Here is a 72,089-nt window from a genome sequence, read left to right as displayed (position 1 = left end):
TTTCAGAAAGTTAGAAGTGTGTTACGTTCAACCACGTGATTCATAGGATTCTTGCAGGATTTTCACTGGATTGTGATTCTATGGAGTTTTTCCTATAGATGTTGTTTGATTCATACGAATGCAATCCTTAGGAATCATTCCTATGGAAATTTCCCTTTTCTCTTTCAAAGGAAATCTTGCATAAATTCCATGCTCTTGGAAAAAATCCTTTTTTTGAAAAGGAGGCATCGCCCCAGCCTCTGCATCGAGTGATGCATGCAGCCCTTTATTAAAAACCGGAATAATCCAAAGCAAGTACAGAGTCTAACGGTAATCCGTGAGCAGAAATTACAAGGCGATCAATTCCAAAATGAAAAGATATAAATAGGTGAAGTTGGCTAACTCCCTATTCTATCAGCATGTCGCCATCCATATCGGCTGAAGATAGCCTCAGCTACCATCTCCCATCGGGCATACCCAGTAACCAAAGGCTCCTTGGTTTCCACAGGAGTGAGTAAGGACCACATGCGGATCAAGGCGGTAGTCCTGAAGATGACCTGCAAAAAATTAATACAATGTTGTCTGTTAAAAACTAGGTCATTTCTACAGTTCCATATAGCCCACAAAAGTGCGGATATTCCAACTCGAATTAGTTTGGCTAAACGAACATTAACCCCGTCCAGCCACGTCCCAAATAACATGTTAATGCTAGTAGGCGGGGTAATGTTAAAGGCAATATGGATTGAGCGCCATAAGAGTTTAGCCATAGGGCAGTCTAGAAAGAGGTGCTTAATTGTTTCAGACGACTGACAGAAGCTACACCTTCGATTTCCCTTCCACTTTCGCTTGTCTAAGTTATCCTTAGTTAAAACAACACCTTTGTGAAAAAACCACAAATAGATTTTTAACTTAAGTGGCACTTTAACGTTCCAAATATGTGAAGATTTTGGAATAGGTGTATTGTCAATAATATGGTCATACATTGATTTCACTGAGAATGTACCATTGGAGGTCAGTCTCCAAGTAATACGATCAGGAACATCAGTAAGACTAACATCCATTAGCCTTCTGACTAGATGTAGCCATCTACCCCATCTATTGCCAACTAAGGATCTTCGAAACTGGATGTTAAGAGGAGTCTCACGTAACACTACCACAACAGACGTATGTCTGCGCTGGGCAATATTATAGAGCTGCGGGTATTGTATAGCTAGTGGCACGTCCCCTAGCCAACTATCCTCCCAGAATCTAGTAGATTCACCATTACCTATGATGAATTTAGTCCTGTTAAAAAAAGTCGTTTTAGTCCTCATTAGACCTTTCCAAAAAGGTGAATCTCCCGGTCTCAAAGTGACCTGAGCTAAGGTTTTTTGCTGTAGGTACTTGTTCTTCAGAATTTGTACCCACATACCTTCTGATTCCACAGAGAGCCTGAAAAGCCACTTGCTGAGCAGGCACCTGTTCTTAACCTCTAAATTTTCAATCCCCAACCCTCCCTGATCCTTTGGCCTACAAATAATATCCCATCTAGCCAGCCTATACTTGGTCTTGATCTCATCGTTGTGCCAGAAAAATCGTGATCGGTAAAAATCCAACCTTTTTCGCACCCCTACCGGTACTTCAAAAAAGGAGAGGAGGAACATTGGCATGCTTGTCAACACCGAGTTAACTAAAACCAATCGTCCTCCATAGGATAGTAGCTTGCCTTTCCAGCAGCTCAATTTTTTCTCAAACCGATCCTCTATGCACTTCCAGTCCTTAATAGTCAATTTTCGGTGGTGAATAGGGATCCCTAGGTACGTAAACGGCAACGTACCACCTTCACAACCAAAGAGTTGATTATATGTGAGTTGTTCTGCTTTGGCGTCCCCAAAACAGAAGAGCTCACTTTTGTGAAAGTTAATCTTCAGCCCAGATAGTTGTTCGAATAAGCATAAAATTAGTTTCATATTTCTGGCTTTTTTGAGATCGTGTTCCATGAAAAGGATTGTGTCATCCGCATATTGTAGGATGGAGACCCCCCCATCTACTAGGTGTGGCACTAATCCCCATACTAACCCTTTGTTAGTAGCCCTCCTGATCATTAGCGCTAACATATCTGCTACGATGTTGAACAAAATAGTTGACATAGGATCTCCTTGCCTAAGTCCCTTGAGTGTCTGAAAGAAATGACCTACATCATCATTAACTTTAATACCGACACTACCCTTTTGTATAAAACAATCGATATGTTTTCGCCAAATCTCGCCAAACCCCTTCATACGAAGAGTTTGTTGCAAGAAATACCATTTGACCTTATCATAAGCCTTTTCAAAGTCTACCTTAAAAAGTACTCCGTTAAGCTTCTTGGAGTGCAATTCTTGCAGGGTTTCATGCAGCACGACCACTCCTTCAAGAATATTCCGATCAGGCATAAAGGCTGTCTGCGAAGATTGCACCACAGAATGTGCCATCTTGGTTAGCCTGTCCGTTCCCACCTTTGTGAAAATTTTGAAGCTAACATTGAGCAGACATATGGGGCGAAATTGTTCAATACGCGAAGCACCCTCTTTCTTTGGTAACAATGTAATCGTACCAAAATTAAGATGAAAGAGTTGTAAGTGCCTGGAAAACAGATCGTGAAACATAGACATGAGATCATCCTTAATGATATGCCAACATTTCTTATAGAACTCAGCTGGGAACCCATCTGGCCCCGGTGCTTTACCATTCTTCATACCCTGAATCGCTTGTAACACCTCTTTCTCTAGGAATGGTGCGGAAAGACACTCGTTCTCGGACTGTCCGGCCTGAGGAATATCCGCGATCTGATGCTCGTCCATAGACACAAAACTATGAGCCGGAGCACCAAACAACCGTTTATAATAATTTGTGATGTACAATTTTAGATTCTCATGACCTACTATTGTACCCTCATCTTGTTCTAGTTGTATTATCCTCTTTTTCCGATGCTTGCCATTTGCAATTAAGTGAAAAAATTTGTGTTGTCATCCCCTTGGACAATAGCCCTAACTTTAGCTCTAAGAGCCCATTTCATTTCCTCTTCTCGAAGAAGGATCCGAACTCTTTGTTCAGCATCATACTTCAAAGACCTCTCGTGTTCGTCTAGCAAACGAGTTTCTGCCTGACGATCCAGAGTGTCTATAAATTGGAGCAGTCTAACTTGCTCGTCTTTATAAACCCCAGAGATATTCTTAGCCCAACCTCTCAAGAATTGTCTAAGATGTCGAATTTTACTTTGCCATCTATCTGTTGGGGAACGTCGCATGGGAAACAAAAATTTTCCTACGCGCACGAAGACCTATCATGGTGATGTCTATCTACGAGAGGGGATGAGTGATCTACGTACCCTTGTAGATCGTACAGCAGAAGCGTTAGAGAACGCGGTTGATGTAGTGGAACGTCCTCACGTCCCTCGATCCGCCCTCCGAACAATCCCGCGATCAGTCCCACGATCTAGTACCGAACGGACGGCACCTCCGCGTTCAGCACACGTACAGCTCGACGATGATCTCGGCCTTCTTGATCCAGCAAGAGAGACGGAGAGGTAGAAGAGTTCTCCGGCAGCGTGACGGCGCTCCGGAGGTTGGTGATGATCTCGTCTCAGCAGGGCTCCGCCCGAGCTCCGCAGAAACGCGATCTAGAGGGAAAACTATGGAGGTATGTGGTCGGGTAGCCGTGAGAAAGTCGTCTCAAATCTGCCCTAAAAGCCCCATATATATAGGAGGAGGGAGGGGGACCTTGCCTTGGGGTCCAAGGGACTCCCAAGGGGTCGGCCGAGCCAAGGGGGGGAGGACTCCCCCCCAAACCGAGTTGGACTTGGTTTGGTGGGAGGAGTCCCCCTCCCTTCCCACTTCTTCCCTCTTTTTTTTTCTTTTCCTTTGATTTCCTTCTTTTGGCGCATAGGCCCCCTTGGGGCTGTCCCACCAGCCCACTAAGGGCTGGTGTGTCTCCCCAAAGCCTATGGGCTTCCCCGGGGTGGGTTGCCCCCCCCCCCCCCCCCGGTGAACTCCCGGAACCCATTCGTCATTCCCGGTACATTCCCGGTAACTCCGAAAACCTTCCGGTAATCAAATGAGGTCATCCTATATATCAATCTTCGTTTCCGGACCATTCCGGAAACCCTCGTGACGTCCGTGATCTCATCCGGGACTCCGAACAACATTCGGTAACCAACCATATAACTCAAATACGCATAAAACAACGTCGAACCTTAAGTGTGCAGACCCTGCGGGTTCGAGAACTATGTAGACATGACCCGAGAGACTCCTCGGTCAATATCCAATAGCGGGACCTGGATGCCCATATTGGATCCTACATATTCTACGAAGATCTTATCGTTTGAACCTCAGTGCCAAGGATTCGTATAATCCCGTATGTCATTCCCTTTGTCCTTCGGTATGTTGCTTGCCCGAGATTCGATCGTCAGTATCCGCATACCTATTTCAATCTCGTTTACCGGCAAGTCTCTTTACTCGTTCCGTAATACAAGATCCCGCAACTTACACTAAGTTACATTGCTTGCAAGGCTTGTGTGTGATGTTGTATTACCGAGTGGGCCCCGAGATACCTCTCCGTCACACGGAGTGACAAATCCCAGTCTTGATCCATACTAACTCAACTAACACCTTCAGAGATACCTGTAGAGCATCTTTATAGTCACCCAGTTACGTTGCAACGTTTGATACACACAAAGCATTCCTCCGGTGTCAGTGAGTTATATGATCTCATGGTCATAGGAATAAATACTTGACACGCAGAAAACAGTAGCAACAAAATGACACGATCAACATGCTACGTCTATTAATTTGGGTCTAGTCCATCACGTGATTCTCCCATTGACGTGATCCAATTATCAAGCAACAACACCTTGTTCATAATCAGAAGACACTGACTATCATCGATCAACTGGCTAGCCAGATAGAGGCATGCTAGGGACGGTGTTTTGTCTATGTATCCACACATGTAAATGAGTCTTCATTCAATACAATTATAGCATGGATAATAAACTATTATCTTGATACAGCAATTATAATAATAACTATACATTTATTATTGCCTCTAGGGCATAATTCCAACAGTCTCCCACTTGCACTAGAGTCAATAATCTAGCCCTCACATCACCATGTGAATTACATTGTAATAAATCTAACACCCATACAGTTCTGGTGTCGATCATGTTTTGGCCGTGGAAGAGGTTTAGTCAGCGGGTCTACTACATTCAGATCCGTATGCACTTTGCATATATTTACATCCTCCTCCTCGACGTAGTCGCGGATGAGGTTGAAGCGTCGTTTGATGTGTCTGGTCTTCTTGTGAAACCTTGGTTCCTTTGCTAAGGCAATGGCACCAGTGTTGTCACAGAACAAGGTTATTGGATCCAGTGCACTTGGCACCACTCCAAGATCCGTCATGAACTGCTTCATCCAGACACCCTCCTTAGCCGCCTCCGAGGCAGCCATGTACTCTGCTTCACATGTAGAATCTGCTACGACGCTTTGCTTGGAACTGCACCAGCTTACTGCACCCCCATTAAGAATAAATACGTATCCGGTTTGCGACTTAGAGTCGTCCGGATCTGTGTCAAAGCTTGCATCGACGTAACCTTTTACGGCGAGCTCTTCGTCACCTCCATACACGAGAAACATCTCCTTAGTCCTTTTCAGGTACTTCAGGATATTCTTGACCGCCGTCCAGTGATCCACTCCTGGATTACTCTGGAACCTACCTGCCATACTTATGGCCAGGCTAACATCCGGTCTAGTGCACAGCATTGCATACATGATAGAGCCTATGGCTGAAGTATAGGGGACGGAGCGCATATGCTCTCTATCTTCATCAGTTGTTGGGCACTGAGTCTTACTCAATCTTGTACCTTGTAACACTGGCAAGAACCCTTTCTTGGACTGTTCCATTTTGAACCTCTTCAAAACTTTATCAAGGTATGTGCTTTGTGAAAGTCCTATCAGGCGTTTTGATCTATCCCTATAGATCTTAATGCCTAGAATGTAAGCAGCTTCTCCTAGGTCCTTCATAGAGAAACTTTTATTCAAGTAACCTTTTATGCTTTCCAAAAGCTCTACGTTGTTTCCAATCAGCAATATGTCATCCACATATAATATTAGAAACGCCATAGAGCTCCCACTCACTTTCTTGTAAATACAAGATTCTCCAACCACTTGTATAAACCCAAATGCTTTGATCACCTCATCAAAGCGTTTGTTCCAACTCCGAGATGCTTGCACCAGTCCATAAATGGATCGCTGGAGCTTGCACACCTTGTCAGCATTTTTAGGATCGACAAAACCTTCGGGTTGCATCATATACAACTCTTCCTTAAGGAAACCGTTAAGGAACGCCGTTTTGACATCCATCTGCCAGATTTCATAATCGAAAAATGCAGCTATTGCTAACATGATTCTGACGGACTTAAGCATCGCTACGGGAGAGAAAGTCTCATCGTAGTCAATTCCTGGAACTTGTGAAAAACCCTTTGCCACAAGTCGAGCTTTATAAACGGTCACATTACCGTCAGCGTCCGTCTTCTTCTTAAAGATCCATTTGTTCTGAATAGCCTTGCGGCCCTCAGGTAGTATCTCTAAAGTCCACACTTTGTTCTCATACATGGATCCTATCTCGGATTTCATGGCTTCTAGCCATTTGTTGGAATCTAGGCCCACCATTGCTTCTTCATAATTTGCAGGTTCATTGTTGTCCAACAACATGATTGATAAGACGGGATTACCGTACCACTCTGGAGCAGCGCGTGATCTCGTCGACCTGCGTGGTTCAACAGAAACTTGAACTGGAGTTTCATGATCATCATCATTAACTTCCTCCTCAACCGGTGTCGCAACGACAGAGGTTTCCCCTTGCCCTGCGCCACCATCCAGAGGGATGAGAGGTTCGACAACCTCGTCAAGTTCTATCTTCCTCCCACTCAATTCTCTCGAGAGAAACTCCTTCTCGAGAAAAGTCCCGTTCTTAGCAACAAACACTTTGCCCTCGGTTTTGAGATAGAAGGTGTACCCAACTGTCTCTTTTGGATAACCTATGAAGACGCACTTTTCCGCTTTGGGTTCCAGCTTTTCAGGCTGAAGCTTTTTGACATAAGCATCACATCCCCAAACTTTAAGAAATGACAACTTTGGTCTTTTGCCATACCACGGTTCGTATGGTGTCGTCTCAACGGATTTTGATGGTGCCCTATTTAAAGTGAATGCAGCTGTTTCTAATGCATAACCCCAAAATGATAACGGAAAATCAATAAGAGACATCATAGATCGCACCATCTCTAACAAAGTACGATTACGACGTTCGGACACACCATTACGCTGTGGTGTTCCAGGCGGTGTTAACTGCGAAACAATTCCACATTGTTTTAAGTGAGTACCAAACTCGAAACTCAGATATTCACCCCCACGATCAGACCGTAGGAACTTGATCTTCTTGTTACGATGATTTTCCACTTCACTCTGAAATTTCTTGAACTTTTCAAATGTTTCAGACTTGTGTTTCATCAAGTAGACATAACCATATCTACTTAAATCGTCAGTGAAGGTGAGAAAATAACGATATCCGCCGCGTGCCTCCACGCTCATCGGACCACACACATCGGTATGTATGATTTCCAACAAGTCACTTGCACGCTCCATTGTTCCGGAGAACGGAGTCTTAGTTATCTTGCCCATGAGGCATGGTTCGCACGTGTCAAGTGAATCAAAGTCAAGTGACTCCAAAAGTCCATCAGCATGGAGTTTCTTCATGCGCTTTACACCAATATGACCCAAGCGGCAGTGCCACAAAAATATGGCGCTATCATTGTTTACTCTAACTCTTTTGGTCTCAATGTTATGTATATGTGTATCGATATCGAGATTCAATATGAACAATCCTCTCACATTCGGTGCATGACCATAAAAGATGTTACTCATAGAAATAGAACAACCATTATTCTCAGACTTAAAAGAGTAACCGTCTCGCAATAAACAAGATCCAGATATAATGTTCATGCTCAACGCAGGCACTAAATAACAATGATTTAAGTTCATCACTAATCCCGATGGTAGTTGAAGTGACACTGTGCCGATGGCGATTGCATCAACCTTGGAACCGTTTCCTACGCGCATCATCACTTCGTCTTTCGCCAGCCTTCGTCTATTCCGCAGTTCCTGCTTCGAGTTGCAAATGTGAGCAACAGAACCGGTATCGAATACCCAGGCACTACTACGAGAGCTGGTTAAGTACACATCAATAACATGTATATCAAATATACCTGATTTTTCTTTGCCCGCCTTCTTATCTGCCAGATACTTGGGGCAATTGCGCTTCCAGTGACCCATACCCTTGCAATAGAAGCACTCTGTTTCAGGCTTAGGTCCAGCCTTGGGTTTCTTCGGTAGATTGGCAACTGGCTTGTCGCTCTTCTTCGAATTGCCCTTCTTGCCTTTGCCGTTTCTCTTGAAACTAGTGGTCTTGCTCACCATCAACACTTGATGCTCTTTACGGAGTTCAGACTCTGCGACTTTCAGCATCGCAAACAACTCGCCGGGCGACTTGTTCATCCCTTGCATGTTGTAGTTCAACACAAAGCCTTTATAGCTTGGCGGCAGTGATTGAAGGATTCTGTCAGTGATAGCTTCTTGCGGGAGTTCAATCCCCAGTTCAGCTAGACGGTTTGAGTACCCAGACATTTTGAGCATATGTTCACTGACAGACGAGTTTTCCTCCATCTTGCAAGCATAGAATTTATCAGAGGTCTCATAGCTCTCGATCCGGGCGTTCTTCTGAAAGATAAACTTCAACTCCTGGAACATCCCAAATGCTCCATGACGCTCAAAGCGGCGTTGAAGTCCCGGTTCTAAGCCATACAAGACTGCACATTGAACTATTGAGTAGTCCTCCTTACGTGCTAACCAAGCGTTCTTAACATCCTGATCAGCCGTAGCGGGTGGTTCATCTCCTAGCGCAGCATTAAGGACATAATCCTTCTTTCCAGCTTGTAAGATTAGCTTAAGATTACGAGCCCAGTCTACAAAGTTGCTTCCATCATCTTTCAACTTAGCTTTCTCTAGGAACGTATTAAAATTCAGGATGACACTTGCGTGAGCCATGATCTACAACACAAATATATTCAAAGTGGACTTAGACTATGTTCAAGATAATTAGAGTTCAACTTAATCAAATTATATGCTAAACTCCCACTCAAAAAGTACATCTCTCTAGTCATTTGAGTGGTTCATGATCCACTTACACTATCCCAAGTCCGATCATCACGTGAGTTGAGTATAGTTTCAGAGGTAAGCATCCCTATGCTAATCATATCAACTATATGATTCATGATCGACCTTTCGGTCTCATGTGTTCCGAGGCCATGTCTGCACATGCTAGGCTCGTCAAGCTTAACCCGAGTGTTCCGCGTGCGCAACTGTTTTGCACCCGTTGTATGTGAACGTAGAGTCTATCACACCCGATCATCACGTGGTGTCTCGAAACGACGAACTGTAGCAACGGTGCACAGTCGGGGAGAAACAAAATTTCGTCTTGAAATTTTAGTGAGAGATCACCTCATAATGCTACCGTCGTTCTAAGCAAAATAAGGTGCATAAAAGGATTAACATCACATGCAATTCATAAGTGACATGATATGGCCATCATCACGTGCTTCTTGATCTCCATCACCAAAGCACCGGCACGATCTTCTTGTCACCGGCGCCACACCATGATCATCCATCAACGTGTTTCCATCGGGGTTGTCGTGCTACTTATGCTATTACTACCAAAGCTACATCCTAGCAAAATAGTAAACGCATCTGCAAGCACATAAGTTAGTATAAAGACAACCCTATGGCTCCTGCCGGTTGCCGTACCATCGACGTGCAAGTCGATATTTCTATTACAACATGATCATCTCATACATCCAATATATCACATCACATCATTGGCCATATCACATCACAATCATACCCTGCAAAAACAAGTTAGACGTCCTCTAATTTTGTTGTTGCAAGTTTTACGTGGTGACCAAGGGTATCTAGTAGGATCGCATCTTACTTACGCAAACACCACAACGGAGATCTATGAGTTGCTATTTAACCTCATCCAAGGACCTCCTCGGTCAAATCCGATTCAACTAAAGTTGGAGAAACCGTCACTTGCCAGTCATCTTTGAGCAAAGGGGGTACTCGTAACGATGAAACCAGTCTCTCGTAAGCGTACGAGTAATGTCGGTCCAAGCCGCTTCAATCCAACAATACCGCGGAATCAAGCAAAGACTAAGGAGGGCAGCAAAACGCACATCACCGCCCACAAAAACTTTTGTGTTCTACTCGAGAAGACATCTACGCATGAACCTAGCTCATGATGCCACTGTTGGGGAACGTCGCATGGGAAACAAAAAATTTCCTACGCGCACGAAGACCTATCATGGTGATGTCCATCTACGAGAGGGGATGAGTGATCTACGTACCCTTGTAGATCGTACAGCAGAAGCGTTAGAGAACGCGGTTGATGTAGTGGAACGTCCTCACGTCCCTCGATCCGCCCCGCGAACAATCCCGCGATCAGTCCCACGATCTAGTACCGAACGGACGGCACCTCCGCGTTCAGCACACGTACAGCTCGACGATGATCTCGGCCTTCTTGATCCAGCAAGAGAGACGGAGAGGTAGAAGAGTTCTCCGGCAGCGTGACGGCGCTCCGGAGGTTGGTGATGATCTCGTCTCAGCAGGGCTCCGCCCGAGCTCCGCATAAACGCGATCTAGAGGGAAAACTATGGAGGTATGTGGTCGGGCAGCCGTGAGAAAGTCGTCCCAAATCTGCCCTAAAAGCCCCATATATATAGGAGGAGGGAGGGGGACCTTGCCTTGGGGTCCAAGGGACTCCCAAGGGGTCGGCCGAGCCAAGGGGGGAGGACTCCCCCCCCCCAAACCGAGTTGGACTTGGTTTGGTGGGAGGAGTCCCCCTCCCTTCCCACTTCTTCCCGCTTTTTTTTTCTTTTCCTTTGATTTCCTTCTTTTGGCGCATAGGCCCCCTTGGGGCTGTCCCACCAGCCCACTAAGGGCTGGTGTGTCTCCCCAAAGCCTATGGGCTTCCCCGGGGTGGGTTGCCCCCCCCCCGGTGAACTCCCGGAACCCATTCGTCATTCCCGGTACATTCCCGGTAACTCCGAAAACCTTCTGGTAATCAAATGAGGTCATCCTATATATCAATCTTCGTTTCCGGACCATTCCGGAAACCCTCGTCACGTCCGTGATCTCATCCGGGACTCCGAACAACATTCGGTAACCAACCATATAACTCAAATACGCATAAAACAACGTCGAACCTTAAGTGTGCAGACCCTGCGGGTTCGAGAACTATGTAGACATGACCCGAGAGACTCCTCGGTCAATATCCAATAGCGGGACCTGGATGCCCATATTGGATCCTACATATTCTACGAAGATCTTATCGTTTGAACCTCAGTGCCAAGGATTCGTATAATCCCGTATGTCATTCCCTTTGTCCTTCGGTATGTTGCTTGCCCGAGATTCGTCTCTTTACTCGTTCCGTAATACAAGATCCCGCAACTTACACTAAGTTACATTGCTTGCAAGGCTTGTGTGTGATGTTGTATTACCGAGTGGGCCCCGAGATACCTCTCCGTCACACGGAGTGACAAATCCCAGTCTTGATCCATACTAACTCAACTAACACCTTCGGAGATACCTGTAGAGCATCTTTATAGTCACCCAGTTACGTTGCGACGTTTGATACACACAAAGCATTCCTCCGGTGTCAGTGAGTTATATGATCTCATGGTCATAGGAATAAATACTTGACACACAGAAAACAGTAGCAACAAAATGACACGATCAACATGCTACGTCTATTAATTTGGGTCTAGTCCATCACGTGATTCTCCCAATGACGTGATCCAGTTATCAAGCAACAACACCTTGTTCATAATCAGAAGGCACTGACTATCATCGATCAACTGGCTAGCCAACTAGAGGCATGCTAGGGACGGTGTTTTGTCTATGTATCCACACATGTAAATGAGTCTTCATTCAATACAATTATAGCATGGATAATAAACTATTATCTTGATACAGGAATTATAATAATAACTATACATTTATTATTGCCTCTAGGGCATAATTCCAACACTATCAACACTAGAGTTCCCTCCCCCCACATCCTTGTTCCATTCCCTAGCAATCATGTCCACAAACCCCTCACGTGTGAACCAACTGGATTCAAAAGAGAAAGCATCTTTTTTCCCTTTGTGAGTGGCCTGGCCAGAATCTAGTAGGAGTGGGGTATGGTCGGATATAGCCCTTTGAAGTGCACAAACCGTGACTAGCGGGAATTTTTGTTCCCAGTCCACACTCGTAAGTACCCTGTCCAATTTTTCAAATGTTTGATTATGTAGAGAGTTAGCCCAAGTATATTTCCTCCCTGAGAGATCAAGCTCCCGTAGGTTTAGGCTCTCTACAATTGTATTGAACATAAAGGGCCATCTGCCATCAAAGTTATTATTGTTCTTCTCATCAGCTCTCCTGATAATATTGAAAACACCACCTACCACAAGTGGTAGGATGTCATCGCAAATTCGAACTAAATCAGCAAGAAAGGCAGGCTTTTGCTCTGTTTGTGCGGCCCCATAAACCGCAACAAGAGCCCATTGGAACCCATCTTCCTTGGTTCTGATTCGAAATTTGACCGAAAACTCCCCGAGCACCACTTCTCGAACTTGAAGTGTATGGCAACGGACACCAAGTAAAATCCCTCCGGACCTTCCTCTTGGAGGGAGACAATGCCAATCAAATTCAGCACCTCCAGAAAGAGAGTTGAGAAATTGCGATGTGTAATTATCTCGTCCAGTCTCCATCAACGCGATGAAGTCTAGACTATGATGTAACGTTGTTTCCGCAATGAACAAAATTTTAGCCAAGTCTCTCAGACCTCTGCTATTCCAGAACATTCCTTTCATATCTCATCGTAGAATTTTTTAGCAGTCTTGAATCTCGCGCTCCTGCGTATAGCAGAAACCGAATACACCCTCCTCTTATAAGTTCGTTTAGGCTTTTCAATAGCATTCTCCTGGTCCATATAACTAGTCGTATCTTTGCCCTCATCATTAAGTGTACCATTGGGTTGCTGGTTATGATGCAGAAACTCATGTGAGTCCTCACCATCCTCAGGCGAGGCTAAATTTTCACATAGTAGATTCAGCCCCCCCATATTAGATATGGCCTCATCATTCATTGGTTTAATGGCAGCTATGTTGCGAATAATATCCAACGCCCTATCAACTTGTAAGTCCAATAACTCATTAATAGATTTGGAAACCTCCTTGCTCGTACTACCCAAGTTAACCCCCACAACGGTAGCATTATCTATAATGTCTTGCGGAGAAAAATGAAGAATGGAATGCTCAGTATTAATAGACATACCTGTCGTATTCTGAACCTCTTTCATTTTGGCCACCCGCATAGCCCGCCCAATCTGCAAGTCATCCACATCCGGCTGAGACTGCACCCGTTGACTAGTCCGTCTCTCCGGATCCATCGGATTTGGGACACCTCCAAACGTTATGACATCATCAATAGAGATTGTAGCTGGTTGCGGTGTAACAACTGTCGGAGAGTTAACTTCCTGTTCCACCGTGCTGTCATCATTAGCATCACCAGTGACGGCACCCAACTGAACACCGCTACCGAATGGCGCAAAATCCAGGCCTGCATGCGCACCGCCATGCACCCACCGATCATCGGCGACAACCCCAGCAGCAGTCTCGGTTGTGCAAGGTGCAGGAGGATCCTCACTTGACGCAACAGGGAGTGAGTCTTCACCCATGCACGCCCCACCTCCGAACTGATTCGCGGCGGAAACAGCAGCGGGTGTACCGGCCGGCATCGGTGCACCAACGCCTACCAGTGATTGCACCGGCGCTCCAGCAACCGGTGAAACATCAACATCCCCAACCCCAGTGGATGGGCACACTGGTACAACCTCCAAAACTGAATTAAAAGTCCCTGTTTGGTCTCTAACCTTTGCCTCTGCCAGGTATGTGCCCAAGGAAATTGGTTGCAGCTTATTCGTGGACTGCATAATACCACTATTGCTCCTAGGCTTCTTACCTAGGAACCTCGGCAGCTTCGCCCTCGAGTAAAGATCCTTGCGCATGGACCGACAAAATTGTGCCGGCGCAGAAGCAGGCTCAAAAGAACCAAACCGCAATTCAAGATCAGATGCAACAGCCAATTGCTTAGTACCAGTACCTGAGGGTTGTAAAGACTGAGCGGGTTGCGAATGCGTAGTCTTGTGAGAAGAGAACTTGGGCCCTGAATCAAAATCAGCATCCGTGTTATCCTTGGCTCCATCTGCATCATCCCCATCAGTCATATTAGTATCCTTATCCATGTTTGGTACATCGAAGAGAGTAGGACTCTCAATCTCCACCTGGAGAGTGTATCTCATCCCCTCATAAGTCCACATGACCTCGTCTGGAATGATTTGAATATCTAGCACGCTCACCAGCATCCTTGCGACGCCTTTGGCTCTAGTAAACACCATATCCACCTCCTCTGTTTTACCAATAAGCGAGCCCAAACTCCAAACAACTCTAAAGTCGTTAATGGCCCTGGAAGGAGCACCCGCAAAGTGAACCCAAATATGCGGTAGCGGAACCCCCTTGGGCTCCTCACACTTCCAGGCATCGAACTCAAGTACACAACTTGTGCTAGCCACTCTGCACATACCGAACTTAAGTAAACAAGCCAAATCCTCCTTTGTAGGGAAGACAACCTTAAAGACATTATCTGAAATCAGCACCGGTTCCCACTTGAAAGCTGATGATACAAGCTCCTTGAGCTGTTGCACTACCTGCTCCACGGTCAGCATTCCCCGAGTCACCGTCACCGTGCCCGTGAAACCAGCATCTGGAGTATGCAGTGTCGCTGTCGCCACTGGTGACTCGAAGAATATTAACTCTTGACTCGATACACCATAGATGGTCACCACCGGCATACTCCCAATCGTAATGGGGCACTTAGCTGTACCATGCGTCGGCTTTATACAATACACACAGAGCTCAGCCTTGCATTCAGAAACAAAGTGTCCAGCCTCGCTACATCGATAGCGCACCATCTTCTCTTTCTTACGTGCCCACTTGGAAGGTCGGTCACCTCCGTCTCCTTTTGCTACCCCAACATTCTGTTCAGATACAGGGTCGGCTGCCTCCTTCACAGGCTCAGGCCCATCCGCCTTAATAGGGACAGCAGTCTCTGTCTGCGACTCTTGAGCCGGCATAGGAGGCCTGGGCTTCCTACCTCCCCCTCTGGCTGCCCAATTCTGTCGGAATCCACCTCTCTTGTGATGAGAAGGTCCCGACGTCCCCGGCACAAAATTTCCGGGTGGTGCGCAAAAACCCTGGTTGGTACCTCCATTGGTAGTAGGCGCATGACCGCGTCCAGCTCCATAAGAAGATGATCCGCGATGACCATCTCCATATGTGTTATTACCATCGTTGCCCCATCTTCCTCGCTGATGACCCCTCTGATCTCCTTGTTCTCCTGCGTGACTGGCTGGACCAGGTGGGCGCCCTGCCTGCGCCGCGCCATGCCCAGCAGTAACTGGCTTGGCGATGGGGCGTCCCCCCTGTCCTGACGGTCTGGGCTGCGAGGCCGGTGGCTGCCTGGGAGCACCCCTGCCCGCCATATCTCTTCCACCAGAGGAAGGAGGCGGTACCCTCGCAATGCGCCCTAGTCCCAGCGACGGGAAACCCTTGTTGAGTCGCCGAAGAACCCTAGGATGCGCACCGTGATCGTCTGGGGAAGGAGTATCGTGATCGATAGTATCAGCCGTCGACAGGGCTAAGTCCTGGGCCCTATACCCAGGGCTAGCGCAGTCCGAGCCGGACTTGTCAGCGACAGGCGCAATCTCCTGGGCCACATACCCATTGAGACACATCACGCTAGAGTCCAGCGTTAAACCAGCCGCAACCGTAGCAGAATTCAAAAAGGATTCTCTATGGAAACGCGCCTGTACATGCGGTAAGAACGGCTGAGAATCAGGCGCTGACTCCCTAATTCTCGCAGCCACCACGTTCTTCTTTTTCCTGCCTTTGACGACGCACCAGGCCGCTGGCGGGAAGAATTCCGACAAGGTGATCGGTTCAAGTTTACCTTTTGGCAGAGGACCGATCCAAGGACGAACCTTCTGCTTCAACAGGGATTTCCTCGGGATCCTAGGTTAAGCATATAGCCCTCTGTATCATCTGCAGAATGATCACAATCTTCTTGCTCACTAAACCCTATGTTACTTTATGTGTGCAACCATTTATTTTAAGTGATGCTTCATGCCTCATATGATAAATTGCTAAAACAACCAACATATAGCCGGTAGGTTTGTGTTTCCTACTCTTACCTTGATCTTCTGAATATATATTGGTTATCCCTATTTGGCTAATGATGTACATGGTCATTTCATTCTTCTTATGTTTTATGAGTTACCTTCCACTTCCCGTTGGCCTTTTCTATTTACTACTAAAAAAATGGAGTACTATGTAGCAATTTCATTCCAACTTATTTGCCACATGTGTTTTCGTACTACTTAAATATTTTAGTTTATATGGGTCTTTAAAATATTGTGGTTGTAATTGTAATCTACACTGTTAGTCAAATTACTTATATTATTATTGAAATATTGTGATTCTCTATTGATATCAACTCTCATTATGTGGCTGAATTAAACTCTTGCATGAACTATCGTATTGTGGTTATGCACTAAAATAAAGTCCGCTTTAATCTAAGCTCTAAGACTACATGAACTACCATATTTTTTTCATTTGTCGGCTACAGTATAAAAGGGGCATGCTCTAACAGTGGCACTTTTCATTTGCAGTATTATTGTTGGGCCAATGGATGCTAGGTGTATGTTAGGATGTTTAAAAGAAAATAGATCCAGGATGCCGGACATGGTACAATGGTAAGATCCACTTATTTATGATGGCAAGGATGATTGTTAGCCTGACATATGGAGATGTAGTAATAAGTTGTGAGAAGGTCGGTGCATGAATTATATTCTCACTGTAAATCAAACACAATGAATTCTTTTGCTAACATGACATGACCGTCGGCAGGTCCTTACATCACAACAAGCGAGCGAGTCTGGCAAGGCTTGCTCGTCAAGGCCTACCATGTCGGTGATACGGGGCAACTTGATCAGCATCAGCAGGCCCTTAGTCATAACACCCGAGCGAGCGAGCTAGATGTTCATACAAAGTTATATGATGCACTATGATCAACATATGTCATAGATGAAAAATATACATCGTTTCTCTTCACAAGCATTAGGACTTGATTTTGGTAAATCGTGTTACATTTCTGTGACCTCAGCATTTGGAAAGACATGCCATCGAATCCTCTATAATAACAAAATCATTACTATTACAAGCATCTTCCTTTGAGAACAGATGATGTATCTATATATATGTGTGCCATCTCTTACCTCCTGAAATATACCTGGTTGGCTGCCAGGCCGTACTTCCTATCTACTCTGTGACATTATCGTGTTGGTGTGACTGTAAGTGTTTGCGCTGCCTATTTAAGTGTTGTCTGGACATTTCTATGTATTGGATCCAACCATGTTATCTACTCCCTTTGTTCTAAAATATAAGACTTTTAAAGATTTTACTAAAATACTACATATGAAGTAAAATGAGTGAATTTATACTCTAAGATATGTCTATGTACATCCGTATGTAGCTCATAGTGCAATCTCTAAAAGGTCTTATATTTAAAAACGGAGGAAGTATAATGACAATTTCATTCTATGCATTAAACTGGTAAATTCTCGACAACTATCTTACAAAATATATACTTTGTTTACACGTTTGGATAATGAGTTGAATCGGGCACCACGCGCCAAGACGTGTTTCCTATCTAGTTTATCACGGTCGTTGGAGCCAAACCTGGCCAAACGGGCGGGCTAAACAGGCCGGCCCGCCAGCCCGCCACGACGGCACGGCACGATTTAAACGGGTCGTGCCAGGCACGCGGCACGCCTCGGGCCGCGCCTGGGCCTGAGGGCTGGGCACGCGGGCCGGCACGGCACGGTACGTTTATTTATTTTTATTATATATATATATATATATATAGAATAAAAAAAATAACCTAATAGGTCAAAATCGATCCAAAACACAGCCCAATATATTAAAATAGCCCCAAAAAACAGCCTAACAGGTCAAAATCAGCCCAATAATAGCCTAAAAATAAAAGAAAACTAATAGGCTAGCGGGCCTGGCGTGCCTACGGGCCGGCCCGTATAGCCTTCGTGCCGTGCCTGGGCCGGCACGGCCCGGCTAATAATCGGGCCTAGGCGTGCCTGGCACGATTATGGTGGGCCGGGCCGGGCCGGGCCGTGCCGTTTGGCCAGGTCTGGTTCGAGCCAAGGCTCTTTGCCGCGTCAAAGCAGACTCTCTACGCGCTCCAAACTGATTTTTATTGTTGGAGATTAGTCTGGTGAGCAACCCGGGCAGAGCTAGTCTAAACAGCTCCCGTCCCTTGCCTCGCCATGCCTCTCCCCGTCCTGCTCGCCCTGCTCTGCGCCCTACACGCTCCCGTCAGCTCCGCGTCCACGGTGACCTACTCCCTCTCGCCAGGCCAGTCGATCGCCGGCGACGACAAGCTCGTCTCCAGCGGCGGCAAGTTCGCGCTCGGCTTCATCCAGATCCCAGGCATCGACAGCAACCCCTCCGGCTCCGGCGGCAACAACAACACTCAGCTAGGCATATGGTTCAACCTTGTTCCCAAGCTGACACCGGTGTGGGTGGCCAACAGTGGAGGCAGCCCGGTGGCAGGCGCCCGCTCGCCGGAGCTCACGATCTCCGGCGACGGCAACCTCGTCATCGTGGACCGCGGCAATGTCGCTTGGTCCACCCGAGCCGACGTCACAGCCAGCAACAACAGGACGGTCTTCCTTCTCCTGGACACCGGGAACCTCGTCCTGCGCAGCGCCTCCAACGCCTCCGACGTGCTGTGGCAGAGCTTCGACCACCCCACGGACATTCTGCTCCCCGGCGCTACCATCGGGCTGGACAAGGTTACCGGCCGGAGCCGCCGTCTCGTCTCCCGGAAGAACCGGATTGACCAGGCTCCGGGCCTCTACTCCATGGAGCTGGGCCGCAGCGGCGTCGTCCGGATGCTGTGGGACTCGTCCGTGCCGTACTGGTCCAGCGGGGAGTGGAACGGCGAGTACTTCAGCTCGGTGCCGGGGATGACCGCCCGCCACCTGTTTGGCTTCACGTTCGTCAACGACGACCGGGAGGTTTCCTTTGCCTACCACCTGCTCGACGAAACGATCACCATGTATAGCTTCCTGGACGTGTCCGGGCAGAGGAAGGTGTTGGCCTGGCACCAGGCCACGCAGAACTGGGCGACAGTCTACACCCACCCCACCGCGCAGTGCGAGGTGCACGCCGCCTGCGGGCCATTCACGGTCTGCGGCGACTACGCGCCCCCGCCTTGCAGCTGCATGAAGGGATTCTCCGTGGATTCGCCCGATGATTGGGACCTTGATGATCGAAGCACGAGCGGATGCAGGAGGAACACTCCACTGAATTGTGCTAGCATTAGCAACAGCACTATGGTTGGCCTGGCTGACATCTTCTATGCCATGCCGGCCGTCAGATTGCCCTATAATCCCCACAGCGCCGTGGGACGTGTCACCAGCGCAGGCGAATGCGAGCAGCTTTGTCTGAGCAACTGCTCTTGCACTGCATATTCCTTTGGAACTGGTGGTTGTTCTATGTGGCATGGTGGATTGCTGAATGTAGAACAACACCAAATTGATGATGCTTCCAGCGGCGATGGAGAAATTCTTTACGTCCGCCTCGCAGCAAAGGAGTTCGGGACTCGGAAAAACAACACTGTGGTTATCATTTTAGGTGCCATTGCTGCAAGCCTCACCGCTTTGGGTATCTTGGTACTCACCGTAGTGCTACGCAGGACCAGGAGGAACAAATGGTACAGTCGAACATTAGACAACATCCATGGTGGTAGTGGGCTTGTTTCATTCAGATACAGCGATTTGCGGCGCGCAACTAGAAATTTCTCAGAAAAGATTGGGGCAGGTGGTTTTGGTTCTGTGTTCAAGGGGTCGTTAAACGATTCGACCACTATAGCGGTGAAAAGGCTTTATGGTTGTTATCAACAAGAGAAGCAATTCAGGGCTGAGGTGAGTTCAATTGGAATCCTCCACCATACAAATTTAGTGAAAATGGTTGGTTTTTGTTGTGAGGGTGACAAGAAGCTCCTTGTCTACGAACACATGCCAAATAGCTCCCTTGATGCTCATCTGTTCAGAAGCAGTGCCGAAACGCTGAATTGGAGAACCAGATACCAAATAGCTCTTGGAGTTGCCAGGGGGCTAGCATACTTGCACGAGAGCTGCCTGGACTACATCATACACTGCGATATAAAGCCGCAAAACATACTTCTTGACGCGTTGTTCGTTCCTAAGATCGCCGACTTTGGGATGGCAAAGCTTCTCACAAGGGATTTTAGCCGGGTTGTGACCACAACGAGGGGCACATTTGGGTACCTGGCCCCTGAATGGATCAGTGGGGTGGCTATCACGCCCAAAGTCGATGTGTATGGATATGGGATGGTGCTACTGGAGATCATATCCGGGAGGATGAACGCAAACGGAGAATGTGGCAGCAGTGGTGATGACATTGTTTATTTCCCCATCCAGGTGGCACGCAAGCTTCTCGAGGGAAATGTCATGAGTTTTGTGGATGATAGGTTAAACGGTGATGTCATCGTCGACGAGGTTGAAAGGGCTTGCAAGGTTGCCTGTTGGTGCATTCAGGACAGGGAGTTTGAACGGCCAACGATGGGCAAGGTAGTCCAGATTCTTGAGGGTCTTGTTCAAGTCGACACCCCTCCGATGCCTAAGCTACTCGAAGTTATCGCCGGAAGATCAAATTCAGCTTGCACCTAACCTGGTAAACCATTTTTCTTCTTCTTTAAGCTGAACTCACCTAACACATTTATTTACTCTAGCACCTAACCTGCTAGACATGGTTTGAAATGATACAACATGCAAGTAGTACATTGATTTGAGAACCTTTTGTTATAAAGGAATTTTAGAATTTTGATAGCAATTAAATTAGCAATCACTGCTCGTGTTGCTATTCCCACAACTATCTCACACATGGCATAGAGTGGAATTTGTCTGTTGAGCTTGCACTTGTGTTGCTACTACAGTCTAATAGAGCATTTCTCAAGCACCAAGTGCCAGTGGCGGAGCCAGGGGTATTCCTGGGCGTTCCTTGGAATACCAAAGAGTTTGGACCCAAAAAAATTGACCATGCATGTTATACACTGGAGCCCGAACAGCCCATCCAGCCACGCACGAGACGGGAGCCACTCTTCCTCGATCAATGCAAATCGCCAAACCTAGTTGTCTGTCGACGGCTCCGGCGCAAGCGAGGTCCGGCGGACGAAGGCGAGCTCTCTGCCCCTCCGGCCCTCTCCCTCCCCTCCGGCCCTCTCCCTCCCCTCCGGCCCTCCCCTCCCCTCTGGCCCTCCCCTTCGCTAGTCCGCAACCTACTTCCGTGGCTGTGGTCCGTTCGGGGCTGCGCTGCTCCGGGCCTCCTCTAGCCTCCGTCACCGTCGACAGTCACCGCGTCAGTCCGCCAGCCGCCAGGCTAGAAGGAGAAGCCATCCAATCCATCCGGTATTGCGTCCATCTACAAATTACCAAGGTAATTTTCCTCTGTTTTTTAAACAAATCTGAAGCTTTTTTTTTTTTTTTTTTTTTTTTTTTTTTTTTTTTTTTTTTAAATTTCCACTGCTAGAAGCCACTGATCTGCAACAGAATGATTCCTACTTTGTTCTTGAATAAATTGCAAGTGTTTGTCGAATTGTCCATCAGTCCATGCCACATTGCCACTGATTGCTACTTTTTATATAAATTTTGTCCATTCAGTCCATGCCACTGATTTCTACTTTGTTTGTGTGATGTAGATGAAGAAGAAGTATGTTGGCATATTTGAAATGGGGGACAGATCTTCAAATTAAGGCAAGAAAAACAACTTCTACATCCATATTTGTTGTTCTATTAAATTGCTTTGGCCAAGAAAAAAAATTGCTACTATTATTGATGTATATGGTCATCGAGTCATTGATATTGCCACAATGATATTTTGTGGCATCAATGTATGGTCAGGGAGTCATACCTATTATATTTGTTGTTAGAGATATCGAGTCATAATGCACATTTGTTGTTCTATTATGTTGTTAGAGAACAGGAAGTCAACCCTCCCTTTCTCGAAGGAGGTGGGCAAGGCTATCGCCTCTGTGAAGGCGGGCTCGCCCCCTGGCCCAGATGGGCTGTCAGTGGTCTTCTTCCAGAAATTATGGGAAGTCATTAAGCCGGTGATTATGCCAATGTTCCATGACTTCTATATTGAAACCTTTGACATGGCCCAGATCAACTATGGCGTGATTACCCTGATCCCCAAAATAGTTGGGGTAAGGCAGTTTAGACCTATCATGGTGATCAATGTGTTAGAGTGCATATTCTCTAAGGTATGTGCGACACGTTTGGCTCTTGTGGCGGAGAGGCTCGACCATCCCCTTGAGACTGCGTTCCTGAAGGGGCGATGGATCCATGATGGGATCTTAGCCCTCCACGAGATTGTGCATGAGGTGCACTCATGCGGCCATAAGGGCGTGTTCCTCAAGTTGGACTTCCGGAAGGCATATGACCGTCTGGATTGGTCCTTCTTGAGGCTGGTGCTTACCCCTCGAGGCTTCGATGACAGATGGTGCTCCTGAATTTTGCAGATGGTCCAGTCTAGCAAGACGGCCATTAACATTAACTGCAAAGTGGAACCTTTTTTCTCCTCCTCGGCTCGAGTGAAGCAGGGGGACCCTATCTCACCCCTCCTCTTCAACCTCGCCGTTGATGCCCTGGCGGGCATTCTAGACAAAACCCGTATGGGCGGGCATCTTACTGGGGTGGTTGGGCACCTGATCCCTGGTGGAGGGGTCACCCACGTCCAATATGTAGATGATACCATGATTATGGTTCAAGGGTCCAGCCTCGATATTGTGAATCTAAAATTCCTCCTGCTGTGCTTCGAAGCGATGTCGGGTATGAAGATCAACTTTGATAAAAGCGAGATCTTCATCCTCGGCTACTCCCCGAAGGATCAGCTCCGGATTGCAAACAACCTAAATTGCAAGCTATCGGTTTTCCCCACAACTTATCTGGGGATGTCTTTGGCGGAGTCAAAGATCCTAGCGTCGGGGTTTGATCGCCTAGTGGTCCGGGTTGCTTCGCGGGTTGAGCCTTGGTGAGGCTGATTTACCTCCATAGGGAGTAAAACGGTCCTCATTAGTGCCAACCTGGGGAGCCTACCCATATTTATGATGGGGTTGTATATCCTGCCGAAGAGCGTCCATAGCTCGTTCGATAAGGAGCTCGCCAGGTTCTTCTGGCAGGCCAATGATGGTCGCCAAAAGTACCACATGGTCAAGTGGGCACATATCTGCCTGCCTAAGGACTGTGGCGGGTTGGGAATCTCGGCCTCCCACGGTATGAATACCTCTCTCATCTTACGGTGGGTTTGAAGGATCCTTCGTAACGAGGGTGGTCTATGGCTCCAACTCCTTGAGGCAAAGTATCTAAGGGGTGAGCCGCTCCTCGCTTGCTCGACAAAGTATCTAAGGGGTGAGCCGCTCCTCGCTTGCTCGGCAAAGTATCTAAGGGGTGAGCCGCTCCTCGCTTGCTCATGTGTGGGTGGATCCTAATTCTGCCGCGCTATCCAAAAAATAAAAGAGGAGATTCGTCTAGGAATCTCCTTTAATATAGGTAATGGTGAGGGGACCCAGTTCTGGCTGGACCCATGGGTTAGGGATGAACCACTCAGGGTGGGGTTTCCTATCTTATTGTTCACCTGCGTGAACACGTCCCTTCTAGTCTCTAACGCCCTCAGCTAAGGACAATGGGTGAGGGGACCCAGGCGCTCATTCGGACTGGTAGAAACAGCTGAGTGGAACCGTCTGCTCGACGTCTTGCCACAAGAGCTCCTGGATCACCCGGATACGGTGAATTGGTGTCTATCCCCTTCGCAGGAATTTTCGATAGTTTGGTATATCAAGCTATCTATCACTCCCCCATTGTACCATGGCTCGCGCCGCTATGGAAGGCCCCCTTGCCCCTAAAGATCAAAATCTTTGTGTGGCAGTTATTCCATAACCGCATCCCCTCGGGGACGAAGGTGCGAAAATGGCATGGACCGGGAGACGGCACGTGCCTCTTATGCGCGGTACCAATGAGGTTTAAAAGATCCCTAATTTTAAACATTTCACTATTTTATATAAAATCTAATATTTTTTATATTTTTCATGCATTTTAAAAATGTTACCATCTTTTTAAAATCTTGTTTTTATCATTTTATTAAAATGTATATGTGTTACAAAATACAAAAATAGTGATAAAAACAAGTAAAAAAGAAAACACATCTATACCTAATAATAAAGCAGCTATTGCTTTCATCGGAAAACCCACCGCGGTATTTTTATAAGAAAGTCCCTGTAATTTTTGTATTCAACCCGCGCTTCATCATTTATCTACAACGTAGAAGAAAAAAAAACGATTCATTGCAAAAATTATACTCGTACGCATCGCCTCCTCCCGTCGACCCTGGGCCACCCTGGCCTGTGTCCAGGCCGCCGCCACACCACTCGCCGCCGCGGCCGACCTCAACCGGCACTGTTGTCGATCTCAAGCCACCCGCCTCTGTAGCCGTACCTCTGCCCGCTTGCTGCCCCCGTTTCGACGCTCGAGCACAGCTTCTGAATCAAATCAACGCGACAGCTACAGTGACTGGGGATGATGCGTCTGCTCGATGCAGAACGGCGGCGGCGCGCGGATAAGGCGCGGCGGAGCGAAGTACTTGCAGGTGGAGGCGGGCCTCCATGGCTCACACGGGGAACTCTGAGGTTATGGCACGGCAACAACGACTCCTTATGGCCAGATAGAGGCGCCTAACCCTTGCTCCCCTCATCGTATCCCCTCCTCCGGCAGGAACTCATCATCTGATGAGATACCCTTCCCATGCCTCCAACCGTGTGTCAAGCACCGGCAAGAAATTTTGTTTTGTGGGGATTTGTTTGCTGGTGAATGAATGTATTGAATGTAAGATTGTACTGTTGTAGAGACAGAGAATGGAACACCACCTTCAGTTTATCATATGATCCCACATTCTCTACCCCATGAGTGAAATAAGATAACAGTCCATTGATCAATTCACGTAGCCTCTTTGTTTTGCTTTGCTTGTCCCGCTCAATTTCTATCATGGTCGAATTAACAATGGACGGGTTGATTTCTCAACAAAATAGGATATGACTGACTACATTAGTTAGTTAGCTTATTATTTTAATAAATTAAAATGATTATAAAAAGATTAAAAGCGTGTGGTATTTTTTTCTCCCGTTGCAACGCACGGGCCCTTTTGCTAGTAATAACCAAATGAAGGATGTAGGCCCTAGAACTTTCACAAAATAGGTAGGAGTACAACACGAAGGATCAACTTGGTTCAACCCATTAAAATGCGGGGTGTCTGTTTGTTTGCTATCGGACGCGGATTATGGGTCAGTTTGGTTTGCATCCATAATTCCATGCCTGAGATAAATAGTTCTACCTGACCAGGCTAGCATGTGATTGTTAGGAATATGCAACTTGTATTCCCATGAGGCCATAGGCCAGTATATGTACATGTACAGGTGGTGGACTATATGCAGGAAACCCCTTATATGTTGGGATAAATACAAAAGGTTACATGACTTATATTATAACTCTAACACCCCCTCAAACTCATGGTGGATAAACAACACTGAGTTTGGAGAGATAAAAGCCATGTTGTGCTCTAGTCTGGGCCTTCGTTAGGAAATTCGTCAATTGTAACTTGGAAGGCACATACTGAAGAGCAATAACCTGATCCTGCACAGCAGTACGCACATAGAAAGCATCAACGCCAATATGCTTGGTGAGGTCATGATTCACAGGGTCGCGCGCATTGCTAATAGAACCTGTACTGTCAGATAAGAGCAGAGTCGGTGTAGTGACAAGAACACCAAAATCCTGAAGTAACCACCGTAACCAAGTCACCTCTACCGTCAAAAGAGCCATCGCTCGCAACTCAACCTCTGCACTCGAACAGGAAGCTGCAATATGTTTCTTCGTCTTCCAGGCAATGAGAGAACCACCAAGAAAAATACAGTAAGCAGAAAGTGAACGGCGATCTGAAGGATCACTAGCCCACGTAGCATCCGAATAGGCCTGAAGCTGTAAGGAACTGAAGCGAGGAAAGAATAGACGGTGAGAGATCGTGCCTCGAAGATATCGGAGAACACGGAGGAGATGAGTATAGTGAACCGATGTGGGAGCAGAAACGAACTGACTCAAAATATGAACCGGATAAGAGATATTCGGACGAGTGACAGCTAGGTAAACAAGACTGCCAACAAGATGACGATAACACGTCGGGTCAGGCAGGGGATCACCATCAGTAGCACAGAGGTGAACATTGAGCTCCATAGGAGTCTCAACAATGCGCTCATCAGTAAGAGTAGCACGAGCAAGAAGATCCTGGATATACTTTTTCTGGGATATAAAGAAGCCATCAGAGGTAGAAGAAACTTCAATCCCAAGAAAGTAGCGAAGAGGTCCAAGATCAAACATAAGGAATTGCTCACTAAGACGGACAAATGCAATATATTCGGGGTCATCCCCAGTGATGACAATGTCATCAACATAGAGAAGAAGAAGAGTCCGACCACGAGGAGAAATGTGAATAAACAATGCTGGATCATGAACACTGGATGAAAAACCAGCGACAGTCACCACAGAGGCAAAACGCTTAAACCAGGCGCGGGGGGCTTGCTTAAGGCCATAGAGAGAGCGACGAAGACGACATACCATGCCATCAGGAACAGAATACCCAGGTGGTGGCTGCATGTACACCTCCTCACGCAGCTCATCATTAAGAAAAGCATTCTTAACATCAAGCTGAGAGATAGACCAGTGGCGTGTAGAGGCCACGGCAAGAAGTGTACGAACAGTGGTCATATGAGCCACAGGAGCAAAAGTCTCGTCATAATCATGACCATGCTCCTACTGAAAACCACGAGCCATAAGACGAGCTTTGTGATGCTCAAGAGAACCATCGGAGCAAGTCTTAAGCTTGTAGACCCACTTACAAGTGATGGGACGGACTCCGGGAGGAAGCGAAACAAGATCCCACGTACCAGTGCGTTCAAGAGCAGCAATCTCCTCTGCCATCGCAAACTGCCATTCAGGATGAACAATAACCTGATGATAAGTAGTCGGCTCAAGAACAACAGCACCAGCGGTGGAAAATCCAAAGTGATCAACAGGCGGACGAGGACGAGAACGCAAGCCATAAGTAGGCTGAGACGAGGATGACGACACATCCACAGAGGCATCCATAGAACGTGAACGACGAGTGTAACACTGAGGAAAATATGGAACAATGGAAGGAGAAATCGTCAAGGTAGAATCGGGGAGTAGCGACGAAGAAGTCACCGGAGATGAAGGTGTAGAATCCGGTGATATGCTAGACAAGGAGACCGTGGAAGATGGTGGCGACAAATTGACTGGAGGTGGAGAAGCAGAGGGAGCGGAACGAATAGGCAAAGGCTCGACGGGTGTGATAGGTGTGTTAGGAAAAGTGAGGAAAGATATATCCTCCACTGAAAAAGCCGAGGAAGATCGGCGTGGGTAGAAGGGACGAGACTGATCGAAAGTCACATCCCAAGAGATACGCATCCGACGACCGGTAGGATCCCAACAACGATAGCCCTTATGCTCATCACTATAGCCTAAGAAGACACACTCAACAGACTGAGCGGTCAGTTTGGTGCGTTCGCGGGGGGCAAGAAGAACATAGCAAACACAACCAAACAAGCGAAGCATCGAATAATCGGGAGAACGATCAAAAAGACGCTCGAAAGGAACACCACCCTGTAGAGCAGCGGAAGGTTGAAAATTGATGAGATAGGTGGAGGTGGAGATGGCCTCAGCCCAAAAATGAGGCGAGAGAGAGGCAGCAATCATCAATGCACGAGCCGTCTCAAGAAGATGACGATGCCTGCACTCAGCCACGCCATTCTGAGCGTGAGCACCAGGACAAGAGAATTGAGAGTGAGTCCCTTGCTTAGCAAGAACACCACGCAACATCTTAGAGATATACTCGCCAGCGGAGTCAGCACGGAACACACGAATGGGAGAAGAGAACTGAGTATGAACCATGGCAGCAAAACGCTGATAAATGGACAACACCTCACTACGAGAAGTCATGAAATAAAGCCATGTGTAACGAGCGAAGTCATCTATGAAAATAATATAGTATTTATGACCCCTTTCGAAGCGAAGGAAGCCGGACCCCATACATCGGAATGAACTAAATCAAAAGGACGCTTAGACACTGACTCACTATGTGGATATGGTAACTGAATCTGCTTGCCAAGACGACAACCCTAACACTCTAAAGAGGCATCTCCTGAGACAGACCCCAGAAGACCTCGACGAACTAACGACGACAAACGAGAACCACATAGATGACCAAGTCGATGATGCCACTGCTGGAAGGAACCGATAGCCAAGGCGACCAAAGCGGAAGGACTGGTGATAGAGTGGGCAGCGGAAGGAACATGAAGCCAGTCCAACTCCCAAAGACCCTCGGAATCACGGTGGCGAGGACCAGCCCCAACCAGAGTGTGAGTGCGACGGTCCTGCACAGAACAAGAGTCAAGGTCAAGGATGACACGACAACCAGAATCAGCAAGTTGACCAGCGGAAAACAAATTCATGGTAAGTCGAGGAACATGAGCAACATCAGGAACAGAATAAGGAGTGGTAAGAGTGCCTCTACTAACGATAGGAAGGGGAGTACCATCAGCGGTGAGGACATAACAGGAGAATCAAGCGATCTAAGAGAGGATAGAGTGGAAGAATTAGAAGTCATATGAAAGGAAGCTCCAGAGTCCAGAACCCATGGGATGTACCTCACTGTGTAGAAGGTGGTTGCGCAGTGCGGGAAGCCTCAGTCACAGAACCAGCAGTACTCGTCGAGTAAGAACCTGAAGCAGCGAGCAGACGCTTAAGTCTCAGAATATCCTGCTCAGTCAAAGCGATGGCTGAAGCTGTCGAGGTAGATGATGAAGTCATTGCAGAAGATGATCGCGCCTTGCGCAAGTGTTTCTTCTTCGTGTAGCAGTGGGACTCAATATGACCATCATTGTTGCAGTAGCCACAATGTGAACGGGGGCGACCTGAGCCTCCAGAAGGAGTGGGCAAGAGCGGCGGAGCACTCGAGCGAGAAGGGGTCGGTGCAGCAGGTGGCGTAGAAAGAGCCCGAGCAGCGAGCACTGAGGGAACCTCCAGCAAACCAGCACCACGTAAGCGAGTCTCCTCAGCACAAATCTCAGAAAGCGCCTTCATGAGAGAAGTACGTCCACGAGCAAACAACTGAGCACAACGAGGCTCAAACTCCTTACGGAGCCTAGACAAGTACTCGTAGACGCGATGAAACTCCAAATCGACCTGGACAGCCTGGCAACAAGGGCAAGTACGACAACCAGCACTGCGGAGAGAATCAAGCTGGCGCCAGATAGCAGAACTCTGTGCATAGAAGTCATCAACAGTAGAGTCACCCTGCTGAAGAGCATGCTCCTGACGAACCACAGAGAGATATAAGGCATCACCAGAGGGCTCATAGCGCTGACGAAGGTGAGTCCACATCTCAAAGACAGTAGGAAGGCCCAGAAACTTAGAGGCAAACTGAGGCAGAACACTAGCAGTGAGAACAGCTGCAGCACGAGCATCATCATCAAGCCATTGGGTGTAAGCAGACAGAGCACCATGATACACCTGAAGAGCCTCCTCATAAGTCAAAACCTTCTCATCATAAGCACGAATAGCAGCCTCATCAGCAACCTTAGCCGCATCCTTCGCAGCCTGAGGAGCATCCGCGGGAAGAACCGGTGGAGTCGGAGGAGTGGGAGCCACAGGAGGAACCGGACGTGGCGGTCAACAGACCTCGCCAGAAAGAACTCCCCAGAGACGAATGCCACGCATATGAATGCGCATGAAGCCAATGAACTCGGTGTAGTTAGTGCCATCGAAGATCACCGAACATCGAGGGATAACAACATAGCCTGAAGCAGTAGACATTATTATTTTTGGGAAAAGAAATCAGTCAACAGGATCTGAACCCGCGTCGACAGCAGAGAGAATCGCTCTGTAGGGCGAGACTCGATCCAGTAGGGGAGACGAGACAGGGATGGCGATCTTGTGCAGGGGAGACGAGGAGATCCGCCAAGGGAGTCCCGAGATCGAGCAGGGGAGACGAGATCCAGTCAGAGTCGTAACCACCGCGGGATCGATCTGGCTGGTGATGGGAAGAGGAGAGGCCGGCTCGACGGGATCGATCTGGCTGGAAGCGGATCAACAACACGAGTTGTGACGTGCAAAAGTTAACCTAGTTCTAATACCATGTTAGGAATATGCAACTTGTATTTCCATGAGATCATAGGTCAGTATATATACATGTACAAGTGGTGAACTATATGCAGGAAACTCCTTATATGTTGGAATAAATACAAAAGGTTACATGACTTATATTATAACTCTAACAGTGATAAGGCTGTTTGGTTCATGCCTGGCTTGACAGAGTATCAAGTGGGGACTATACATGTTCTAGTTATTACATTAGTAAATGTCAAAAAAAAAGTTACTACATTAGTACGTATTAGTAATCCCAGGCAGCTATTGTAGAGGCCAGGCATCGGCCAGGCATCCAAATTGGGATGTCTGGGCCAGGCTAAGTACGTGCCTGCACTTTGTGACCAGGCTAAGCACAAGAATGGCTCCTCGGCCCAGGCTAGTTCAGGCATCACCAGGATACCAACCAAACGACAATAGTAATATTTTAATGTATCCGACCATAACGATATAAATACATAAATACCTTTTGATTGATAAAGTGATGATATTCTTCTTACAATATAACTCTGCGAAGTCTTTTTGAAAGAGATTGATGACATTTTCATCTTTTACTTGATTGAAAAAAATATCTCTTATCAAATATAATCAAACAATTGTTCAAATATTCATCATCCATTTTGCTTCTTAGCTTATTCTTCACATAGCTCATGGAAGAGAATACCCTTTCAACACTAGCAGTAGCTACTGGCAGAATCAATACCAACTTAAGAAGCTTGTAAACAATATGATATTGTTCGTGCTTGTTTGTCTCAACAAGCATAACTGAAAGCTGACACAGATTTTTCAGGTTTTGAAACCTTGCATCTCTATGTACATTAGTAACATACATGTTTAGTTGTCATGAAAGTCTTGTCAGTTCATCACTTGTAAAATCAGAAGCATAAAACTTTGTAGCAAGCCTAATCAACTTCTCTTGGTCATAAACAGCAAATAGATGAAGTGGACAAAATGCTGCCATGCAAGAAAGTAGCTCCGTGTTTACCTCATCAAATCTACCATTTAGCTCACTGATTTGCCTATCAATGACACCCACAAACATATCAACCTTGAAGCGGTGGTAATTGATCTCACCATTAAATAAACTCCTTCTAGCCGGCCAACGGGTAAGTAAGGACGCTCCATATCAACAACTTTGATCTTATGCTTTGTACAAAAAGATGTGACCTTTGTGACAAAATCATCCCATCCAGAATCGGTCCTCAAAACCTCCAAGTAATACTTTGTGTCACAAATGAGCTCAATAGCATGAACAATATCTTCGTCTTGCTTTTGCAAAGCTCTACACAACTCATCCGTGTATCCAAATATTTCTTGCATCAAGTGTGCCATGAAAACAAACTCAAATGTTCGAAATGTTGTCTCTATGGGCAGAGCCGCTTGTGCCTCCGCACCATGGTACTCATCTCCAATCTTGCGAAGGACTCATCGTAGTGCACCATGTTATATCCACTAGATCGACTAGGCTAGAGAGATCCGGTAGTGGGGTGAAGGAGATGGGAGATACCTTCACCTTGAGTCGAGGAAGTCCCGGAGCCGGACATGGTGACGGTGGCCGGTGACAGTAGAGAGATCGACGGCGAAGTTGTTGGTGGCGTCGGTGGGCTTCCCATCGCTTCAGCGCTTCCCTATAGATTGGATTAGGGTTAGGAGTGGGGAAACAGTGGCGGCGGCGAACCTCGTATCATGTGCCATGGTCCCCACCTCCTCTATATAGCACTGCGCGATAGGGGCCCACCAGCCTTGCTTGGGCTGGACGCCCCCGATTAGGGCGTGAGTCAAGGCTCCAATGGGCCGTTGGGCCCATTGGGGAAGAGATCAATCTAACATTCTCCCCCTTGATCTCATCATATACTTTTAACTTTACTCGTTTCATAACAGATCAATACATAGGGCATGTTTCATCGTCAACAGCTCAATTGCCGATAGAATCAGACAGCCACAACGCACCTCTCTGTTTTTGAAATAAATTCTTTAACCTTGGGCCCTTTATTGTCCGAAAATCTTAGACTATACCATAAAACCCATGTCGACTGTGTGTTCTCCGAACACACTGGGCGGTAAGCCTAATAAGCAGATCTGCAAACACTTGTCTGTTGCTTTTATGCTTCAAGCATTTCTTCATAATTCCGGACTTTCTCCTTTACAACACATAACTTTGTGTCAGTGTGTTTGGCATCAACACTTAACTCGTTGTCATAGGAGCGAAAAACTTAAAATGGTTATCGCTGTTGTCAACCATTATCAACTCCGAGTACAGGTCTCCTTAACCATTTTGCCTGTCTCTCAGCCTCATATCAAGCTATAACATATCTTTGCATCACATTGATGATAATTGTTTCATTCATTTGGAGATTTTCCACACAAAACTCCAAGTATGAAAGTTAGCGACAATTGTGGATTTCGCTATACATTTCACAAGTCATGTCTTTGTACTCACAATCTTTTGAGAGCACTTATTTCTTTCAGTATGAGGCCGATATCTTTGACTCCATTCCATTGATCTATATATGGACTGGACATTGCCAAAACAACCCGGATATATACGTGAACTGTGTCAGGGTAATATATTGAGCTTCCAAGAGCTGAAACATATGGTACCATATCCGTTTTCAATCATTTCTCATCAACTTTTGGAACACCATAGTTGCCAGTTCCATTACCCTTGACTATAAGAACAGGCGTAGGTTTTCTCGCATGCATACTTTAGAGATCTTTCTTAGCATGTCCATGCGACATTCCTAATACCCCTTTTATTCTTTTCTTGGTGAATCTCGATACTTATAACGAGAGGCACTCTACCGAGAATACTCTTTTGAATTTTGAGGACAAAAACTTCTTTTCTCCTCCTACAGTAGATTGACATCACCACTAGCAAGTAGGACGTCATCCACATGCACATGAATTAGGAAACCAATTTCCCATTCTATAACTTTGCATGAATACAATTGTCCTCTCATTTTCTTTAACCCAAAATAACATATGATTCTTTTAACTTCAAATGCCACTGTCTAGAGACTTGCTCTAGTCCATAAAAGACTTCTTGAAGCAGTATTCCTTGTGATCTTTACTTTCATCTGATGTTACTCAGATCATGATGTCGATCATGATGTGCCACTAACACTCATTGTAATCTATTCATTCTCTTTGCACAAAATCTTTCGATTTAAGTCATGCTTTACACCTTTACATATTTCCTTTGGAGCCACATGGTGACGGTGGCCTGTGACAGCAAAGAGATCGACGACGAAGTTGTTGGTGGCGTCGGTGGGCTTCCCATCGCTTCAGCGCTTCCCTATAGATTGGATTAGCGTTAGGACTGGGGAAACAGTGGCGGCGGCGAACCTCGTATCATGTGCCATGGTCCCCACCTCCTCTATATAGCACTGCACGACAGGGGCCCACCAGCCTTGCTTGGGCTGGACGCCCCCGATCAGGGCGTGAGTCAAGGCTCCAATGGGCCGTTGGGCCCATTGGAGAAGAGATCAATCTAACACACCATACATAGAGATGACATGGTTCACAGTTTTGAAGTGAGAGCCCCACCGTGTATCATATGACCTTTCCAAACCCATTTCCTGATTCAGCCAACTCCCTATTTCTACTTCTTTCAATTCCAATGCATCAATGAGTTTTTCAACCTGAGTTATAAGACATGCCAAGAGCATTTAACAAGTGCGCAAGCTGCTGAAAGAACCAAGTACAATCACCACTCTCCTTAGCAACAACAACAAGAGTTAATTGTAGTTGATGGGCAAAACAATGAACATAGTAGGCACAAGGGGACACATCCATAATCTCTAACTCGCACCTCTGCGCGGCATGGGGGCGAAGAGGAGGGGCAGATTGGGGGCGGGGCGTCGCCGCGGCCAGCACGACTGCTGCTCCGTCCGACTCCGACCAGCGGGGCGGGGCGGCTGCGAGGCATGCAGCGGGGGGGGGGGGGGGGGGCGCCAGCGCGAAGGTCGTCGCCAAGCATGGGGACGGCGTCGGGCGGACGGGGGCCGGCGGGGGCGGTGCGGTGGGACGATGGGGACGGGGCACGGGGGCAGTCGATGCGGCTCGTAGCGGCTGGGAAATCGGCGATGGACTGGAGCGGTCAGCGGTGGAGCGAGAGAGACATGTATTGATGTATATGGTTTTTTCACCTAAAATTTTGGTATCTCTGCCTAATAATAACGCACGTAGTGCTTCTGTCGTCCGTCGCGTCCGTCGTGGCATTTTTGCATAAAAGCCCCTAACGTTTTGTGGATTCAACCCGCACTCCTGATTTGAGTGAACAAAAAGCGTTTCAGTTTTATTAAAAAAACACCCGACTCACATTATCCACCCCGTCCTCCACCGCGGGATCGTCCTCCACCAGGGATCCTCTCTCCGGATCCGTCCTCCACCACGGCCACGAGCACGCTCCTCTCCGGCGTGTCCTACACCGCGGCCATGAGCACGCTCCTCTCCGGCCCCGTCCTCCGTAGAGGTGCGTCGCTGCGCCTCTTGTCGTCGGCGTCCCGCCGCAGCAGCCAAGAAAATGGAGAGCCGGCGTGGACGGCCAAGCAAAGTCCGGGGTGGGGCGTTGGCTCTCTCGATCCAGGCGGGATCGAGGCGGGGCATGGCAGCTCGGGCACGTCACGCGTGGAGGCTTGCCGGGGAGTGGGGTCGTTTGGCCGATCTGGATGCTGCTTCTCCATCACTTCTGGTTCGTCAAGGTCGATGGCCCTGCCGACGCGACGGATCTAGGGTCGTCGTCGCCCTTTCGAAGCTCCATCTCCTCCCTGCTTTCTTCCTGTGGTGCCAGCCGCCAGGTACCAAGGGTTGGCCCCAGCACGGTGGAGCTACTCTGCTGTTGCGTTTCCTAAGGGCGTCCAGGCGCGTCCTCGGTCCCAACCATCCATCATCAAGATCTGGTATCATGTGTCTTTTTCCAGTGATGTGAGTTAGCCTCCACGATGCACTTCCAACTCTGTAAAATTTGTAGCTGTAGTTGGCATGAGAGGCGCCTTGATGCAAAGCTACAGGCTTACATGAGTGTTGGCACTTGACCTTGTCACTGTGGGGGTTGGTCAGCAAATGAATTTGTGGATCAATACTGCCAGGAAAGTAATCAAATGATTTGTGGATCACTGCCAACAAATTTTATTAGTTTAGATAATTTGTGGATCAGTACTGTTGGAACATGAATTTAATTATTGCTATTTTATTTTGTTTACCAATAAATTCGCTTTTTGTTGTTTAACAAAAAGGATGTCCCTCTTGGCAAATCTTTTATTGCGCTTTCCGATGAAGCTGTAGTTCTCCGCAAATTGTAACTAATTTTCGGATCACACTAAGGAGCCACCATTTCTTGATTTCGGTAGAGTCTGTACGTTGGGTTGTTGAGTGATAGCTGAGTGGCCTCTGTTGGTATGAAAATTCATCCAAAATCTGGTAAGAAATTACCATAGGACATATTCAACTCGTGAGGAGTACTAACATCAAAAGATTGCATGCTTTATATGTTAATATCTTACTCGGAAAACAAGATCATGGAAGAGTCATCTCTACTGTTATTCTGAAGATTATGCTACCCAAATGACAACTCACATTAGAAAAAGGGCTGAACATCTGAAGATTTCTTCCCGAGATCGCAAAAGAAAATTAAGACAACATGCCTGCCGGTGTCCTGAATGCATAAGTCAGTATCTAGAAAACCTGAAGTAAAACTGATATATGTCAAATGACCTATATTTCTGATTCTACAATTTCAAGATATAACAAAGGGTGGTTTCACTAGAGAGAGTGTCGTGTATGGCTCACATGAACTCCAGATGTGGCACCTCTTTGAAAATTGGGTTGATTTTTTTTCTTCCGTTGCAACGCACAGGCATTTTTGCTAGTTTCTATGAATACAGGTGTTAGGTTGATCTCTCACCGCGTGGGCCCAATGGCCCATCGGGCCTTGATCTATGCACCCTGATCGGGGGCACCCAACCCATTATGGTTGGTGGGCCCCTGTGACCCGCGCTATATAAAGGACGGTGGGGTGCCGGGGCACGAACTATGAGATTCGCCGCCGTCACACCCCTACCGACATACCTATCAAATCTAGGTTAAGCGCGGTGCTCACGGGAAGTTCCACCCACGCCTAACCCTTCTTCGTCATCACCGTCGTCGCCACCACACCGATGGAGAACGGTGCGGGCTTATCCGGCTCAAGACAAGGTAACTACACGGGTTTGTACCGGATCAATCTATGCCTAGTTGATCCACGTTCTATCAATGGTATCATGAGCCACTAGGCAAAGATTCATTCGGTTGAAAGAAATCGAAAAGAAAGTTTCCCCTTCCCCTCCCCACATGAACCCTAGATGGGCAAGTACCGAAGACGGCCTAGGGCTTCATCGAAAAAGAAGCGTCGCCGCAAGGCCGCGCCTGTTTCTCTCGATCCCACACGCATCGGCAAGCCGAGGTGTGGGGAAGAAGAACCTACCTCGGAGGCAAAGTACGGATCTAGATCCAAAAGAAAACCAAGAAAAGTATACGGATCTGATCCACAAAAGGCAAACCAAGAAGAACTAAAGATAGGGAAAAGGGGAACGTGGCAAACAAAGCAAAGAGCCACCCTGCGGATCCAAAGGCAACGAGGCACCACAGCCAACCCATTCGACGGCGACGCGCTCCTCGCAAGGGAACGCGCCACCGGCGAAAGGGGAGGCCACAGCGCCATGTATCTTTCTCTCTCTGACACGGGAAAGAAAAACGAAGCAAGACAGCGCGCGGCGTGGGAACCCTCGGCCACTACGGCTGTCGGCCAACCCCATCTCCCTTGGCGCCAAGACAAGCCTCATGGGGCCCCAGAGACCCACTCGGCGGGGCATGGATGCCACCGCGTGAGGGAGGAGCCTCGGCCTGCCGCGGACCGTCGTGGACAGGAAGCAGGAGGGGGGTTGACGAGGCTGTCGTGGGCTCCGGCCGCTACGCTGCGCCAGGAAACAGGATCGGCCGCCGTGGGCTACGCGAGACAAGACCGACCAGGGCGGGCTCATCACCTCCAGAGCACCTCGCGGGAGGGAGGACCTAAGGCGCACGCGACAGAAGGTCGCTAGACCTCGCCGACGGCGGCCAGTGCCTCTCCTGGCCATGGGCTGCTCGGGAGGCAAGGGGCCGGCGCCGATAAGGAGAGGAGCCTCTCGCGCGAGTTGAGAGAACGGCGCAGAGGGGGGAAATGACTGGGTTTCGGCTGCCGATTCCGCTTTTGTTTCCCCGAACCGGGTGGGGAACCGTTGGATCGCACGCAACGAGTGAGATGGCCCTAGGACGAAACCCTAGCCGTGGGCGGGCTGTAGGACCGAAAGCCAGCGAGGCCAGCCCGGCTGGCAGGCCGAGGCCCATCCTGGCCGGACAGGAGGGGGCGCCAGCGCTGGGGTGATGGGCCTCCCAGCCAGTGGGAGTTAGCCGCTTCGGTCCGAAGGGATATGGCCCACAGGCCGGCCCAAGTGGGCCACTTTCTATTATTTCGAGCAATATTTGTCTCCGCCATTTTAGGCAGATTCAAATATTTGTTTCTAAGCAATTTTTCCGTGAAAACATGTTTAGAAAAGTGGATATAAAATGTTCCAACTTTCTGTTTAAATTAACAGAAATGTGATAATATTTTTCTGAAAAGAAAAATAATAGGATTTCTGAAAATTAAAAAGTTTTTCAGAAAAGGAAAAATAGGTGATCTTTATAAAATGATTAATAAAGTTCAGGAATTTTATTTTAAATGACAGAATTAACTTTCTGCAAAGTTAAAGGGCATATGAAATTTTATTTCACGCTTTCCGCTGAACGAAATATGGAATATGGTCATGTTATTATTCTGACCAACGTTGTTTAGTAACATGATCATGTTGCATATTGCAAAATGATGCATTTATTTGTATCATTTGCCCAACGGTAATGTAGATTAATATGCATAGGCAATTGTATGATTATTTTAACCAACGTTATTTAATGCATATGATTGTCGTACTGACTTCGCTTATTTGGTGATTTCAGGAAGTTTTCATCTGATGAGCTGCCTCAAGGATGTTTCCACGCTCAGAGGGGATAATTACTCTGAGTGGAGGAAGAAGGTTGATATGGCTTTGTGCATTGCTGAGGTGGACTGGGATCTGGAGGAACCACAGCCAGTTGCACCCGCAGATCCAGTCAGAGATGTTGACGAGGATGATGAAAGCTGGGAGAAAAAGCAATGGGATTGTGGCAAAGAGGAGATGTCCTACTCCATTCGTAACAGGTTATGAATAAATGCCAACACACTACAAGGAATATGCTAATACACGACGCTATATTTTTGTCGCTACATCGTCACGGTTTTTAGTTTACGACGATCTCACGACGAAAAACCAAGCGTCAAAAACGGAGCGTCACAAATGACTAGCAGTGATGTTTTATTCAAAATCATCGTAACCTTTACGACAATTCCTGGATCGTCATAACCTTTACGACGATCCTAAATCGTCGTTGGCAATCTAACCCAGTCCTACGTGGCAAAATTACGACGAAATCAAAACGTCATGGTTGAAATCAGCTCAACCCATTTCAATTAATCACATGGGCTCGTTTTATTTTTTTGGGCATTTTCTTATTGGGCTTCTTTTTGGGCCTTAGCCCATTTACAGCCACTTTTAGTTTTCTTTTTAAAATTTTGGTTTGTGGCCTTTTACTTTCTATTGATTTTTTATTTTGGCCACTTTATTTTTATACTGGTCCCACATGTCATGCTGATCTCAAAATTAGTCCCACACGTTAGAAATTTCACATGTTATCAAATAAATATCATAACTTGGTCCCCTTGTCAAGTTGCCATTTCATAGGTATTCAAATCACAGTCAAATTCAATATTTCAAACAGGCTAGGAAGCAAATGAAATTCGTCCAAACCAACATTAAATTTGTCTATTACAATCTTTACACTACACCACAACCGAGATATGCCTACTGCTGCCTACTATTACAACACATTCGCTAATCTTTGATACGCTTCATAGCTTCACACTTGCTTCGTACTTCACCTGTGCAAAAAATAAGAATAATGTGTACACAAAATCAAACATTAGACAATGATGGATCCAATAGCTTGTAAGCAAGAATTGGCAACAAATTCCATTTACATAAATAGTATGACTAACAATCACCACTATGTGTACATGGAGTTTCTAAAATTTTCTCACTAGCTACGATTCTTTGTTACATAATATTGTGACATGTGCAACTCTAACTAAATAAAAAGAATCACCAAGATGCTTGCCAGCCCATGCTGAAAATGAGTGTCGTTTCCAGAATTATTTCCTGGTTAGAATACAGAAAAGGAGTTATTCTGCTTGTGACGCTAATACAGTGGAGCACATAAGTATGTTCTCCAAAACTCGACAGAAAAATAAATCAAGTACTACTTGAAAACGATTGCGAGAAACTATCATATGCAAGTTAAGAAAGATATCATCCAGTAGGTCCCTATATTAGTTAGGAACAACATAAGAAATTAATCCACACACTTGCATGCAGCAGACAGTTTACCCTCTGATAAACTATGCAATTAACATGAGCACATAGTCACATTTACTATTTTCCATGCAAAAGCAAACAAATCTCCTGAACTTGGAATAAGCTAACTTATCATGAAATTGAGGCTTAACCAAGTGTCATAATTTGGCTGCTCAGGTTTATGTTTTTGGAGAAGTAAAAATCTGCTCCTACATGAACGATGCCAGCCCTGTGGCGGGTCAAAAAATAAGGCGTGTGATCAGTTTACTTCATAATTAAGCACACAATTCGACATGGCATCAAGCAGACGATATAGAAGATTTGTATCTGATCTCCATCAGTACAGCTACTGTTGGAATTATGCCCTAGAGGCAATAATAAATATAGTTATTATTATAATTCCTGTATCAAGATAATCGTTTATTATCCATGCTATAATTGTATTGAATGAAGACTTATATACATGTGTGGATACATAGACAAAACACTGTCCCTAGCAAGCCTCTAGTTGGCTAGCCAGTTGATCAAAGATAGTCAGGGTCTTCTGATTATATACAAGGTGTTGTTGCTTGATAACTGGATAACGTCATTAGGAGAATCACGTGATGGACTAGACCCAAACTAATAGACGTAGCATGTTGATCGTGTCATTTTGTTGCTACTGTTTTCTGCGTGTCAAGTATTTGTTCCAATGACCATGAGATCATATAACTCACTGACACCGGAGGAATGCTTTGTGTGTATCAAACGTCGCAACGTAACTGGTGACTATAAAGATGCTCTAGAGGTATCTCCGAAGGTGTTCATTGAGTTAGTATGGATCGAGACTGGGATTTATCACTTCGTGTGACGGAGAGGTATCTCGGGACCCACTCGGTAATACAACATCACACACAAGCCTTGCAAGCAATATGACTTAGTGTAAGTTGCGGGATCTTGTATTACGGAACAAGTAAAGAGACTTGCCGGTAAACAAGATTGAAATAGGTGTACGGATACTGACGATCGAATCTCGGGCAAGTAACATACCGAAGGACAAAGGGAATGACATACGGGATTATATGAATCCTTGACGCTGACGTACAAACGATAAGATCTTCGTAGAATATGTGGGATCCAAAATGGGCATCCAGGTCCCGCTATTGGATATTGACCGAGGAGTCACTCGGGTCATGTCTACATAGTTCTCGAACCCGCAGGGTCTGCACACTTAAGGTTCGACGTTGTTTTATGCGTATTTGAGTTATATGGTTGGTTACCGAATGTTGCTCGGAGTCCCGGATGAGATCACGAACATCATGAGGGTTTCCGGAATGGTCCGGAAACGAAGATTGATATATAGGATGACCTCATTTGATTACCGGAAGGTTTTCGGAGTTACCGGGAATGTACCGGAAATGACGAATGGGTTCCGGATGTTCACCGGGGGGGGGCAACCCACCCCGGGGAAGCCCATAGGCCTTGGGGGTGGCGCACCAGCCTTGGTGGGCTGGTGGGACAGCCCAAGAGGGCCCTATGCGCCAAGGATAGAAAATCAAAGAGAAAAAAAGGAGAACTCTTCTACCTCTCCGTCTCTCTTGCTGGAATAAGAAGGCCGAGATCATCGTCGAGCTGTACGTGTGCTGAACGCGGAGGTGCCGTCCGTTCGGCACTAGATCGTGGGACGGATCGCGGGACGGTTCATGGGACGGTTTGCGGGGCGGATTGAGGGACGTGAGGACGTTCCACTACATCAACCGCGTTCACTAACGCTTCTGCTGTGCGATCTACAAGGGTACGTAGATCGGAAATCCGCTCTCGTAGATGGACACCACCATGATAGATCTTCGTGCGCGTAGGAATTTTTTTGTTTCCCATGCGACGTTCCCCAACAGTGGCATCATGAGCTAGGTACATGCGTAGATGTCTTCTTGAGTAGAACACAAAAAAATTTGTGGGCGGTGATGTGCGGTTTGCTGCCCTCCTTAGTCTTTTCTTGATTTTGCGGTATTGTTGGATTGAAGCGGCTTGGACCGACATTACTCGTACGCTTACGAGAGACTGGTTTCATCGCTACGAGTAACCCCCTTGCTCAAAGATGACTGGCAAGTGTCGGTTTCTCCAACTTTAGTTGAATCGGATTTGACCAAGGAGGTCCTTGTGTAAGGTTAAATAGCAATTCATATATCTCCATTGTGGTGTTTGCGTAAGTAAGATGCGATCCTACTAGATACCCATGGTCACCACGTAAAACATGCAACAACAAAATTAGAGGACGTCTAACTTGTTTTTGCACGGTATGCTTGTGATGTGACATGGCCAACGATGTGATGTGATATATTGGATGTATGAGATGATCATATTGTAATAGATAATATCGACTTGCACGTCGATGGTACGGCAACCGACAGGAGCCATAGGGTTGTCTTTAAACTAACGTTTGTGCTTGCAGATGCGTTTACTATTTTGCTAGGATGTAGCTTTAGTAGTAATAGCATGAGTAGCACGACAACCCCGATGGCGACACGTTGATGGAGATCATGGTGTGGCGCCGGTGACAAGAAGATCATGCCGGTGCTTTGGTGATGGAGATCAAGGGACACGTGATGATGGCCATATCATGTCACTTATGAATTGCATGTGATGTTAATCCTTTTATGCACCCTATTTTGCTTAGAACGACGGTAGCATTATGAGGTGATCTCTCACTAAAATTTCAAGACGAAATTGTGTTCTCCCCGACTGTGCACCGTTGCTACAGTTCGTCGTTTCGAGACACCACGTGATGATCGGGTGTGATAGACTCAACGTTCACATACAACGGGTGCAAAACAGTTGCACACGCAGAACACTCGGGTTAAGCTTGACGAGCCTAGCATGTACAGACATGGCCTCGGAACACATGAGACCGAAAGGTCGATCATGAATCATATAGTTGATATGATTAGCATAGGGATGCTTACCACTGGAACTATACTCAACTCACGTGATGATCGGACTTGAGCTAGTGTAAGTGGGTCATGAACCACTCAAATGACTAGAGAGATGTACTTTTTGAATGGGAGTTTAGCAAGTAATTTGATTAAGTTAAACTCTAATTATCTTGAACATAGTCTAAGTCCACTTTGAATGTATTTGTGTTGTAGATCATGGATCACGCAACAGTCACCCTGAATTTTAATACGTTCCTAGAGAAAGCTAAGTTGAAAGATGATGGAAGCAACTTTGTAGACTGGGCTCGTAATCTTAAGTTGATCCTACAAGCTGGGAAGAAGGATTATGTCCTTAATGCTGCGCTAGGAGATGAACCACCCGCTACGGCTAACCAGGATGTTAAGAGCGCTTGGTTAACACGTAAGGAGGACTACTCAGTAGTTCAATGTGCAGTCTTGTATGGCTTAGAACCGGGACTTCAACGTCGCTTTGAGCGTCATGGAGCATATGAGATGTTCCAGGAGTTGAAGTTTATCTTTCAGAAGAACGCCCGGATCGAGAGGTATGAGACCTCCGATAAATTCTATGCTTGCAAGATGGAGGAGAATTCGTCTGTCAGTGAACATGTGCTCAAAATGTCTGGGTACTCAAACCGTCTAGCTGAGCTGGGGATTGAACTCCCGCAAGAGGCTATCACTGACAGAATTCTTCAATCACTACCGCCAAGCTATAAGGGCTTTGTGTTGAACTACAATATGCAAGGCATGAAGAAGTCACCCGGCGAGTTGTTTGCGATGCTGAAAGTCACAGAGTCTGAACTCCGTAAAGAGCATCAAGTGTTGATGGTGAATAAGACCACTAGTTTCAAGAGAATCGGCAAAGGCAAGAAGGGTAATTCAAAGAAGAGCGGCAAGCCTGTTGCCAATCCGACGAAGAAACCCAAAGCTGAACCTAAGCCTGAAACAGAGTGCTACTATTGCAAGGGTATGGGTCACTGGAAGCGCAACTGCCCCAAGTATCTGGCTGATAAGAAGGTGGCCAAAGAAAAATCAGGTATATTTGATATACATGTTATTGATGTGTACTTAACCGGCTCTCGCAGTAGTGCCTGGGTATTCGATACCGGTTCTGTTGCTCATATTTGCAACTCGAAACAGGAACTGCGGAATAGGCGAAGGCCGGTGAAAGATGAAGTGACGATGCGCGTAGGAAATGGTTCTAAGGTTGATGCAATCGCCGTCGGCACAGTTTCACTTCAGTTACCATCGGGATTAGTTATGAATTTGAATAATTGTTATTTAGTGCGTGCGTTGAGCTTGAACATTATATCTGGATCCTGTTTATTGCGAGACGGTTACTCTTTTAAGTCAAAGAATAATGGTTGTTCTATTTCTATGAGTAACATCTTTTATGGTCATGCACCCAATGTGAGAGGATTGTTCATATTGAATCTTGATAGTGATACACACATACATAACATTGAGACCAAAAGAGTTAGAGTTAACAATGATAGCGCCATATTTTTGTGGCACTGCCGCTTAGGTCATATTGGTGTAAAGCGCATGAAGAAACTCCATACCGATGGACTTTTGGAGTCACTTGACTTTGATTCACTTGACACGTGCAAACCATGCCTCATGGGCAAGATGACTAAAACTCCGTTCTCCGGAACAATGGAGCGTGCCAGTGACTTGTTGGAAATCATACATACCGATGTGTGCGGTCCGATGAGCGTGGAGGCACGCGGCGGATATCATTATTTTCTCACCTTCACTGAAGATTTGAGTAGATATGGTTATGTCTACTTAATGAAGCACGAGTCTGAAACATTTGAAAAGTTCAAGCAATTTCAGAGCGAAGTTGAAAATCATCGTAACAAGAAGATCAAGTTCCTACGGTCTGATCGTGGGGGTGAATATCTGAGTTTCGAGTTTGGTGCTCACTTAAGACAATGTGGAATTGTTTCACAGTTGACACCGCCTGGAACACCACAGCGTAATGGTGTGTCCGAACGTCGTAATCGTACTTTATTGGAAATGGTGCGATCTATGATGTCTCTTACCGATTTACCATTATCGTTTTGGGGTTATGCATTAGACACAACTGCATTCACTTTAAATAGGGCACCATCAAAATCCGTTGAGACGACACCATACGAACTGTGGTATGGCCAAAGGCCAAAGTTGTCGTTTCTTAAAGTTTGGGGATGTGATGCTTATGTCAAAAAGCTTCAGCCTGAAAAGCTGGAACCCAAAGCGGAAAGTGCATCTTCATAGGTTACCCAAAAGAGACAGTTGGGTACACCTTCTATCTCAAATCCGAGGGCAAAGTGTTTGTTGCTAAAAACGGAGCTTTTCTCGAGAAGGAGTTTCTCTCGAGAGAATTGAGTGGGAGGAAGATAGAACTTGATGAGGTTGTCGAACCTCTCATCCCTCTGGATGGTGGCGCAGGGCAAGGGGAAACCCCTGTCGTTGCGACGCCGGTTGGGGAGGAAGTTAATGATGATGATCATGAAACTCCGGTTCAAGTTCCTATCGAACCACGCAGGTCGACGAGACCACGTGCTGCTCCAGAGTGGTACGGTAATCCCGTTTTGTCAATCATGTTGTTAGACATCAATGAACCTGCAAATTATGAAGAAGCAATGGTGGGCCCAGATTCCAACAAATGGCTGGAGGCCATGAAGTCCGAGATAGGATCCATGTATGAAAACAAAGTGTGGACTTTGGAAGTACTACCTGAGGGCCGCAAGGCCATTCAGAACAAATGGATCTTTAAGAAGAAGACGGACGCTGACGGCAATGTGACCATTTGTAAAGCTCGACTTGTGGCAAAGGGTTTTTCACAAGTTCAAGGAGTTGACTACGATGAGACATTCTCACCCGTAGCGATGCTTAAGTCCGTCAGAATCATGTTAGCAATAGCTGCATTTTTTGATTATGAAATCTGGCAGATGGATGTCAAAACGGCGTTCCTTAACGGTTTCCTTAAGGAAAAGTTGTATATGATGCAACCCGAATGTTTTGTCGATCCTAAGAATGCTAACAAGGTGTGCAAGCTCCAGCAATCCATTTATGGACTGGTGCAAGTATCTCGGAGTTGGAACAAACGCTTTGATGAGGTGATCAAAGCATTTGGGTTTATACAGGTGGTTGGAGAATCTTGTATTTACAAGAAAGTGAGTGGGAGCTCTGTGGCGTTTCTAATATTATATGTGGATGACATATTGTTGATTGGAAACAACGTAGAGTTTTTGGAGAGCATAAAGGATTACTTGAATAAAATGTTTCTCTATGAAGGACCTAGGAGAAGCTGCTTACATTCTAGGCATTAAGATCTACAGGGATAGATCGAAACGCCTGATAGGACTTTCACAAAGCACATACCTTGATAAAGTTTTGAAAATGTTCAAAACGGAACAGTCCAAGAAAGGGTTCTTGCCGGTTTTACAAGGTACGAGATTGAGTAAGACTCAGTGCCCAGCAACTGATAAGGATAGAGAGCATATGAGCACCGTCCCCTATGCTTTAGTCATAGGTTCTATCATGTATGCAATGCTGTGCACTAGACCGGACGTTAGCCTAGCCATAAGTATGGCAGACAGGTTCCAAAGTAATCCAGGAGTGGATCACTGGACGGCGGTCAAGAATATCCTGAAGTACCTGAAAAGGACTAAGGAGATGTTTCTCGTGTATGGAGGTGACGAAGAGCTCGCCGTAAAGGGTTACGTCGATGCAAGCTTTGACACAGATCCAGACGACTCTAAGTCACAGACCGGATACGTATTTATTCTTAATGGGGGTGCGGTAAGCTGGTGCAGTTCCAAGCAAAGCGTCGTAGCTGATTCTACATGTGAAGCGGAGTACATGGCTGCCTCGGAGGCGGCTAAGGAGGGTGTCTGGATGAAGCAGTTCATGACGGATCTTGGAGTGGTGCCAAGCGCACTGAATCCAATAACCTTGTTCTGTGACAACACGGGTGCCATTGCCTTAGCAAAGGAACCACGGTTTCACAAGAAGACCAGACACATCAAACGACGCTTCAACCTCATCCGCGACTACGTCGAAGGGGAGGACGTAAATATATGCAAAGTGCACACGGATCTGAATGTAGCAGACCGGCTGACTAAACCTCTTCCACGGGCAAAGCATGATCAACACCAGAACTGTATGGGTGTTAGATTTATTACAATGTAATTCGCATGATGATGTGAGGGCTAGATTATTGACTCTAGTGCAAGTGGGAGACTGTTGGAATTATGCCCTAGAGGCAATAATAAATATAGTTATTATTATAATTCCTGTATCAAGATAATCGTTTATTATCCATGCTATAATTGTATTGAACGAAGACTTATATACATGTGTGGATACATAGACAAAACACTGTCCCTAGCAAGCCTCTAGTTGGCTAGCCAGTTGATCAAAGATAGTTAGGGTCTTCTGATTATATACAAGGTGTTGTTGCTTGATAACTGGATCACGTCATTAGGAGAATCACGTGATGGACTAGACCCAAACTAATAGACGTAGCATGTTGATCGTGTCATTTTGTTGCTACTGTTTTCTGCGTGTCAAGTATTTGTTCCTATGACCATGAGATCATATAACTCACTGACACCGGAGGAATGCTTTGTGTGTATCAAACGTCACAACGTAACTGGGTGACTATAAAGATGCTCTACAGGTATCTCCAAAGGTGTTCGTTGAGTTAGTATGGATCGAGACTGGGATTTGTCACTCCGTGTGACGGAGAGGTATCTCAGGGCCCACTCGGTAATACAACATCACACACAAGCCTTGCAAGCAATGTGACTTAGTGTAAGTTGCGGGATCTTGTATTACGGAACGAGTAAAAAGACTTGCCGGTAAACGAGATTGAAATAGTTATACGGATACTGCCGATCGAATCTCGGGCAAGTAACATACCAAAGGACAAAGGGAATGACATACGTGATTATATGAATCCTTTACACTGAGGTTCAAAAGATAAGATCTTCGTAGAATATGTGGGATCCAATATGGGCATCCAGGTCCCGCTATTGGATGTTGACCGAGGAGTCACTCGGGTCATGTCTACATAGTTGTCGAACCCGCAGGGTCTGCACACTTAAGGTTCGACGTTGTTTTATGCGTATTTGAGTTATATGGTTGGTTACCGAATGTTGTTCGGAGTCCCGGATGAGATCACGGACGTCACGAGGGTTTCCGAAATGGTCCGGAAACGAAGATTGATATATAGGATGACCTCATTTGATTACCGGAAGGTTTTCGGAGTTACCGGGAATGTACCGGGAATGACGAATGGGTTCCGGATGTTCACCGGGGGGGGCAACCCACCCCGGGGAAGCCCATAGGCCTTGGGGTGGTGCACCAGCCCTTGGTGGGCTGGTGGGACAGCCCAAGAGGGCCCTATGCACCAAGGATAGAAAATCAAAGAGAAAAAAGGGGAGGTGGGAAAGGAGAGAAGGACTCCACTTTCCAATCCTAGTTGGACTAGGATTGGAGGAGGACTCCTCCTCCCTTGGTGGCGCAGCCCTTGGGGCTCCTTGAGCCTCAAGGCAAGCCTCCCCTCCCTCCTCCTATATATATGGAGCAATTAGGGCTGATTTGAGACAACTTTTCAAAGGCAGCCCGACCACATAACTCCACGGTTTTACCTCTAGATCGCGTTTCTGCGGAGCTCGGGCGGAGCCCTGCCGAGATTAGATCATCACCAACCTCCGGAGCGCCGTCACGCTGCCGGAGAACTCTTCTACCTCTCTGTCTCTCTTACTGGATCAACAAGGCCGAGATCATCGTCGAGCTGTACGTGTGCTGAACGCGGAGGTGCCGTCCGTTCGGCACTAGATCGTGGGACGGATCGCGGGACGGTTCGTGGGACGGTTCGTGGGGCGGATCGAGGGACGTGAGGACGTTCCACTACATCAACCGCGTTCACTAACGCTTCTGCTGTGCGATCTACAAGGGTACGTAGATCGGAAATCCCCTCTCGTAGATGGACATCACCATGATAGGTCTTCGTGCGCGTAAGAAATTTTTTGTTTCCTATGCGACGTTCCCCAACAGCTACACTGTCAGCATGCATTACTCCCTTCAAACAAACCTGAACATCATAATTTACAATCACAGAGATGAATGCATAGCACAAGAGAAATAGTACGGTAATTTGGTTGGTACCTTGCAGGTGGCCCTTCTCGTGACATGCTTATCCAGCGCGTGGGACCTGGGAGAACCTGCCGTCCTTGTAGTCCTTCGTGTTGAAGAACCAGTCCGACACCTTGAACTGGCGTGGGTTGGCCACCACCGTCATCAACCGATCCATCTCCTCCAAGGAAAGCTCTCCGGCCCTGAACCCCCACGTGACACAACACACGAAGAGGAAACTGCCAAAATATTATAACTGAGTAAGCACTAAACGATGTGTTTGAGAATTAGGTGTGACTGTCTATTCCTATTGCTAAAATTAAGCTATTCATAAAATACAAGCATAACTGCAAATGAGATTCCAAACTCTTGTTATGCAATACACCCCAAAAATTTCACAACTGTTTAAATCGGACATGTCGCTGCATTAGCCATGATACTAAATCGTGCAAACGCTGATCGTAACTGTTTAATCCCAGTGCTACGTTCTAAAATAGACGGGGACAGCAGCCACATGAACGATGTCAGATTTCACAACACTGACCGAATTCCAAACCTAGACATGGCTAGAGCTCACAAACAATGTCACAGAGATTTAATAGCAAGCAAAATGGAACAGATTGTGGAGGCTACATATATTACATGGTGTTAAAATGCACAAGCATAATAGCATCTGTCCAGCCGGTAAACAGTACTGATCTGAACTGAATTCGAGATATGTAACTGCTAACATTTTCTTTTATCCGTTTCGCAGCGTAAAGTTGGAATACGTAGCCAGGCAGAGGTATGTATATACATAAATATACGAGTCTAACAAGTGACAGGCTTCTAACTTAGGTCGATCTAAAAAATACCTTATAACTCACGTCACCCAAGTAGCATACCACGAAGCTCCATCTCCACAAGTTCCAGTAACTCTTCATCCTCAACAGTATCAACTTTGTTCAAGAAACAAACAAGTGATGGCACACCGACCTAAAAAAAGAGGGGGAAATGTCCATCTGCTCAGAACTACAATGTGAACATGCTAAATAGACAAACTGCTGGCAGAGAATAGTGATAATTTGGAACCTGTCGAGCTAGAAGAATATGCTCCTTTGTTTGTGGCATGGGGCCATCAGGAGCTGACACGACAAGAATACCACCATCCATTTGAGCAGCACCGGGGATCATGTTCTAAGTAATCCACAGCAAATTAAAAGCACACAAGCATCAGAGAAGTGTGTGATTGGCAGTTAAGGAATCTGAAGGCTCTAGAATGCATGTGCGCGCTAGACATGGTAAGTTGCTGTTCTGATATGTAGGATTGTACTGGAAGTTCATCATGTAGGTCAGTCACCCAGATACTTAATTCAGCATCCAGGGCATTCCATAACTCTTTACAAAATAGTTTCACTAGATCCCTCAACCCATGGGAGCTACCTTGGGCATTCCACAACTCTTTACAAAATAGTTTCACTAGATCCCTCAACCCATGGCAGCTACCTTGACGTAATCGGCGTGAGTACATTGTACAAAGATCGCAGGCACCCGTACTGTGTGCATGTGACTACTTTCTTGCTACAATATGTGTATGAATATGTATGTACAATGTACTCCCTCTATAAGACATAGATATAAGATTTTTTAGATCACTACCTTGCCTACTTGACAAGAGAGAAGAAGCTCCATCTACTTTTCATAGTCGATAATGCTGACGGGCCAACCAACGTGTATCCAAATCCAAACGTTCCCTTGTCGTAGGGTCGATTATGCTTGACACAGATGGGCCACCTGACAGGGTGACTGATTGGAACCATAACCACCCGTGATGTATACATACATACATACACACACGGTCGTGTACAGTAGATGAGTAGAAATACGACAGACGGACGACCGGCGACAAGAGCAAGCACAGGACAAGCAGCAGGTGAGCAGTCTCATTATATGTACTGACCGATGTATGCATACCCTCTACACCATGAACGTGCTGGTACCAGAACCGTCTCGCAGATGCCACCCAACAGCAGGTACTAACTAGCTTCTTCTCGAATTGGTACCAGACATCGGTACTGTTTCTCACTCCACGCTCTACACTGCCTGCTTAACTCCTCGCCAGCAATGGCGTCCGGACCAAGATTAATATTAGTAAGACACAGCATCTCACGTGGAAGGTACAAAGCGCAGCATTATTCTGACCTAATGCATGGCATGCACACTACTCCCTCCGTTCCTAAATATAGGTTTTTTTAGTATGGCCCAAAATGTGAGCAGCAAGCGCCAAGACCGGACCATAGATATGGTGATTCCTCTGGCCTTCTCCTCCGGGGCCTTGTCGATCTCGTCGAACGCCACCGCCTTGGCGCTCCCGGCCTCCGACAGCACCTGCTAAAAAGACTCACTCGTTCAGAATTCAGATCACATATACAGACGACGAGCCATTCAAATTCGGACCAGCTCGAGGCAAGAGCGGGCCTGATCTGACCTTGGTGATGGCGGCGGTGAGCGTAGTCTTGCTCTGGTCGACGTGGCCGATGGTGCCGACGTTGACGTGGGGCTTCCTGCGACACAGATTCACTCAAACTCCGAACAACAGAAGGGGGAAGGGGGCGGGGGAAGAGCGGACCTGAGGGGAGGGGGCACTCTCGTGCGGGTGAAGGTGGCCATGGACCTCGCCCAGAGGCCCGCGACCAACGACGATGGGGGTGGCGGCTGGGGCCCCGCGGCCGCGGCGACGTCGGGGAGTGCGGCGGGGCCGGAGATCACGGCGGCGCGGAGGGCCGGGTAGGCTTTAGGAGGAGGAGAACGGAGGAGGGAGGGGAGGTCGTGGTGGCGGGGTGAGGTGAGCGAGGGGAGGAAGGGCCGGCGCGGTCGGCGGTGGCGCTGTGCGTGAGGGGAGGGAACGTGGGAGAGAGAGCTTTCCCCTCGTGGATGGGGTGGCGGCGTGGGGTGGATTGGGAGGTTGTGGGTGGATTTAGGGTTAGACGGGGGTTAAATACCCCCAGTTAGGTGGGCTGGCTGGGGCCGGCCCAGTTTGGGCCGAGGGGGTTTCTTTTCCCTTTTTATTAGTTGTTTCTGTTTTTATTTCATTATTTAACAGATTTTCTTATTTGAGCGCAATAAAACCCCTTAAAATTAACAATTTCTAAAGTAAAATTCTCCTAGGTAATATTCGACACACCCGAACATTTTTATTTTGACATTCGAAAACTTTTATCGCCTGACTTTATTTTTAAATTTTAACATGGTTGGAAACATCTACGATTTAAAATATTAGTTTCTAAGTGCTAAAAATAAGTAGATTTTGTGAATCAGCTATAAAAAATATTGTGCAAAAGGGCATCACTAAAATATTCACCCAACTTAGATAACATTTTATGTATGATCACCGAATTGTATGCATTTCCGACCTTTCTAGCTATTTTTGATCATTTATACATAGACATAGTTTGACTTTTAAAAAACTAATACACCTTATATTTTAGAATGGAGGGAGTAGTTTCTAAGTGCTAAAAATAAGTAGATTTTGTGAATCATCTATAAAAATATATTGTGCAAAAGGGCATCACTGAAATATTCACTCAACTTAGACCACATTTTATGTATGATCACCGAGTTGTATGCATTCCTATCTAGTACTTCCTTCATAAAGCTGTTAGCTGAACACAAACTTTGGAAATTTGCTGAGAAAGATTTACTAGGCAAATCGTTACGAAAGTTTTCATGAGGCAATGATTTGGATAAGAAAGAGTGCCCAAGAAATATGAGGGTAATCAAAGAAATAGAAATAGCACTTCCTTCACAAAGTGCTATGCTGAACAGAATAGGAAAATGAATATTGCTGAATTATTTTTGAACTATGGAAGGAAGGGTTTTCACATATTTGAGGAATATATGATCCAAAGTATTTATGAGAATATTTCGAGAATTTTTGAAATGAAAGAATAGTAGGTTGCTTCACAAATTAGGATGAGGTGAGATAGAATGGACCCATGAGTGACATGTCAACATAGTTAGAACATGTTACGATATTTTTATAATCGTCGTAAAAGTTATCACGATCTCATCTTATGCGGTTACGACGTTTTTGACTCACATCCTTGTAATTTATATGTAGATTTGATCCCCTCAAATGGCTTACGGCAATCTCGGATGAAATCGTCGTAGATTTATGACGAATTCATCAACGACATTTTAAAAAAACGTCAAGTATGAGCATATTTCTTGTAGTGACAAGAAATGTTTGGCGTTTATTAAGAACACTATTGAGACCACCATCGTGGGCTCGATAGCGGAGTGCCCTCCGGCAAAGGAGATGCTCAACAAGATAAAGAGTCAGTTTACTGGCTCTTCTAAGACCTATGCCACCCAGTTGATCAAACAACTATTGACAGAGAGCTATAATGGAGGTGGGCATGGTATCAGGGAGCACATCCTTAGGATGAGCAAGACTGCAGCCAAGCTTAAGCCCATGGACGCGGACCTGGAGATTAAGCCAGCTCTCCTCGTCCACCTGGTCATGGCTTCGTTGCCTAAGGAGTTCGAGACCTTTGTAGTTAACTACAACATGCAGCCCGAGACATGGGATATTGAAAAGGTCATCGCAATGTGCTCACAAGAAGAGGAGAGGATTAAGGCTTCACATGGTGGCTCCCTTAACTATGTGAAGGAAAAGAAAAAGGTTTTCCCACCTAAGCAGAATTCTCCCTCAAAGCCACAGAACAAGCTCCAAGGCAAGGCTCCTGTCTTTTATCAGCCAAAGCCAATCACAGTAGACAAGGACACTTGTATGTACTGCAAGGAGAAAGGGCACTACAAGAAGGACTGTGCTGCTTGGCTAAAGGTCTTCATGGCAAAGAGAGGTAACTTTATTGTTTCCTTAGTAAATGAATCTCTGTATGTAAAGTTTTCAAAATCTACTTGGTGGATTGACTCAGGTGCAACTGTTCATGTTGCAAATTCTTTACAGGGGTTCAGTTCGACGAGGACCATGTGCCAAAACGAAAGAAGTATTGAAGTCGCGAATGGAGTCCAAGCAGAAGTTGAAACCGTAGGTGACGTCTCCTTGGAGCTAACTGAAGGATTCACGCTTCTGCTTAGTGATGTTCTTTTTGTGCCTTCATGTAATAAGAACTTAATAAGTGTGTCATGCTTAGACAAAGATAATTATCAATGTGTTTTTGGACATGGTAAATGTATCGTGTGGTACAATAATGATTATGTAGGCAATGCCTTTCTTCATGATATGCTTTATTTGTTATCAATTCGTGATAAAGTGAATTATGCAGATAATGTGAATGTGCCAAGTTCTTCGTCGAACAACGAGCAAAAGAAAAGAAAGAGAACTCACGACTCCTCAAAACTATGGCACTGTCGATTGGGCCATATCTCCAGGGGGAGAATAGAAAGGTTAATCAAAAGCGAAATTCTTCCAAAGTTGGAGTTCTCTGACTTAGAACAATGCGTAGATTGCATTAAAGGAAAATATGTAAAACCGATAAAGAAAGGTGCAAAACGAAGCACAGGAACACTGGAAATAATCCACACTGATATTTGTGGACCGTTTCCGGTGAAAAGTGTGGATGGTTATGATTCATTCATAGCATTCACAGACGATTACTCCCGCTTCGGTTACATTTATCCAATCAAAGAAAGAAATGAGGCATTGGATAAATTCAAGATATTCAAAGCTGAAGTTGAAAATTATCTTGACAAAAAGATTAAGATTGTGAGGTCCGACCGTGGGGGGAGTACTACGGTCGACACACACCATATGGCCAAGTCCCTGGACCTTTTGCAAAGTTCTTGCAGGAGACTGGCATTGTCGCCCAGTATTCAATGACGGGCGAGCCTCAACAAAATGGAGTAGCTGAAAGGCGCAACCGTACCCTCATGGATATGGTGCGCAGCATGATGAGCTACTCCGACATGCCGTTAGGATTGTGGATGGAGGCACTTAAAACTGCCATTCACATTCTCAACAGAGTACCAAGCAAGTCGGTGCCCAAAACACCGCACGAGCTATGGACAGGAAGAGTGCCATCCCTGCAACACTTCAGAGTGTGGGGATGTCCAGCTGAGGCCAAAATGTTTAATCCAAACATTGGAAAGTTAGATCCAAAGACAGTGAGTTGCCATTTCATTGGCTACCCTGATAGATCAAAAGGTTTTCGTTTCTACTGTCCAGACAGATTCACAAAGTTTGTAGAAACAAGACATGCTGTCTTCTTAGAGGACGAAATGATGAGGGGGAGCATGGTAGCTCGAAGAATTGATCTTGAGGAGAAAAGGGTGCATGCACCCATTTCGATGATTCAAGAGCCATTTTTCTCGCTACCAGCTGTGACTCCAACAATGACAACTATGGGAGAAGACCCGGAATCTGTCCTTCAGGAGCCGACTGAACCTGTTGTTGATCATGCAAGGGAATTGCAGCAAGAAAAAGTAGAAAGTGTGCCAGACAATAAGGCACTTAGAAGTGTTAGAGCATATATCTCCATATGTGGTTTTGGTAATTGATGACAATTCCTATGGACTAATGGTTGCTTAAGTTACATTTATAGGATTTGTCCATAGGCACTTCTTGAAGTCCATCTGTTGGGTTCAAGGAGTTTATATGATGACCAAGATGGTATTCAAGGTACTATCCAAAGAATGGTCATAGAGACACATGGTTGATCAAGATCTCAGACAAAGAGTAAATCAAGATGATCAACACACAAAGCGTACAAGATGTACCGAGAGGGATCAAGTGATCCCATTGTATGGTAAGCATTGTCCATTACGTGTTTGTGTACTAACCCATGGTCTTCGTGAGAGTTCTATGTGGGGGTTAGGTGTGTTTCCATGGGCTTGCGTCAAAGGGAAGATCTCATACAACCCATGAAGTATGACGTCAAGTTGTGATCGTCATCAAGATTGCGATGTGCAAGTTCAAGTGGATCAGCACAAAGATATCATGCTTGAAGCTTGCCATCCATTGTGGTGGCAATGGACTTGTGAAGATATGCTGAAGAGTGGCTCACCCATAGTGAGTATGGGGGAGCAATCAACTAGTCTTCATCAAGCCAACACAATCAAGAAAGGTGGTCCATCTTGAGGAAGCCAAGATCATCATCATCTAGCTCAAGAGGCGAGGTGCAAGGTATAGGTTTGCCCTTGATAGGTTTTCTGTTTAGGATAGATTGTTGTACTATCAAGGGGGGCTCTCAAGTGAGTAGCTTGATCGTATCGTTCGTTGAGAGCTCTATCACGCCCAAGATGCGACCCTATCCTCAATTTGGCACGAGGGCCTCGTCAGGGATAGAAGCGCATCTCGTTGTGTCGCAAGAATGGATATCGTTACAAGTAAATGTACTAAAAAGAAGAGATATATAAAGAGAGTTGGCTTACACTCGCCACAAGCTACATCAGAGTCACATCAGTACATTACTTAAATATCAAGAGTAAGAGCAGGGTCCCACTACGGACGAAAACAAACGAGAAAAATAAGAACGACGTCCATCCTTGCTATCCCAGGTTGCCGGCCTGGAACCCATCCTAGATCGATGAAGAATATGAAGAAGAAGCAACTCCAAATGAACAATCACCGCGCTCGCGTCAAGTAACCTTTACCTGTACCTGCAACTGGTGTTGTAGTAATCTGTGAGCCACAGGGGACTCAGCAATCTCATTTCCAAAGGTATCAAGACTAGCAAAGCTTAATGGGTGAGGTATGGTTAAGTGGTGAGGTTGCAGCAGCGACTAAGCATATATTTGGTGGCTAACTTACGAGTACAAGAAATAAGAGGGGGGTAATCTACGCATATCGGACATGAACTACTGATGATCAAATGAATGATCCTGAACACCTACCTACGTCAGGCATAACCCCACCGTGTCCTCGATCGGAGAAGGAACTCACGAAAGAGACAGTCACGGTTATGCACACCGTTGGCATATTTTAATTAAGTTACTCAAGTTATCTAGAACCAGTGTTAAACAAAGCTTCCACGTTGCCACATAACCGCGGGCACGGCTTTCCGAAAAGATTTAACCCTGCAGGGGTGCTCCAACTAGTCCATCACAAATTACCACAAGCCGCATAGAAATCCTCAATCACGAAGCTCGCGATCTTGTCGGATTCCCTAGTGGAAAACCTCAACTCTGAGATTACCCAAAGCATCACCAGAATCCCGATGCACAAGATATTTCGTCAAAGGTAAAACTAATCCAGCAAGGCCGCCCGACGTGTCGACGATCCCGATAGGAGTCGCGTACGTCGTTCTCAGGACACGGCGGATGAGCTAGACGTCGGGATCGCTAAACCTCCGGGTGACCAGAGGGGCGCCGGACATCGCTCAGGTGGGGCCAACACTCATGAGGAGCACTGGCCCGGGGTTTGATTAAATTATCCTCGGGGTCCGGAAAGTCCCTATGCAATTTTATTAGGTGTTTAGGCAAATGTAGTACCAAAGTTGGGCCTTGCCAGACCAGCTTTAATCTAAAACGAATTATCAAGGGGGTCCCCATAACAACCCCGATCGTGTTAGGAGCGCTCATTTATGGAACATAACACCGGTAGCCGAAACTAAGGGGGCAAAGGTGGAACAAAACACCAGGCTAGAAAGGCCGAGCCTTCCACCTTTTACCAAGTATATAGGTGCATTAAATTAACTAGCATTAATATGGTGATATGACAAGGAACCCATGTATTCACATGGAAGCATCTGCACCTGCAACTAGCAACACTAACACAGGGTTAAGCAAGCGGTAACATAGCCAATCAGTGGTTTGCTAGGTCGAACAGGTTGAAGGTTATCATGGCATTGTTGAGAGGCTGATAATTAACATGTGGTAGGCAACGAGACATAATCGATAGAAGCGATAAAACTAGCATGGAAATGATAGTAATGGTATCTGGGGAAATGGTCATCTTGCCTGAGATCTCGCTTGGAAGAAGAATGCCTCCATGAAGCAGACGAACCGACGTAGTCGAACGGGTCCTCTCATCCGACACGCTTGCGGAACTCTATCGAGACGAAGCAAACCGAAAACACAAATCAACACACGGAATTCACCACACGATGCAAGACACACATGATGCATGAACGGTCTAATGCAAGGCATGACAATCATAACAATCAAACACTACACATTAAGTGAAGCTCATTATGCAACGAGTTGCATATTGACGAAACTCCACATAGGAATTATTTAGTTCACTCCCGGTTATCTACACGGCAATATTAATGTTTTCAAACATGCAAGAGGTGAAGCGGAAATTAAACTACCTATCTAGGCATTTTAAGTGAGGTCGAAAATGACATATAGCACCTCCGAAACGACCTCACATGTTAATTTACAATTCTGTTCAGATCTGAACTAATGCATTTATTTAGTTGTTAAACAGCAAAACAAATAGGTTCACGTGATTCTACGCGTCAAGGAAAGTAATCTACACATAAAGAACATCTTCAACGGAGCTACGGATCAAAAGTTACAAGCATCGCAAGTTATGATGGCATGAATGCAATATGTGTGCAAAGACGGTCACGAGCACTTCAAAACATACAAACAGCAAGAGAACATGAAACTACACGAGATTCTAAGCAAGTTTCATATAGGACACGATCAAATCGGAGCTACGGTTCAAAAACTGCGAGCAAAACAAGAAATGACTACAATCTGCCAAAATCAGCCACATAGCATGTTCTACGCCCCGCAACTACGAGCTACACAACTTCGATAAACTCAAGCAAGGCATGGCACTAAAGAGGGCAAGAAGCACTACTACAAACAACTAACAACAACTAGCATGGCAGCAAGGAGCACTAGAAAAAGAAGACACAAAATGGCATCTCACACACCATTTCAGACTTAGTGAAAATTACACCTCATGAAAGTGCAGTTTTCGATCTGAAGCAATATTGGCAGCAGCAAAACCTATAGCTACAGGACTCCAAATGGCATGAAAATTTATAGCATGCTAGAGAAACACAAGGGGTACAACTAACTGCATTGGACCAACCTCAAAAGAGCTACAGATCACAAGATGCAAGCAAGACAAGACAGCAACAAAATAATACGGATTCCGGACTTAGAAATATTTCAGCACGTCCAAAACAGCACTATTTCTAGCAACTTGAGAGCAAGCAAACAACACCTAAACATGCATTTCTATTGCAACCAAAAATGCCAGGGGCTAAACAAAACATCCAAGATCAACTCTCTAGTTGACAACTCCTTTAAACGAAGCACGGAATAAATCCTACAAATTAAACAAAAGGGCATCACGGCAAAATATCTCGCGAACTAACTTACTCAAGCTAAAACTAATTGCACAGAAAAATCCAATGGATTTTTCTACCCCGAAAGCATATAAAATATGCGGGGTTGCACAACAAAAATAAAGCCACACATAAATGCGAGAAAAAATAACCTATATACGGGAAAATAAACTACCGACAATTCCCTACACGCGAAAATACAAATGAACGCTCTAAAATACATGGAAAAAGGGTCCCTAAAACATGGGCATTTATCTAAGGCATACGGGCAACCCGGTCTTGCACGAAAAATAAATACGGGTCGAAACCTATTAGGACAGCATGCTTATCTAGGCAAATAGCACGCTAAACGACGTCAAACAAATGTGCAAGTTGGATAATCGTATTCTACGCAAAAATATACGCCAAAACCATATACAATACATCGCGATCCGATACACGGTTAATTAACTACGGCTGTTTTAATATACGAATATCTACTGGAATTTATATAATTCCTAAAACAACCTAAAGCACTAATGGGCCGAATAGGAGGCACAGATTAGCAAAGAAGCGCCCAGGGCGAGGAAATAGAGGATCACCTTGGGGTGGCCTCGGGCCGGTGGTCGGTGGAGTTGGGCCGGGAGGCGAGGCCGGCCCACCTGGGACTGGGCTGTGGGGAGGCCGAGCTGGCCTAGGGCGCAAGGCCCAGGCGTGCTGGAAGGGGCGGTCGCCCTCCCGTCGTTCTCCTCGAACCAGGGGAACCGGCGGCGCTGGTGTTCGCTCTCCCATGGACGAGAGCAGGAGGCGGGGCGAGGCTCGGACGCGGGGACGACCACCTGACGTGCAGCTGGCGGCGGTTGCCCCCGGGATCCGGCGTGGCGGCGCGGAGCGGCCAGCTCCTCTTGCTAGGGTTTGACGGGGGCAAACTAGGGCTGCCGGCGTTGTATGAGGACGGGGAGGCCGCGGAGAGGTTGGGGAACGGCGGATGCGGCTCCGGCTGGCGATGTGCTCCGGCGAGCCACTGCGGGGGCCGGCTGCGGGGAGGAGGAACTCGGGCTCGGGCACACAGATCGATGAGGCAGCCATGGGAGGCTCGAACTACACGGGGATGGCTCGGGAGAAGCTGTGGTCGCCCGGACATGTCCGACTTGACCACGGATATGTCCGGTAGGTGGGGTTTTTGGGCAAATCTGGCCCTTTGGAGGGATATCCAATGGTCCAGATCTGACCTGATATTGGATTTCGGGGAGAGAGGAGGTGGAGCTAGCAGGTGAGGTTTTTTATAGGGGGGTGGCTGCAAAAATGACTAGGGGGAACCCTAGTGGAATTAGAGGGTTCTCACTAGGGGATGCTACTTATATAGGATTGGTCTCTGGAGGAGTAGACCTCGACCGTCCGATTGCGATTCGAAGACCACGAACGGAGGAAGTGGCTAGGTGGCACTGATGGGCTCTGTAGATGGGCTGAGTAGGGATGAGAGGGAAAATGGGCGGCGCGGCAACGAATTTTAAAACACCGACAGACGTCCGACGGTAGACCGAATACGGTGCCGCTACGGTCGACCGTTCGGGTACGAGACGAACTCCGATCGCGACGAAACTTGACAGGCGGCCTAGCTATATTAAAATAAGACCGCACGTCAAATCTCAACCCGATCAGAGAAAGTTTTCAACACACTTTTAAAACAGGGTTTGACGATGCCGCGGGCGCGTGCGTGTGCGGTCGGGCTCAGAACGGACGACGACGAGAACCGGCAAATAGCAACGGATGCAAGTTTTTGAAAACTGGCGGCAACGGGATGCCGATGCAATGCTAATGATGCGCATGATGCGATGATGATGCGACAAAAGAAAACGGACACACGACGAAAACGGAAAGAAAGGGGAATCTTCTGGAACGTCGGCATCGGGGTGTCACAAGCTCAAACCATTTGCATCCTTGCATCATACTTCTTGGTTCCTGTTTGGTGTTTCTCTTTCTGAGTTTTAGAGCTTATGGTCATCTTCGTGACAAGCTCGAGTTCATCGAAAACGAAGTCCATATGCATCTACTATGATGTTTTCGATGTTGGATTTTTTGCCGGTTCTTCATTCATAGAGGACTCACATCTCTATATCATTGGCATTTTCATGTCTGCATGGTCTTAAGATTTCCTGTATCCAACAAGCTTGGGTTTGCTCGATTCGGAGCTCGTATGCGAAAGTTATGGCTGTTTCAGTGGCGAGCGGTAGTACCGCTGGACCTAGAGGTAGTACCGCTAGAGTTGGCGGTAGTACCGCTGGCCCTAGCGGTAGTACCGCTAGAGCCGGCGGTAGTACTGCTGTCCCAGCGGTAGTACCGCCCCTGGCCAGCGGTAGTACCGCTCCAAATTTTTAGTACCGTCATCTTTGCGGTTGTACTGCGTCGGACATTTTTGCGAAGACTTTCTTGGCGGTGGTTGGCCCGGTAGTATCTTTGCGCTACCATGGGCTCAGCGGTAGTACCGCTGCAGCCAGCGGTATTACCATCGGAGGGTCAGCGGTAGTACCGCTGGAGTCAGCGGTAGTACCGCTGGGCTCGGGCTGTAAGTGGGGGTAACGGTCTGATTCCTTCCCCCACTATATAAAGGGGGTCTTCTTCCCCCTTGGCCTTATCCATCCGTTGAGCTCTTGTTCTACCTCCATTGTTGACATTCTTAGAGCTTGCTTTCTCTCAATCCCTCCAATGATTCTTGCTTGTTCTTGAGGGAAAAGAGAGAGGAGATCTAGATCCACATCTCCACCAATCACTTTCTCCTCTACGTGAGGGGAACCCCTTGGATCTAGATCTTGGAGTTCTTTGTGAGCTCCTTGTTCTTCCTCTCATATTTCTCCATAGCTTTCGTTGTTGTGGAGGGATTTGAGTGTGGGGGACTTGACCACTTCGTGTGTTCTTGCCATTGCATTGGTTGCATCGGTTTGAGTTCTCCACGGTGATACGTGGAAGTGAAGTTTGAGAAGCTTATTACCTTTGGTACTTAGTACCCTAGATATTGTTCTTCATGGATGCTTTGACGTCCTAGAAGCTTGGTGGTGTCTCGGAGCTCAATCATTGTGGTGTGAAGCTCCGGGCAAGCGTCGGGGTCTCCAATTAGGTTGTGGAGATTGCCCCGAGCAATTTGTACGGGTACCGGTAACCGCCCCCAAGGGTTGCCACGTGTACGGGTTCGGTGACCGCCCCCAAGGTTTGCCATTTGTACGGGTTCGGTGACCGCCCTCAAGGGTCCCTTAGTGGAATCACGGCATCTTGCATTGTGCGAGGGCGTGAGGAGATTACGGTGGCCTTAGTGGCATCTTGGGGAGCATTGTGCCTTCACACCGCTCCAATGGAGATTAGCATCCGCAAGGGTGTGAACTTCGGGATACATCATCGTCTCCGCGTACCTCGGTTATCTCTTACCCGAACCCTTAACTTATGCACTTTACTTTGTGATAGCCATATTGTCTCTTGTCATATATCTTGCTATCACTTAGTTGTTTATCTTGCTTAGCATAAGTTGTTGGTGCACATAGGTGAGCCTAGTTGTTTGAGGTTTTGTGCTTGACATATTAAACGTTAGTTTTATTCCGCATTTGTTCAAGCCTAAACCTTAATTATTTTAAAGCGCCTATTCAACCCCCCCCCCTCTAGGCAACATCCATGTCCTTTCAAGAAGGTCTAACAGAACAAGAAGACCTGCTATTTCTACTGATTATAAAGTCTATAACATGGAAATGGTTCATAAGGATGGTTATCCCACCACATACGAAGAAGCCATTAAAAGCCCTCACTCATCAAAATGGCTAGAGGCAATGGAAGATGAAATGAAATCGATGAGTTCCAATAATGTTTGGGACTTAGAGATCATTCCTAAAGGAGCAAAGACAGTAGGCTGCAAATGGGTCTACAAAACAAAGTATGACTCTAATGGGAATGTTGATAAGTATAAAGCCCGACTTGTGGCAAAAGGATTCACGCAAAGAGAAGGAATAGATTACAATGAGACCTTTTCTCCAGTCTCTTGTAAGGATTCCTTCAGAATTATAATGGCACTAGTTGCTCATTTTGATTTAGAGCTGCATCAAATGGATGTAAAGACGACATTTCTAAACGGAGATTTAGAAGAAGATGTCTACATGAAACAACCCAAGGGTTTTATCATGGAAGGCAAGGAAAACATGGGATGCCGCCTAAAGAAATCCATTTATGGGCTAAGGCAAGCCTCTAGACAGTGGTACATAAAGTTTAATGATACTATTAAAAGGTTTGGATTTCAAGAAAATGGTGAGGATAATTGTATTTATGCAAAGTTTAAACATGATAAATATATTTTCCTAATCTTGTATGTGGATGATATCTTGCTTGCAAGCAATGGTATTAGTCTACTACAAGAGACAAAGAAGTTTTGATCCTCGAACTTTGACATGAAAGACCTTGGTGATGCATCATATGTTTTGGGCATTGAACTTCACCGAGATTGGAAAAATGGAGTCTTAGGACTTTCACAGAAAGCATATTTAGAGAAAGTTCTCCAAAAGTATAATATGGACAAGTGTAAAGCCACGCCTGCTCCAATAGTCAAGGGCGATAGTTTTGGGAATCACCAATGTCCCAAGAATAAGTACGAGCTCGATGAAATGAAAACATAAGTCTCGAGCATATAAGTACAAGGTATATGCTTGCGGATCCGCTAACGAAAGGCTTACCACCCAGTGTTTTCAAGGAACACTTAGCCGGCATGGGTTTGTTGGAAAGCCTATGATTCCTGGATTATAAGAGGCCCAAAAGTAAATGAATTTGTTTCAAAACAAAAGTGTGTTGTAGCTGTATGATTCTATCAGCAATTGAGCTGTGACGATGAGACATGCTCTACATGCTTATATGTGATGGAACAAATGACAAGTATAAAGTCAAAAGTAAAAGTCGAGATCAAGGGGGAGAATGTTAGGTTGATCTCTCACCGCGTGGGCCCAACGGCCCACCGGGCCTTGATCTATGCGCCCTGATCGGGGGCGCCCAACCCATTATGGTTGGTGGGCCCCTGTGACCCGCACTATATAAAGGACGATGGGGTGCCGGTGCACGAACTACGAGATTCGCCACCGTCACACCCCTACCGACATACCTATCCGATCTAGGTTAAGTGCGATGCTCACGGGAAGTTCCACCCACGCCTAACCCTTCTTCGTCATCACCGCCATCGCCACCACACCGATGAAGAATGGTGCGGGCTCATCTGGCTCAGGACAAGGTAACTACACGGGTTTGTACCGGATCAATCTATGCCTAGTTGATCCACGTTCTATCAACAAGGACATACCCGTGACGCCGCCGATGCTCTCAGGCAGCTTTCAGGCAGGACTCAGCCAGGTACAAAATGTTGAGGACATCAACCAAACTGACTATGAGGGCATGACCAACGCTCCATCTTGGACCGCTGCCCCATTGATCCACGTTGGACGAGCTGCTGGCATGAAGGAGAAAGGAAAAAAGACTGATGCTTACAGACCGAGATGGGATCTTGCAGAAGAGTCTGCTTCCTCACCGTAATAAAGTGTGAGAAAGGTAAAAAGAAGAAAGAAAAGGGCAAACAAGAGAACTAGAGGATGGATGGTAGAGCTGGGAAAGCTACGAGCTGGGAAGAACGTGGGGCACCCGACGTGATGTTGCTTCGGTTGGATAGAAATTGTTCATACGATGGCCCCGCAGATTTTTTTTCATACGTGGAGGCCGAAGCCACACCATTCAACGCCTTCATAGTTCATGCCCTGATCCACCACCCTGAAACAGGCATGCGCACGGGCCGAGGATCATAAAGGAGGATAAAGAGCCAGAATCGATGATGCTTTGGTCACCAGTTTTATGTCGGGGCTCGCTGAAAGATCGAGTTTAGCATGTGCCTAACAAGTTCTCTTCATTATCTAAAAAAATAGTTTCTACTATTTTTTTGCCAAAATAAATTTCAGAAAAAGAAATAGTTTTCTTTTATTTTTTCTTTAAAACCAAGCTCACCTAATCATTTGTTACATTTAATGTTACCATGAATAGCCATGTCACATTTCTGATTTCTAAGACCTTGTTTGTTTCGGTTTTGACTGGATTCGAATTATGTGTGGGTTTGCTTTGAGGTGTGAACCAATCTATGATTGGATGGTTAAATGGATTGTGGTATCTTTAGCCCATCATGGAGTTCTGGTGCTCACGTTTATTTTTGGATTTATTTCAAAATTTCCGACGACGCACACTCAGTGGAAGGAGACTTTTCCGTCGGCGCCGACGGTGACTATAGGGGCTATTAGAAATGTAGGGTTGTGGTCTACCCCTTATTCCTTTGCGCTTATCCGTGGTGCTGTTCACAATTCGCATATCTGGGGCTAAGGGGTAGGGACCTTCTTATACTGTCTTTTCAAAGAGTCCAACTCTTATATAGATAAGATTCTTAGTCTTTTTAACTAATTTTTTGGGATAGAGTCCAGATCAAATTACCAACCACGATCATATTTGTCTGTTAACGGATTCTACCCGTTTATGTCCCCGGAGCACACGCTTGTGAGCAACGTGCCATAATATAGTGTAAATTCCTCTGATTATGTAGATCAACATTAGGGCTGTAATCTAACTATACGATCTAGATCCTTTTGATCATCAGTGTACCCGGGTAGTCTTTCCAATATAAATAGTATATTGTGTTCCATTGATGATCGACCAACTTCCTTAAGCATATAACTTAAGTACGTTCCAACAAGTGATAATTCCATGATAATCATGTAAAGTAATTTCATGTATAAATACACGTATAGATCCATAATCAGGTATTCTGAATATTAGCAATTCCTGTTATTTGAATATAGTTGTAGGACACATAATTCCAACATCTCCCACTTGTCCAAAATGATGATTCATATATTCGTAAATCCATAGCCTTAACATGATTGCCAAATACCTCCTGACTAAGAGGCTTAGTCAAGGGATCAACAATCATCTTAAAACTATGTTGAAAACCCATAAATATATATTGTGATACATTCGCTCAATATGTTTCCTTGTTGTGACATCTAAGATCAGTAGAGACCTTAGTTTCCACCTAATTATTCCAGCATAGCTGTCCTCGGCGTCTCGAGTATTATTTCCTCGAGTGCAATTCCACCTTTACACGCACCTTGAGTATTTTGTTTCCTCAAGTAAAAACACCGCATCATTTATTTTCAGTCACATATATCAATAATATGAATAATTCCACATTGAGTCAAAATATATAATAACCATGTTGAATAAATTTTCAGAACCATATAAATATCAAATCCAATCAGTAAATGAATATCCAATCAGTAAATGAAGGTCCATCGTATCCATGTTTTGAAAGAAACTCCATGTTTTGAAAGAAATTCCTGACTTTGGTCAGTGAACCTGCACCATATTAGTACTAAAAATAATAATTGAATATGCGTACCTGGACTTATTTCTTATCTCGTAGATACAATAATAGCTTCCTCAATGTGTTTAACAAGTGACAGGTTGTGATGCACTTTCCACAATCTAATATGATGTGTGTCATACCCTTAGTTGTCCTTTTTTGTTCCACTGCTTGAATGCAGCATAAATTTTGGAAGCTAAGGTACAATTGTATAACGAAGATATAGTAAATTTCAACACCATGTATTATCCCTTTTTCCTCACGAGTTCAAACATAATTCCTCATTAAGTTTGGTTCCAGGTACTTTAACAAGTTTGCAATTTTCCATAGAAAACATTTCAAAAAACATGCCCTGTGTAGTTCCACCCCCAAAACATAGGAACCTTCAAACATTCCTTTCACATGAAAGTTAAAACATGATCAAGCTTTCACTTCCATCAATGTGATTTTATCATTGCAAACAACAAAACAATGTTAACGTATACAATAGTAAAGAAAAATATTTTATACTTACATTTGTAGATGACCTCCTTGCTTCATTTAGAAAACCACATGACATGCTATTCCATTGATGTGAAGCTTGTTATAAGACCATACAATAATTTATTCAATCAGCAAACTATGTTTTAGTTCCTCTTTCCCAAAATTCCAGGAGAGAGAGTTTCCACAAAGTATATTTTCCTTTGTGTGAAGAACTGAATAACAAGAGTGACATTATAATATTTCAGTGAGTCAAATTTCCTCACAAATGAATAAAAAACATTTACAAACAATGGGCTTGCGGTTTCTTGGTATGGTAATAAGTTCCCAGACTATATAATTCCTCAATGAGTTTATTCCTTCCCGCATTTCTTCCACCCATAGTTGACATTGATAAAAGAATTGAGCCTTTCCAAGAGACTTCCTCCAAAGTATAGAGTGAGTTTCCCCCCAAAACACATAACGCTTATCCAGAGATGAAATTCCAAGTTAATTCCTCTCACTTATCCTAAGCATGTTAGTATCGGGAGTTTCAGTTGTTTCCTTTGGAGTCAAGATTATATTCCAATATGATTGTCAATAATTCCACCTTTTCATCATAATAATTATTGTGTTCCTACTTTTCCACCAATTTTCCTTTTTCGGATAAAAAGAAAACACCCTTTGATCCACTATAATAACTATTAGAAAGTTCTTGGTGTGTGCTTTGTGGTAATTAAGAATTTCCTTCCAAAAATATATATTCCATTCCAGTCTACAAATCATAAGCAATGACCGTGTGATATTGATAAACAACAGTATGTATGCAATGCTTCTTCCCAAAAACAAATGGTAGCAAAAGTATTCAATTCCTCCATTTAATTATGGAGTGTATAGTTTATTACAATGATGAATAGTTCCATGCTCTATTCATGTTGAATTAATATATTCCTGAAGTGTACTTCCCCCACCAATCAGTTGTTAAAATTTTGATATCTTTTAAGCAATTGATTTTCCACTTCAGTATGTAATGTGAAAAGCACAATAAAACATTCTGACTTGTACTTCAAATAGTATAAACATAAGCATATCAAGTGCAATTATCAATGAACGTGATAAAATAAATAATCTAGCCTCTAGTGGGAGTGGAAAAAATATCATAACTATATAAAAAATGATGTGAAGTTGCCTTTTGTGATCTCCTTCCACCTTAATAAAAGGTGTGCCGGTAAGAATGTCCAGTATATATGCTTCACAAAATACCAAAGTCCCCCACTAAAGTTTAGAATTCTAGAATCAATAATCCAATTCATCTAGTTCCAAGATATGTGTCCAAGTCGTTGATGATGTAGATAATAAAATTCCAAGCATGTGTTCCCATTGTCGGTATTCCTCCATATAGAGTTATATTTTCCAAATAAAGAAATTTGTTTGCCAACTTTCAATGGACATCAAGAAAGATAGACCATTGTGTGAAAAAACCATAATGCACTAATTTAACCATTGAGCAATATTTTCACTCGTCCTTTTCAAAATAGTATGTCATAATCAATATATTCCAAAGATATAAGAATAAATCAAATACCTTCTCACCGAAGTTGCAGCAGAGTGTCCTATGACAATAAGAGTTTTCCTCCACAAGGGAGTTTCATGGCATAATTTCCAATCCAAAGTACATCAATTTTCCTTTGTAATTGTTGCATGGCAATAAAGTTGCTATAGTATTCCGGCAATAAGACATAGCCCCAAATAAATAAATATAGTGCAGATAAAGTATTGTCGCGCATACCGACAAATGAAGAGCAATTTTCCTTGTCTTCGGAGTGACTCTCATCTTCCTCCACAAACAAATGATGCTCAATAATAATGCTTCTTTGAAATCCCTTTCCAGGTTACATGTAATTTTCCGGACAATATTTCCACCAACAATAAATTTCCTCCAGAACGGAGTTTGAGGGCATTTCAGTTCCAAAACACATCAAATTTCCTTGTCCTTGGAGTGACTCTCATATTCCTCCATACACAAGTGATGGTCAATAATAACAGTTGCCTGAAGTCCCTTTCCAGATTATGCATAATTTTCCACATAATAATTCAATCATGAGGATTTTTAATATCTAATCATTTACTCGGTGCAGCACATCCACACATTTAATCCGGAGTCCTCTTTAATTTCTTCCAAGGAGTAGACGTATTTTCCTTGTTATGACGTACATGCAGTAGATTAGCAATCAAACAAGTTAGTCCCTGCTTCATCAACAATCTAATAAAATAATTAAATTAACAGATAACTGGGATTCGTAATTAGCATCCCTTCCTTTGTAGCATGCGTGTACTTGTGCATGTTGAACTTCCGGCCGCCCGGTTGGCCGTGCAGTTGGTGTTCTTGATGATGTCAGTAGGTAGCAGCGGCAGCAGGGGTGGGCGTGACATGCAGTTTCCGAGCAGCTAGCTCGTTTGGCTTGGCGAGTCATCGGACAATTGGCGCCGCGGGAACGGGAAGCATCGGGTTCAGCAATGTCAACAAGTATGCCAGCAGGACGGGCGGTTCGAGTAGGCCAGCAGGTGCGTATGTCGCGATGTCAGTCGGATGGTTGGAACAGATACGTACTTAGAATAGCCTGATTGGTTCCTGTATATATACAGTAATACGACTAGCACTTAGCCGGCTTGATTTCCTCCATACTTGATCGACATGAGCATGCAAGAATTTTTTTCCCTTCCTCGATCCACGCACCAAGAAAGTTGTGGCGTGGTGATTCCTTTCCTGGCCTACGCGAGTGAGTTGCTGCATAGTATTACGATGCAGACTCAAATTGATTTCCCAGAGAGAGTGAATTTTTAGTACCCGGGTGGCTAGACACCCCCTTATCAAAACCGTACATGTCGAGCACAGGTTCCATTGCTCTGACAGGTGAAAGAAACACTATGGTAGAACTTTTTTTTAATGCAGTACACCGTTGAGTGAGAGGACGCTGATGCGTATGGCTTTGAGAGTGACACGGAGAAAAAAGAAGAGAGAAATCGCTTAAGAATAAACTTTACTTTTTGGAGATGTGACAGAAAAAATGGAGAGAGAAAGCATGTGAGAGAGAACTTCATCTTTTTCTTCGAGAAGTGACACAGAAAAATGGAGAGGGAGGGAGAGAACGCTTGTGACAGAGGAAATCACTTTTTTTTAAGATGGGACAAGTGAGCGAGAATTTATGCCCGAGATAAATATATGTTTTTTAGTAGGTGAGAGAACAACTTGTGCATGCATGATGATGTGACTATGAGAGATATGCATAGCATGAGGGAGAGCATAACCTAGGACTCGGCACGAATCTATTAAAAAAATTGTGCGCACCGGATAACGGGGTGCCTAGACACCCGGGTGCTATGTCACCTTTTCGTTTCCCAGATCGTAGCCAGACTTGAGAGGGTGCTTGGATCCAATGGACTTATTTTAGTCTGACTAAAAATAATTTCTTTAAGAGGCTAAAGTTCCAACCACCCCTGACTAAAGAGGAGCTAAAACTAGTCTTGAGACTAATTTTTTTTAGTCAGGGGTACCCCTACTAAAATGTGGATTAGTTTTCTCTCTCTCCTCATTTAACTCCTCTCCTTTAACACAGGCGAGTTCTGGATTGAAGGGTTTGGAGGATAATAAATGTTCATTAACTTGATTTTAGTCTCTTTAGTATTTGGATCCAAGCATGGATGATGCTAGCAAGTTTTAGTTCCACTACTTTTAATCATATGACTAAAACGTATCCAAGCACCCTCTGAGTTGATTTCCCATATCGTGATACGACAGATAGGTTGATAAGAGAGGCACAGGAGCCCACGGGATCGGCGTGGCTGCCACAGGCGTCAGGACGTGCAGCCCAATGGAGCCGATCGGCAACCAACCACGTCGATGGTTTGTTGCGCAGTCAACCGGCGATAGAGTATGCAGCGGATCCGGATTATGAGCAACGACCACGTCGGCAGAGTTGCACAACGGATAGGCAATTCCGCGATTGCACCGATGCACTATCATGCAAGTGTTGGCGAACAAACCTTGCTTTGCCACTTGATTTTCTTCCTGGATCAGACACACGATGCAGCGGACGGCCTTGGCGCCTTGTAAGCTTTCGGTGAAGGGTCACTAGAGGAGATCTTCCCACGGTGGGCGGCTGTAGATCGGGAGTGCGGCGGCGCGAGAAGCGATGGAGAGAACTTAAGCGGCGGAATCAGATTAGATCGATCTATTTCCAACGCCTCGCCTCGCCTGGATTCCCTGTATACAGGTTGACCATGATATGACCATGATGGATCCAGCAGAGTACGCAGCGGATTTGATTCTGGATCGAATCGAGTCGACGACTACGTCGTGAACTTTAATCGGTTTGGATGTCAATGTTAGAAATTTAGGGTTGTGGTCTACCCCCTATTCCTCTGTGTCGTGGTTTTGTCACGGCAGATGTCCTCGTGAAAGGACTTAGTATGGGAACCATCGCACTTTGGTGGCGACTCAAAGGGGTTGAACAGGAGGAACACGGCGGGTTACCCAGGTTCGGCCCCTCGCGTGGAGGTAATAGCCTACGTCTTGCTTGGCGTGTATTGATGTGGATTCGATTACAAGAAAGGCGTAACTCGCCTTACCTAGCACTCGATGATTTCTAACCTATCTATCCCCCTTCAGACTCGCCTTTATATATAGGTCGAGGCCTTAGGGTTTATAAGAGTCCCTTCATCTTTACAAATCGTGACCACCGCGGTCTCTGAGTCGCCGTCTTGCAAAACCCAGAGACCTTCCATAAATCATAACCATCCTGCGACCTTGAACCGCCCAGGCTGAGGCCCAACTAGCCCTAAAGGATGAATCGCCTTA

General features: G+C 45.8%; 1 protein-coding gene across 2 annotated transcripts; it reads left to right on the top strand.

Annotated features, from left to right (window-relative positions):
* The first annotated feature begins 18,485 nt into the window (after nucleotides 1-18,485).
* Nucleotides 18,486-38,887, top strand: LOC123426712 (G-type lectin S-receptor-like serine/threonine-protein kinase At2g19130). 2 transcript variants are annotated; one of them, XR_006622304.1, is made up of 3 exons: nucleotides 18,486-20,974; nucleotides 21,999-22,053; nucleotides 38,581-38,887. XR_006622304.1 is itself a non-coding variant. In XM_045110579.1 (2 exons), the coding sequence occupies exon 1, from the start codon at nucleotides 18,541-18,543 to the stop codon at nucleotides 20,968-20,970; it is 2,430 nt and encodes an 809-aa protein (XP_044966514.1). In that variant the 5' UTR covers nucleotides 18,486-18,540; the 3' UTR covers nucleotides 20,971-20,974; nucleotides 21,999-22,263. The 2 variants fall into 2 exon arrangements, 1 of the variants encoding a protein (XP_044966514.1); XM_045110579.1 differs by lacking the exon at nucleotides 38,581-38,887 and having other exon boundaries at nucleotides 21,999-22,263.
* The last annotated feature ends 33,202 nt before the right edge of the window (nucleotides 38,888-72,089 follow it).

The sequence above is a fragment of the Hordeum vulgare genome, chromosome 2H (genome assembly GCF_904849725.1).
Source record: "Hordeum vulgare subsp. vulgare chromosome 2H, MorexV3_pseudomolecules_assembly, whole genome shotgun sequence".
Lineage (NCBI taxonomy): Eukaryota > Viridiplantae > Streptophyta > Magnoliopsida > Poales > Poaceae > Hordeum > Hordeum vulgare.
Note: the sequence above shows the minus strand (reverse complement) of the source record. Positions and strands in the feature narration are given on the sequence as shown.

What these genes read in the sequence shown, in the direction of transcription:
- LOC123426712 (XM_045110579.1), top strand. Translation starts at nt 18,541, where the DNA reads ATGCCTCTCCCCGTCCTGCTCGCCCTGCTCTGCGCCCTACACGCTCCC.